The sequence below is a fragment of the Amblyomma maculatum genome, chromosome 8 (genome assembly GCF_055883805.1).
Source record: "Amblyomma maculatum isolate TAMU_Amacu chromosome 8, ASM5588380v1, whole genome shotgun sequence".
NCBI classification, from domain to species: Eukaryota; Metazoa; Arthropoda; class Arachnida; order Ixodida; family Ixodidae; genus Amblyomma; species Amblyomma maculatum.
The window spans coordinates 82,446,577-82,501,932 of NC_139351.1; the positions used below are offsets into that span (position 1 = coordinate 82,446,577).

General features: G+C 45.1%; 3 protein-coding genes across 3 annotated transcripts; 2 read left to right on the forward strand and 1 right to left on the reverse strand.

The window, feature by feature from the left end:
- The first annotated feature begins 3,145 nt into the window (after positions 1-3,145).
- Positions 3,146-19,566, forward strand: LOC146181632 (cystathionine gamma-lyase-like). Its single transcript, XM_084575822.1, has 11 exons — positions 3,146-3,337; positions 8,276-8,357; positions 9,292-9,387; positions 10,043-10,152; positions 12,025-12,156; positions 12,238-12,295; positions 13,618-13,695; positions 14,737-14,889; positions 15,786-15,960; positions 17,636-17,774; positions 19,513-19,566. Exons 1-11 carry the CDS (start codon positions 3,146-3,148, stop codon positions 19,564-19,566), a joined length of 1,269 nt encoding a protein of 422 aa, XP_084431948.1.
- Positions 19,567-23,406: 3,840 nt separating this feature from the next.
- Positions 23,407-40,170, reverse strand: LOC146181633 (uncharacterized). Its single transcript, XM_084576633.1, has 4 exons — positions 40,026-40,170; positions 34,152-34,426; positions 31,842-32,018; positions 23,407-25,342 (listed from the first exon to the last, which is right to left on the reverse strand). The coding sequence occupies exons 2-4, from the start codon at positions 34,389-34,391 to the stop codon at positions 25,250-25,252; spliced, it is 510 nt and encodes a 169-aa protein (XP_084432759.1). The 5' UTR covers positions 34,392-34,426; positions 40,026-40,170; the 3' UTR covers positions 23,407-25,249.
- Positions 40,171-46,600: 6,430 nt separating this feature from the next.
- LOC146181634 (uncharacterized) lies at positions 46,601-53,909 on the forward strand. The gene is made up of 4 exons (XM_084575524.1): positions 46,601-46,691; positions 48,205-48,539; positions 50,490-50,660; positions 53,333-53,909. Exons 2-4 carry the CDS (start codon positions 48,288-48,290, stop codon positions 53,756-53,758), a joined length of 849 nt encoding a protein of 282 aa, XP_084431650.1. The 5' UTR covers positions 46,601-46,691; positions 48,205-48,287; the 3' UTR covers positions 53,759-53,909.
- The last annotated feature ends 1,447 nt before the right edge of the window (positions 53,910-55,356 follow it).

Sequence of the window (55,356 nt, forward strand, 5' to 3'; positions counted from 1 at the left end):
TTTACAAAACGCTGCAACAATAGCTCTTCCGACAACCGATCTTTTGGCTTCCGCATATTATGCAAAAAGGGTCCCCTCGTGTGCAAAAAAACATTCTCTTGCCGTATGTTTATCGCAATCCTCTCCTTGGGGTCGTCGATCCGGAAGTCCTGCGTACATTAAATGCAAGTCAGCTTTAATAACCTATAGGACAGACTTGTTGAAACCGGCTTCTCAGGGTCGGCCTTCGTGCCAGTAGCTGAAACGCTTGTGAAGAGTATTAGGGCTGGTGCGAGTAGGCATGAACTGGCAGGAAAAAAAAGGTCTGTTGTGGTTTCGCACATCCACGAAGTTGCTCACGGCCCGAGGAAAGGGAAAAACCGGTCCAACGTACAGGGGGTTATTTCATCCCCCCCCCCCCCCTCCCTCAACCTTCCCCAGCTAAGCCGTCGCTAACGGGCGAAAGCCAACAGGTCGGCTGTCCGTAGAGGCATGGCCAGCATTTCGTAAAGTGCACCACCAAAGTCAATATGAAATTGCATTGTTCTGTGGAAATCCTATATTGATCAGACAGGGTGTTGCGTGAATGATTGACTTAGGGAACATGCAAAAGATATTGAAAACAATTTGGATGAGCGATTTATTTTGTATTGTAAGGCTTGCATCAGTTGTACACCACGGTTCCGCGACGTGAGGATTCTGGGTAGAGGCAGGCAACAGACGGCTCGTGAAGCCCTAGAATTCATTTATATAAAAAACAGGTTCGAGCTGTGTCAGCGACGTGTCGGCTTTTCTGAGGTTGAGCAAGAAATTATCATAGGCCCACTTTGATAAGATTGGTGCTGCTCTCTCCATGACTTGTAACCATGCTTATTAACCGAGAAGGCTATATAGGCTGTTCGAAACTGAAATAATAGCACTAAGAAGTGGCAAACACAAGAGAGAGCAACGCAGGACGAGCGTTCGTCCTGCGTCATTCTGTCTTCTGTTTCTCACTTCTTAGCGCTATTATTTTCAGCCTCGAACAGTATGCGCCATTTGGCCCAAATTGACGTTATTCTAAATCCTATATAGTCTATATATGTCGACTGCTTTCCCCTGAATAAACAGTTGTAGTGAGCGCCCATAGTTTCCTCTTTTGAGGCGAAAGCCTTTTATGGCTCATGACTCACCGGCGTGTCTGTGTGGCATCTGGCAATCTTCAGGAGGATTAGGATGGTTTCAGTATGGATAGTTATTCAGTATATGATATAGGAGTAGGTGTATAGCAATCAGTTAACGATCACTGGTTAAATAGTAATGATAAATATTTAGGTAGTCAGTATGATAAGTTAATTAGCCAATGATGAATAAATAATTGTTAGTGGTAATTAGTTAACATGAATTAGTAACATTTAGGACGTCTTAAACGCACGCCCTGCGTATGCGCAGTGTCTTCGACCGCAAACCTCAGTCGACACCTAGCAGCCACCATCACTGCTCACGCACAATGATGTCACAATTCTGCAATGCACTTTAGATCGTAAAAGCGCCCCTTCAATTTTTTGTTTGTGTGTCTGTGTTGCGCTAAATACCCTGTTATTAGGCATAATAACCAACTAGCTCAGCAATCAACTCTCCTATAGCAGTATGGAGATAACTCTTTGTTATCATAGCAAAGAATACAAGTGGCACTGTCATGTGATTAGTGTTGTTTTACTGCATGGTTTTTACTGCCCCCCATTCCCCTCCAAGTACTTGAATCGTTTAGTATCCCAAGTATAGCATAAATAATATACTAATGATCACTGATGAACGCTCACATACACAGAGGCCGTATATTCAGTCTTTTCTTGACTTGATCAGAGTTGCAAACTTTTTTATTCATGTAACCACCTCGTTTCCCATTGGGCAATAAATACTGCCTTCGAAAACTTCTTGACATCGCCTCAAAGCAAATATTTAGGAGAGGGTGCTATAAAATTCGAATTCGTGCAACAATTCAAACACATAGCAAAGTCTCAAAAAGCAAGACACTGCGAAGAAGAAAGCAAGAGGAGCGCAGAGTTGCACAAGTTTAATTAACCAACGCCCCTTTTTCTCATAACAAAGCGCATGCACACCAAATATACAAGGCCCAATCTCCTTTCCTAGCTGAAACATCTAGTTTCTTATAACTGGAAGCTTCCCCGACACGATCTTTTGGTGGTTATGGCACTCTACTGCTTAAACTAGGGAGGCAAAATTAAATCCTGCAAAAAGCGAACGCTTTTAGATGGAGGCTGAAAGCAAGGCCTCCGTGTCCTATGCAATGTCAGTGCACGTAAAATAACCCACAGATAGAGAAATTTCCTAAGTCTTCCACTGCGACATGCTTCACAACCTCTGTCCCTTTGGGACGTTAAACTCTATTTAAAGAAACCGAATCTAGTTGGCACCTGCAGCAGTTAATGATCGATAAAGCTGTCAAAGTATGATGCCGGCTGAGAATCAGGACAAAAATATTGGAACGCAAGGTGCGCTGGTTGATTACTTGAGATTAATCTAAGTCTAAACTAGCGTTAACAAGCTCAGCTCTGCCTTCTGCTAATATACTCTGGCGAATTCGTGGTCAGAGTAACAAAAAACTCAGTAGCGTTAGCCTAAAATATCACTCATTTATTTGTTACTAAAAATTAAACTGGACAAAAATAAATTGTGGCGCTTTGTATGTTTGAAAAAAAAATGTCTTCTAGCAGTCATCTCCTGCGAAGAAATTGTTTTTGTCTTTAGTAAGCAAAAGATCGTTATGTCAATTCCCAAGCAATACACTGACAGTGAAAATTCAAGAAATGCACACACAAGCAGAAAGGAATGCAAAACCTCTCTACAGGGTGACAGGAGAGACGGAGCATCCGAAGGGGAGTGCAAAAGGCTTGAACTGTGACGCTTTTGGCGTTCTTCCAGCAGAGCTCCCAAGTGCAACTCCCACAACACGCAGCCTCCTGGTACCCTATCCCCTCGTCAGCTGGCGCACATTTTTGTCTATTTTTGAATCACTGGGCACCAAGCTCTTCGACCAATAGTAAATTTCAGCACCGCAGCTGAAGGCTTGACGAGCAGCGAGCAGTCGCTCCCCGTGAGCGTAGACGAACGGCAGTGATCCAAAAGCGAGCTCGGAGAGCGCGACCATTCGACACTTCTCGAGATGGGAAACAATGATGACTCGTCGGGTAGTAAGAGTGAGTCCGATGATCATCGGCTCGACTACGGTGAGCTGCATTTCGACACCAATGCCGTCCACGCTGGTCAGGAGCCGGACCAGTGGACCTCTCGAGCCTTGGTGCCACCCATCTCATTGGCCACTACGTTCAAGCAGAGGGCGCCCGCCGAACCCTTTGTGAGTATAGCTTCATTGTTACTAGTAAACCGGAGGAAGCAGAGCGGGCAGATAATGGAGGGAATACTTAAAGAGTTTCGTACCTAAACAATCTACCTGAGGGATCAGACAGGAGAGATGAAAGTTTGTAAACGGTACATACCAAGCGGAACAGTTTAAAGAATATAGCAAGTGCAGTGCTACTCAAATCAGTGGCTTGCACACAGTCATTACAGTCACTTTCGCACTTATGATATATGGCTAGAGGCCTCGAATATTTTCTATTTCTTTCGACACTTTCGATTTTTCGCACCCTCTCCACTCTGCATGCGGCAGCAATGTTCCTTGATTGCGGCTGTTTCAACCAGAGTGTTTCAACCTTTACTCCCTGCTTTCCCGGCAGGCATTTGTTGCTACTACGATCACCACGGGCCAAGTGGCGCGTTTATGTTACATAAAAAAAAATTGATTTGGTTTATGAACGTCTCAAGGCAACTCGGGCTATGTGGGGTTCGCCTAGTTGAGGGCTGTGGTAATTTCGACAAACTGATGATTTTTAGCGTGCACTGACATCGCACAAAAAAGCGGTCGCCGTGGCCGGGATCGAAACTGCGCACCTGGGTTTAGCAGTCGAGTGCTCTAACCGGTGAGCCACCGAATTGAGGCATTAACTATGAATGAGGCGACAATGCTTAATTATGCGGTTGTAATTTGGGATCTGTTCAATATTAATAAATTGAAAAAAAAATACAAAAAAGAGCAGTTCGCTTTGTTCATAATAGATATGGGCGTACTTCAGCTAATAGCCTGTTGCATAGGGCTAACTTGATACCATTGACCGAAAGGAACCGCACCACTCGTCTCAATTTTTTATACCAGCTTGTAAACGAGCATTTCAAGATTAACCTTGCTAAAACATTATCTATCTTTTAAGGTTACAACACTAGACAGCGACACAATTTAACAATTACTCCTTTTAGCCCTCGTAATAATTGCTTCAAATATTCGTGTTTTTTTTTTCCAAGAACTGTCGCCGACTGGAATCAGCTTACCAACAACCAAACTTGCGGCAATCCGTGGCGTCTTTTTCTCGAAGTCTATCTTTGCCCTAATATGTACTTGCTGCATTACGTTCTATTACGTTCTATTTCCCCATCTGTTTAAATATTTGTTGTTAGTGACTGGTTGTAATAACCATGCTACGTATTATTTTTTTTATTCCTGATGAGCGGTCGAATAATATTGTTCCCTTGACGTCTGATTTTTTTTGCCTAAGTTGTTGACACCCATGCTTGTAGATTTTCTTTATTGCATTCATTACCGACCCTGCGAAACTTCCTTATGGGATTGCAGTATAAATAAATAAATAAGTCAATAAATAAATAGTGGCTTCATATTTGTGTATTTGTGCACTGTGCGAAACAGATCTTGGCCGTGAATCCTCCCTGCCGTGGCACGCCGATGGGGGTTCAATGCAAAAACACCAATTGCTGCATGTCATTTGTCCGGCCAAGATTGAAAATCACGGGATGCCGAAATTTCTAAAATACATCTTATACACTTCTTAGTGATTATTTGGTTATGTAGCTCAACATCAAGTTTATTTCACTAAGCTGTAATAAGGATTTGATTGTGCTGGGAAGTTGTCTCATAGAACTCATTATGCTTTGAAAGAATTTGTTATTTGCTGCGTTTCTCAGGCCGTATATAGGCATGTTTGGTGTGCTGCGGCCACAGTCAGACACAACTATTTGCCTTGGGCGTAGTATCCGAGATAATTATGTCTCAAAAAATACCAAGGAAAGAGGGAGACAAATTAACCCAGTGGCCTCCAATTCATCGTTGGTTTCAGCATATGGGTGGCTGAGGAACGCTAAACTTAGCATTCTCTACCACGTCCTAATGCTACAACATACCTTTCCACACCATACTTCGTTCCTTAGCTTTTGCTATCTACTCTATGAACCAGCTAGCTTAGACACATATTTTTCTTGAAACAAGGTAATTCCATGCCGTAAAACTACACCAAGTCATACCAACCACTTTTAACAGCAGCGAAGCATATAAACACACCACGCCACAGTGTTATTGTCATACCATAGCAATCCGTAATACAATAACATACCACAATACATCCCATCATACCATAGTAAACCACGCCATGGAATCACACATCACAGCACGGCGCATAGTTTGCATACCTGCACAACACCATACCATACCATACCATACCATACCATACCATACCATACCATACCATACCATACCATACCATACCATGCCATACCATATCATACCATACAATACCGTACCATACAATACCGTACCGCACCTTACTACAGTACCGCACCATACAATGCAATGCCATAACATTCCGCACTACCCAAGCGTTCAAGCGTACGAATCTGGAGCGCTGAGTGAAAACTAGAAATGCAAAACTCAACATGGTTTACGTGAGTACTTTTCGGTTGTCGGGTAAAAAGCATATTCCGTGCATCCCAGACCAGTCGGCCCTGTAAGAGCAACGTGGGATGTTGAGAAAGTCTCAACCCTATATAGGGCAGCTTGTGTAAGAACTGATTGTAAAACTGCACCCGTTGTTTTTTTTTTTATGGTACTCAATCCTACAACTCAGCATTAGCGCAGGACAAAGTTCAAACAAAAGCACATTTAGTGCATCCCAGACCGGTCGCTCCTGTAGGAGTAACATGGGATGTCGAGAAAGTCTCAACCCTATATAGCGCAGCTTGTGTAAAAGAAAAAAGAGGGAAAGGAAAAGAAAACAGATGCGTCGTAGATGCGCGCTTTACATCTGTTTAGTTCCCGAGCCTGTAGAGAGTTCATTGCCGCTCCGGGAACGCAAAGCGGAGCTGCCAGCAGCGAAGGTGACGCCAGCAGAGACAGAAAAAGCACCCTCGAAGGCGCTCTGTGTGACAAGTAACACGTATTGCTCAAGATGCGGTAGTTTTTCACGCGAAGGCTAAGACAGACACTCACCCTTGTCGGTTATTTACGGAAACAACTGACGGAGTAGGTCTTTGCCCGAACGTTCTGTATCTTATTCCGGGTACTTTTATTTTTTCACAGTGCGCGAGGCATCTTTACGATGAGCCGTTGAAAGCGCTGTTTACAATATCGAGGCTCAAGAGAGTTTACTGCTATGCTCAGATACTTTATTTATCTCGTGTAGTGTGAAATGACGCAGACAGTTGAAGTTTCAATGCCCACCATTCTGTTGTCATTGTCCTTTCGTGCTAAGAGACGGGAATATAATATTTAGTCTGTTTACTGTGCGGAGCCCGAAAACCCGCTAAGGACAAGTTCATAATATTTTTCTTCTTATTTGAAAATCGAGTGTCAAGCTCGTCTATGTTCGCGCTGATAAGTAGAATAGCAAGTGCGCTGAGGTAATGGAACTTAAAATGTAGTTGTTGTTTTTTTTTTTTTCGCCAATAAATTTTTATCTCAGGCCCAGATCAAGGAGGTTTGGTTTGGTTGAGGGGATTTAATGTCCCGAAGCGACTCAGGCTATGGGAGACACCGTAACGGAGGGCTCCTGAAATTTGAATCAACTGAGGATCTTTAAAACGCCCTGAAATGGTACCGCGCACAGGCGCCTTGGGTTTTCGCCTCCTTCGAAAAGCGGCTGCTGCCGCCAGGGTTCAGTCCCGAATCCTTGGGCAAAGCAGCCGAGTGCCCTAACCACTCCACTACCACGGCAGGGCTAGGCCAAAAAGCACTTCGCAATGCTCGTTTTGATGTGGGTCTACCTTCGAAGGCCCGTCTTGAAGAATGAATCCTGAAGTGGTTCCAGTAGTTTTTTCGGTTGAGAATACAGCCGTTAGTGTGAGAATTAAATTTATGTTTTACTGATTCTAGCATAAGAAAGCCTCGTTTTCAGCTGGAGCAGCATCTTTGTCATCATAACATGATGATCACTCTATAGGTATCAACGCCGACTTAGAGCGTGGATCCGTTGCTTACAGAGCGGGGCTTTTTAGTCGAGACTGTTTGAAAGTCAAGGCTTTGTTATAAGCTTTTAGTAAAATTAAAACGCTTGACTGTTGCCCAAGTGAAGCCCTTCCCTGGTTTCACTGAGAGTGGGTACTATATATTATAAGTGCACATCTGTAATAGATTTTTGCGTGAGATGCATCATTGATTTCGCTGAACAATATTGACAACAGAATAAATGTCAGCTTGATATATAGGTATACGCTGTTGGCAAACTACATTCTGCACTCAAGAGCTTAGTTTCCGAGAGCACTTCGGAGCTGGTAGTCGCTGCCTCGCGTGAGCAATTACTAGGGCATAGCTTCCGATTTGGAAATTCCTTTTAACACGAGCGCAGGGAAATTTTTGAAAATTTAATATAATATCTTTAAGTTGGAAACATACACGTAATTGCATAATAAAGCTTGACTGTTGTTGATGTTAATATCATGACTGACGCTAATAATAACCTTAGCGCAATTTGTCCGTTAATTGCGTAGTCTGAGTGCAAAATGTTTTACGCGGTTTACTGATGGTTTGTCCTAATAACTTTCGAAGGTTAAATTTTGAACACTGGGCGCAGATACGTTACAAGTATGCGGCAAAAAATTATCAGGCGCCCACCAACCATTTATAGAAAAAAGACATTTCGGCCTCGCTGTAGGAGCCTTCTCCAAACATAAAGCCACTATGGCGGCCTTCTCAAGAAGGCCTCCGCAACGAGGTAGCAAAACCGTCTTTTTCTTTTAAAAGTTGTTTGGCACTTAGTACTTTCCCTTCCTGATTATTGATTACCAGACACGATTATATTGACCAAACTTTTCTAGTTTTCTACCAAATGTTCAGGGTTAGGTTTACTGACTTCTGTACCCTGAACACAGACAGCTTCAGATTCGGTAAGTGTTGCGTGCAATGAGCCATGCTCTTGTGAGCAATTGTTTTACATGTACTCATTGCATTTCCCAGCAATTCCGGTATTCTAGATCTGGCAATCCGACTCGAAGATGCTTGGAGGACTGTCTGGCCGCTTTGGAGCACGCCAAGTACGGTACGTGCAAACTGATAACTGTCATCACCGTCTACAGTTCTTGCATTATAAGCTCAGAAACGATTAATGATGCTGTAGAGTAAAACATTCCTTTCCCGAGGTGGCCGCAAATGGTCTCCAACTTCGTCAGGTTATAAAGGCAGAGTGAAAACGTTCCTTCCGGTATATCTTACGAAGCAGGGTTACATCATCAGCATCCGGGTTTTGAACCTTCAGTGGTGCCCATCTGCTGGCGTGCCTTTTTTCGTACTGTGCTGGACAGATTTAACGTTCCTTCCACTTTAAAAAGCTTTAGTGATCCGTTTCTGGGTCTCCATTAAAAACTTCTAGTGGTTGACTAACGATAGCAGAACAAACGGTAGGAAAGGCGCGTTCCAAATATACCAAGTAACGACAATTAACTTTAAACACCAAGAAGGCAGCGAAGATAAACTTCAGTCGCTAATCCATTGTACATGTGAATATTTATGAAGAGCTTTGTGGGAATGCGGCATTTTCTTCCTCTATGCAGTAGGGTAGCGGCGAGCAAATTAACATATGAGCAGTTCATTGAAGACCCCTTTGCACACTAGCGCCGGTGTTGCGGTGGCTCAGGAAACGCGATTTAATAAGATGTATGTTTGATTTCGGCTAAAGGTTCACTGCAGTTTAACATTTTGCTTTTCTATACGATATCTCATGGTATTCGATACATTGCATCACTTTGTCTTTCAAATGCGAAATACTTAGACTCGAATACGAGCAAATGTAGTCTTTTGTAGCCTTTTGGCCTGTTTCATAGACTAAGCAAAATTTGAATATCGTCTAAAGAAAGCTAAAGATGTATTAAGAGCAATGTAACTATGGGGAGACATTAAACAGCTGGGAACACAGTGCATTTATATAATACAAGCTCTTGATGTTCTCTTGCCTCATAATCTCTCCTTTTTTGCAGCTCTGACGTACGCATCAGGCATGGCAGCGACGCACAATCTGACGCATCTCTTAAACGTGGGCGATCACGTGGTCAGCTTCGACGACCTCTATGGCGGTAATGAGACATATTTGTGCATTCTCTTTTACGCTAAACGGTCTGCGACAGCGCTGTCTTTCAGCTTGTTTACACCATCATCATCATCATCATCATCATCATCATCATCATCATCATCATCAGCCTGACTGTACCCACTGCAGGGCGAAGGCCTCTCCCATATTTCTCCAATTAACCCGGTTCTGTGCTAGCTGCATCCACTTGACCCCTGCGAACGTCTTAACCTCATCCGCCCACCTAACTTTCTGCCGCCCCCTGGTACGCTTTCTTTCCCTTGGAATCCAGTTTGTTACCCTAAGCGACCATCGGTTATCCTCTCTTCGCACTACATGTCCTGCCCGTGCCCATTTCTTCTTCTTAATTTTTCGTTCCATAGCCCTCTGAGTTGTCCTCAACTTAAGTAGAACTCTCTTGGTTAGCCTCCACGTTTCAGTCCCATAGGTGAGTACAGGTAAGATGCAACTGTTGTATACTTTCCTCTTGAGCGATCTCCAAAAACCCCTTCACTTTTATATCCACTCACCCCCTTACCCCAGTTCTGAATAGCAAAACGCTTTCTTCTTCCGGTTAACCTCCCTATCTTTTCTCCTCTTTTTCTTCGTCTCGCTATAAATTTTCTCTCCCCAAAGCACTCCACCTTCTGTCTTCTTTTCAGGCACAAATAGGCTGTTCAGAAACTGCCTCATACCTCGTGGTTTTGAAGTGACCTTTGTTGACGCTACAGACCTTGACAAACTCGACGCTGCTCTTAAACCGAACACAAAAGTAAGTTCAACCATGTATTCGAAACGATGTGGCCGACCATATTGTCAAGATCAGTATGAACGGGGCCCGTTGTTCTGCAGTTATAGTTGCGAACCATCAGCGTTAGTTTACTGTTTCTTCTACTTCTATCAGCTATCTATATGACTAGGTTAATATTTCACATTACAAAAACTTAAAAAAAAAATAATTAAAATCCTCGAAGCTTTCCTTCGTGTGAGCGGATCCTGGTTTCATTTGTATACAAAATTTAAAGTTTATTGCACCAGTGTTACTACGAAATATGACGTAGCAAGTTCTTTTTCACTTTGACAGAATCCATTCCTCAGGTGCGACGCGCATAGCCGACAAGAATTGTTTCAACAGAAATGGCACTACTCCTGCGCCGTACAATGTCTGGAGGGGAATTCCAGCTTAGGCGCACATATACATACCTATTTCATTATTTGAAAGACGCTGCTTTACTTGCCGCGGTAGCTCAGTGGTCAGGGCGATCGACTGCTGATCCCGAGGACGCGGGAGCGAATCCCTGCCGCGGCGATCGGTTTTCTATGGAGGCGAAAAACAAGGCGATCGTGTGCTATGCTTTGTCAGCCCACGTTAAAGAGCCCCGGGTGGTTGAAAATTCCGGAGTCCTCCACTACGGCGTCTCTTATAGCTGGAGTCTCTTTAAGACGTTAAATCTTATAAGCCAAACCAGAAATACCCTGCAATGACCTCGTCATTTGGCAGTGTCCTTGCGAATTCTGACCTTTTTAATCCGGAATTGCTTCCCGCAGCATGCCACTGCCACCAGGTGCTGAAAACAACGCATTGCTTCACCATTGATCCTGCTTAGGTAACCTGTAACCATTCCTAGAGAGAGCCAAAGTGATAACGTAATTATGGTTGAGTTTCAAATAAACTAATTTCGACAACATTGACTCAGAGCTAACACTTGACATTTTAAAGCTACGGGGAAAAAAAGGGCGCTCAATGGGCGCAGTGGGGGATCACTCATTTTTTTTATGGCTAAAGCCTTTATAGACTAATGACTCTCCGTCCACGCGTGCGTGCGTCAGGGGGAAGTGGCAAATTTCTTCACAAGATTTCGCAAGATATCACGAGATACCGCGGGTTTCTGCTAACCTTTAAAGCTGTCAGTGAAGAATTTAGTGGTAGAAAGCTACCGATAATGATTGTTAGTGATGATGACGATAATTATCATGTCAGGGGCAGTTGATGGGGATAGTGATAATGACGTCAGCACTTATTACCAGGTGTGATGTCATCACCTGGTTGCGTCATCGGCAATGACCAGACGTGACGCTCCCCGTCCGGTTATGACTAATAACCAAAATTTACGTCATCACGACGTCACATCAGGTCATGACGTCACGTCTGGTCATGACCGATGACTTCATCGGGTGATTCACGCATATACAAAGCTGGCCCCGCCGGACGTCCGATATTGGCATCCGTGCCGCACCTTTTATTTGGCGCTTTTATACCCATCTACCCCTCTTCCCCAGTGCAGGGTAGCAAACCAGTTCCTTTACCGGTTAACCTCCCTGCCTGATCTTCTCATCTTCCTCCACCTCCTCCTTCTTCTCGAAAGCCACACCACACAGCATACAGAAGGAATGCAGTAAGGCAGGAATCAGCGGCGTTCCAAATTTTTTCACCATATCGCGTTTTAGTAGTCCAAAGTGTCATCTCGAATGTTTGTCTTCTCAACCAGATGATCGTAGTCGTGACGTGCGGGCAGAACAATCTAAATTTTTTTTCGCAGTTTACTTCCATTGCATCTCATTTCCGCTTTCTTGAAACAGTCATTCGTTATAGTTACTAACTCTTTCCTTCTAGCCCTATCTCATTTTACGTCCTCCTTCTTAGCTCGTATGGCTTGAAACGCCGAGCAACCCAACTATGAAAGTGGTCGACATCAGAGGGGTCAGTGCCGTTGTCCGAAGGAAATGCGAGGCCATAATCGCCGTCGACAACACCTTCATGTCTTCCTACTTCCAGGTACGTGCGCTTCCGTGAGAGCAGTTTTCTGTGAAATCAGAAATTCTCTTTCTTCATTTGTTCTTTATATCTTGGTTGCAGAAGCCCCTTCTGCTTGGAGCTGATGTCTCTGTTCACTCTCTAACAAAGTATGCGAATGGTAAGAACTGATTTCAGATGCGCATGTCTCGAAGAAATCGGCGCACCTTTCTGAACACCGTATACACCAGGCCAAAACACGCTGCCCTTCATTTGGCAGCCGATAATTGCAAAGTCGCTGAACTCCAAAGGTGATCCAGATCAGTGTATTTTTCTCGAGAGGTAAGTTCTACAATCAGGTACTACAAAGTGATAGCTTCTTGCGACGCTCGCTATCAACATCCGATGGCACCGAAGGCAACATCGGTCGGTTGAGGTTCTCTCTAGAACTGCTGTCATACAAAAACATCCCCACCATTTAGTAGCACCTCAACACAGATTAACAGGTCTTCTGTACTATGCGTTCAAAGAAGAAAAGATAAAAAGTCAACACAGTGTTCACCTGATGCGTACAAACTTAGATATAACACGCTCACGCTAGCGGCAAGTACACCTATACATCCATGCCTTCCGGCGCGTCGGGAGACGTCGAGCGGGAGAGTATTGCAGTCAGTGTCACTAGTCGTAGCGTTCTGAGAAGCCAATCCGCCACACATGGCGCTTTACTGACAACCACCACTTATCACCAAAAGTCTTATAATATTGTTTACTTGCTTGCTATCAACTGAATAAATTGGAATAACGTGAAAATACGACTGATTATCGTAAATTGTTTGGCTGTGAAGCGACAGAAAAAGCACTGCAGCCGAGAGTTCCGCCTACCAAGGGGGGCTGCTTGTGGCAAAACGCAGATACGCAACATCGCCCAAGACGGAAACATCTCTCTAATTGTATTTTATACCGAAATAACTTGAAGTGACGGAACACTGGCAATAAAATAATTGTAGTTAGTTTCATTAGTAGTTTCCTCCGGTCGTCGCATAATCCAAGGCTTTCAATGTTTTCCCTCTGGAACTGGCCCAAGAGACCCGCTTTAAGTCGCCTTATCATACGTCTTTGTCCCACAAATAATCTCCGCATTATCTGGAATTTGCCATAGTTGGGGAAATAGGGTGTAAAAATAGTGTTATCGTGTAAACGTTGCGCTATGTTTGATTCTAGAAAAATTAAACGTGGCCATTAACCGTGTGCGTAAGTTGGGTTGTTCCCGTCCATTTTCAGAGTTAATTGTTGCAAGCATTTTCACTTTATTCAGTTTTCACTACACCGCATATAGCACACGTGAAATTGATAAACGAAAGAACGCCTCAAACTTAACTAGTCGTCCATGGTTTCTGTCTTTAAGACCAATGTAGTTATACCTCAGGACACTGGGCGCTTGATTCATTATTGACATTAATAAATCAATAACTCGCTCTACGGTTCCTTGTTTTTCAACCGCAGGACACTCGGATGTGATCATGGGGGCCATCTGCACTAATGACAAAGAGATTGCCGAACGCTTGCGATTCCTTCAGAATGGTAAGCTATATAACAAAAAGAAGTAAAGGTACCGTCAGTGGTACCGCCGTAGCTCCTACGCAATTTTTCACGGCGCTACAAAGCATTTCACATTTTGAATTCAATGCTTCATGCCACACCGGCTCTTAGTGAGAAGCGCAAGAAGCTAAATACACTTGCATGCCGTTGAGGCGACCTTGTGCACAGCATGCCTGACGAAAAAGTTCAATTTCATCATCGTCATCATCATCATCATCATCCTCAGCATCATCAGCCTGACTATACCCACTGCAGGGCGAATGCTTCTCCCATATTCCTCCAATTAACCAGTTCCTGTTCTAGCTGCCCCTGCGAACTTCTTAACCTCATCCGCCCACCTAACTTTCTGCCGCCCCCTGCTACGCTTTCCTTCCCTTGGAATCTAGTTTGTTACCCTAAGCGACCATCGGTTATCTTCTCTTCGCACCACATGTCCTGTCCATGCCCACTTCTTGATTTCCACTAGAATGCCAGTAACGTTAGTTATTTCTCCGACCCACTCTTCAGCTTCTTTTTTCTTAACGTCACGCCTACTATTTTTAGTTCCATAGCTTTCTGCGTTGTCCTCAGCTTATGTAAAACCCTCTTTGCTAGCCTCCAGTTCAATTTATGGAGTGCCAAAAACACCTTTTTTTCTTATCCGCATCTTCTCTATCATTATATGTGCGAAAATAAGGACGGGACTATTATTTATTTATTTATTTGATTATTAAATGCTGCAAACATTGGAAAGGTCCACGCAGGGTGGTGAAGAGGGAATAAAGGAAGCATAAACAAAGTTATTAAAGTATCGAAGTGCGGCAAAAAGCAATAATGATTCATACATTTCGCAAGTATGATCGCAAATATCATGAGGTCTCTATTATTCGCAATAAGTCAGAAACGAAGGAAATTAATGTTTAAAATCTGCTTCGCCAGAGCCTTTGTCCTTTTTTGAGTATGCTAGAGTATTGACAAACGACAAACAACATTACAAGGAACAAAGCTAATGACTGACGCAAATTACCTGCGGCGAAAATACAGCTGCTGGAGCCGTTCCCTCTCCCTTTGACTGCTACCTTGTCAATCGTGGACTCAAGACTCTGCATGTTCGGATGGAGCGGCACATGGAGAATGGCATCAAAGTGGCCAGATTCCTCGATGCCCACCCTCTCGTTGAGAAGGTTCTACACCCAGGTAAGAAAGCATAGTGATGTGAAAAGGCGTCTTTTTGGCTAGGTTTATTACTCAACACCATGTATAGCCAATGAGGGAGTGGAAGATGTCGTAATCAGAGCTTTTGCACTAGTACAAGCTATAGTCCCTTTCGGGAAGTTGATAAATAAGAGCTGGTTTCTGTTTGTGAGGTCAGAGCACTAAAATGTTTTTTTTAAGGATTTAAGTATGTAACGTCAGTAGAGTGATGGTTTCTCTGTTTTCCAACAAAAAGTACAAGTTATTAATCTGAGTTTGAGTCAACAGGGAGTCACTAAATATAACGAAAATAACAAACTCATTTCCAACAGCTGTGTTGAGACCAAAATAGGAACCTTTATGTCAGGAAAAAAGACAGCAAATAAGATTTAGCATGAACCAGCAGTGTTTTTCAGTGAGTAAACGTTTTACCAGCAGCAGGCCTAAACGAGTGCATCGGTGAGCAGTAATTTTGTTTGAAAGAGGTAGTTTCATTGTAACAGGGTGCGATCATCTGCTTGCCGGTCTTCAAACAACGCTAATAGAATAAAAAAAAAAAACGAGATACGAGGTCATTCTCACAAACCAAGGGTCAGATATTGCGTTGTCACCATCGCTTCTTAATGCATTACCAAAGTGGGTAGAGTAGCCCATCAACATGTCCTGAACCCACGAGCGTCCTGCTGTGTTGTTCACTTATGCCAACTTCCATTGTTAGGCAGGCCTGGTATATCTTTTAAAGTAATCAGGAACTCCAACACGTTCTATGGGAGTAAATACACATGACAATTAATCGCTTCGAGCTATAGGTAATTCGCAAATGAGGCAAATCTACTACGTGCTGCGCCGCTCGTACCTCTGCCCAGGTGTGCGGGTGATTGTACTACGCTACGTTGCAGGTCTTCTAAGCCACCCACAGCATGAAGTAGCCGTGCGACAGTGTTCTGGCTTCAGCGGAATGCTTACTTTCCTGATCAAGGGAGGCCTCAAGGAGGCCACGCTCTTCCTCAAGAATCTCAAGCTCATCACTCTGGGCGAAAGCCTCGGTTCTATACACAGCCTTGTAGAACTGCCGTGAGTTTTTTTTTTTTCTTTTTTTGGTGCCGGTATTCTGCGCTATAAATAATACTTTGATACACAGGCGCGCCGGTATTATACGTTGTAAGTGGCCCAACGCCCTTGAAGTTGTACTGAATGCAAAAAAATCTCTTTTTTTTTCTTTTCGCTCCATGTTAAATATTTTGCAACAATCACATTACCTATTTATCTGAGCACTGAGTTCAATATTAAAGGGATATTAAATAACACACTTGCCATCTCCTAAGAGCGCCACCTACGACGTGAAATCAAGTGGCACCCTCGCGAACACGTCCATCAAACGACGACAAACCATCGACGACACATCAGGCAGAGAAAGACGGCTTCGCTGACTTAACGAGACAGTGAAGAATGGCGCTCGTTGTGCTTACAAGAAAGGAAAGCTTTTTCTACACTATCATATGTGGGTCGCGACATGATACACAGCTTGGACGTTTGTGTGGGGAATGTTCAATATTTCTGCATATGGTTTACCATGTGCCTTGAGATAAGAATTTCAGAGCGCTGATAGAAACTGCGCGGATGGCGCTGAAATGTCTAGTAGTTAGTCTATACGTATCAATGCAAATTATTTTATTTTCAATAAATTCGACAGCTTTTAAAACAGCCAGATGGCACGAGGAGATGAAGAGCGTCAAACGGAATTATGAAACGCATGATTTTGTTTAATATTCTTGTCCGCACTGTCCTCAAAAGGTTACAAGATCCGAAGTGTCAACATGTTAATGCTTTCATTGAATGACGGTTTACTGCCGATTGACCAGTGCACCCATAGAAACTGTGAAGCGAAATTAGCGCTGCCGTTATATGCACTATTTTCACTCATACGAGAGAGCCGTAATGCCTTCGTGTACAGTTTTAAGCATTTCTTAAGCCTGATAGTACCCGAAGTATCGCTCAGGATGCACACTATAACACTATGAAAAGTGTTCAGCTATGCGCCCAAAACTATCCTGCTTTCGAATGGTACAACGCCTCAACATCGCACTTGTCGACATATCTTTTAGAGGAATATTAAGTTGTCAGTCGGCATAGGCGCAAGAGATCAGCTGGATGATTACCTATCGCAAAAAGAAGCGTTATAAGACACATTTAATTTTGCATCCTGGTGACAATCAGCAATGGTGCATGACATTTGAAACCGCTAAGCTACAGCTACGTCAAGCAGTTTTAAACGCTTCGACAGCATCGGAACTCCGTTTGTTCGGGAGTAAGTTAGAATTTCCTGCAAAAATAACATTAAAATAAATTCGCATTCTCGCGCCAATGTGTGCTGTCAAAATCGTAAGCGGGGAGGGGAGAGGCAGGGATTTTAAGACGTCCCATAAAAAGCAGAACCGAACAAGACCTTTTCAAATTTTAAATGCCACACTTAGAGAGTACAAAATATACTTTCTGCAAAGATCCGGCATAAATGCGAACATATGGCACTTAAGCCTATTCAAGAGCAAAAGCAAAAGCCAATAAAGAGGTTTCTAGTTATCCCCTGATCTACGCTCAACTACTTTCACTGCTCATGAAGTGACGTCCACTTCTGGAAATACAAATAATGTTGAAAGTTGGTTACGAAACTGGGTAGGAGATTACACTCAACGCTCTCGTGAGGTGCATTACTCCTTAAGAAAGCGTAAATTTGTATTTTCTTTTTCAGCGTGGTCATGACTCATGCTGCTGTACCAGAGGAGCAGAGGACGCGCCTGGGCATCACCGACAACATGATCAGGCTCTCGGTTGGCATAGAGAATGCCGACGACCTCATCAACGACATTCATCAAGCTCTTAAGAAAGCTGTAAGGCTTTTTCCTTCAGGCCAACATAGGCCTGAAGTTTTCTCGAGTTTCTTTTAATGAGGTCTATTGTCTTAGGATTTATTCTAAAATTCTGGATTTTTTTTTCAGATTCATGCTTAGATGGACGTCAGGCTGCTGTGGTTTGGATTCTGTTGTTTGAATCAAGAAGTGGTGATTTGAATTTCCTCGTTCACTTTACTTCCAGTGAAGAAACCTGCGAGGGGTTTCTTCCAGTCCAGTTAAAAGGTCTGAAAAGATCTTTATTACTATTAATTCGTCTAATAAATGAAACTATCGTCCACACAAAGATAAATATCATTTTGATTGGTTTGGACTGTTTGCGAATAACAAGCATAAGACCACTATATCTCATTTAAAAGTATAAGCTCGCCATGCAAACTGTCATGCGGGAAAACAGAAACGCCAGCGCAAAAAATCATACCCTTACGTTCTGCTTTGATGGGCATGATGACTCAGCAGAGTTAATGGCTTCCGCCTAATGATTGTAGGTACATGGACTATGATACCCATTTATTCACGAATCCCTCCATTTTTGCCTCTATTTCCTCGCTTATACTCGTTAGCGTACATTAAAAACCTGCCACATTACAAATGACGTCCTACATAGATGTAAATGTGCTGCAAGAAGTGTTCCTTCCGGATGTTGCACACCCATCGGGCGTTCGCTCACCAAGACTTCCGGCACGCTGAAGCCGTCCGTCACCAGCTGCTTAGACAGAGAAACCAGGCACAGCAAGCGAGCGACGCTCAGCGCTACAACCATCGTCAGAAGAGAATATGTTGCCAGCCCGAGGATCGAATTTCGGTTTGTACTCCAATCCCCCTGCACTGTTGCTCCAAGAAGCTCCTGTCCGAAAATGTGTCCCATCGGAGGTGCAGCGCAAACTAAGTCACGTAAGCGGCGAGAGGTTGCTCCCTCCTCTAGACTGCTAGCGTGATCAAAAATTGTACCCGTCCAAATAACGAAGCCCTGCAACGTCCGCTGGGACCATTAACTCGTAGCAACGCGACAGCCTTAATGCCTCTCTACGTCCAAAAAACTGTGGGGACACTTAAGCTCCGCCCTTAAGAGTATGACGCGATAGCGAAGGCTGATACCCCACATATAATGTCCCACTCCAATCAAGCCGTATGAGCGTGCCTGCGTGACCTAGGGATAACATGAATTCAAATGCCCTGACATGCTGATACTGATATCACCCTGTAGAGATCGCCAGGCATGGGCGACCGCGGCCACCTTTATTTGAGGAGAAGCTGAAGAGGTGACGACGGCAGCGTCCGGCCAAGGCGAAGGTCGCGAGCGTTCCTAAGCTCTCGTGCCGGCGCTGCTTCCTTCTCTTCGGCACGTGCCGGACGCATGCCATGCGAGTCGCTACAGGGCTCCTTCCCTAGACGATTGGTCGAAAAAAAAAGGAAAAGAAACTCGCAGTCTAATCAAAAGGCACTGCTCTAAAAAACACTATCAAGAAGGCTATACACATAAGTAAATGTTAAGTTCGTTTCCAAGTCGTAGTCCAAGGGGCAAGCCATCAATGGCTGTTCAGGAGGTCGCGGCTGAGTAAAACGTAGTGGTAGAGGAAGCGGGACTGTTGAGGAGGATGCGGCAGCACCTTGAATCCTCCGCTTGTCAGAACTGAAGTTGTGCTTGGAAAAGTTAGGACGCTGCGCGCGTATCAAAGATCTGATGCAATTGAGCAGGCTGTGTCTCTCATGAAAGTTTGGTACGCTGAGTCGCTTCCGCCTGCTGCGAAGGTCGGCTGACAAAGACTGATTTTGAACAGGGCGGGCTAGTTGTGGTAAGTTCACCAGGGTGTCGGTGGTGCATGCGACGGCGCTGAAGGCAGGCTTTGTGCTCACAACGAACTGGCCGAATGGATGCTGCAAAGCACTGCGGCGAGCCAGTTTTGGGGAGGGAACGTGACGAAGAGCTATGTACCGTCTTAAGCTTGCAGCACGAGAGGACAAAATTAACCGTGATGAAGACAGCGGCTGTGGGCTGCAATGTACGTACGCACGGGTAACTTGCGATAGGCATAAGCTGACATGTTGCTGCCTGGCAGGGGCTTGGAAAAGCGGGAGGTGCACGACAAATGCAAAATAAGTGGCCATAGGCTCTGTGACACGAACCAGAGATGTTGCGTCGCATAGCGCGTGGTGTTCGAGCGAGGTGACTGCGGAGCCCACTGATGCGCAATCGCGATGGAGGGCAATTGCAGACGATGAGCAGGAAGCTTGGTGCGAGAAATCGAGGCACATGCTGAAGTCCGGTGCTGCTGCCTCACACGACTCGCATGCCAGCACTTGAATGACGGCAAAGCTTGCCACTTGTATAATGGGAGTGTAAGTGATGGCGAAAGCGGGTCTACCGCGTCGTAGAGCGGCAGCGGGCAGCAGCTTTCGCTGAAGTACGCCAGGACGGCAGCACGCAGCTCATCGTATGGCCGGCAACTCGAGGCAGGGCAGGTAAGCCGGTAGAGGATGTCAGGTGGTAAGATTTCGGAGAGGACTGTGTGCTTGAACTGCTGGATGGTGATGCAGTTCTGGTACATCGCAGCCTCCAGTTGAGCGAACCACCCGCCGACGCCTGGAGGCCGGAACATCGGAAGCGGCGGGTCGAAAGCCGTGCCTTGCCAATATGCCATCCTAGGACGCCACCGGGGTGAAGGCACGGTTCTCCGGGTCACCACAAATGTAGAGATCGCCAGGCAGGGACGACAATGGCCACATTTATTTGAGGAGAAGCTGAAAAGGTGACGACGGCAGCGTCCGACCGAGGCGAAGGTCGCGAGCGTTCCTAAGCTCTCGTGCCGGCGCTGCTTCCTTCTCTTCGGCACGTGCCGGACGCATGCCATGCGAGTCGCTACAACCCTTTCATACAAAAAGAAAGGCCCTAGTTGGCAGCCACTGCCAAACGTAATGTCAGGCTATTATACGCCAAGACAGTGTGCGGCCATGGCAGCGACCAGGTAGAACCTGCCAACGCCATGCTCGTAATTTTTCGCCCACAAAGTCAGTGCCGGCGGTCGGCACTAGCCGACGACACCGGATTTTTGGTGAGTGGGGCTTTTAGCGCTCTTCCTTTAAAGGGAGGTGGAAGATGAGGAGGAAAGGCAGGGAGGTCAACCCGTAGCCGCAACCGGTTTGCTACCCTGCACTGGGGGAAGGGGGTGAGTGGATATAAAAGTTAGTACAGTCACATCACAGACATATGCTACATCACATCACGTCACAGTCATATCACTTAACATAAAAGCAAACTCATAGTCTTTAGATTAGGCCTGTGCTTTTCATAACTTCCTTTAAAAATCACTAATATGCCCCTGGCAAGTGAGTTTCCAGTTGACACGGCCGAGCCCTGACATGTCGAAGGTGCAGTGACGCACCGGGACTTCTATTTTAACTATAAAAATCGCGAGCTGTGTGACTGGTCAGTGGGTGGAGTGACGTCACGAGGCCAGAAGGCATGTTGGAGTTGGAACGAGCTGCCAAGTTGAATAGCTCCTTTCATACGAAAGGATAAGCACGGAACTGAACACACTGGCAGTCTTGCACCCTCCATATTGAGCCTCGCCATCAGAAAACATCAGGAGGCTGCGTCCGGTAGATGGCATATGAGTGTTCGCTTCTCTAATCACAACACTAGATGATCCCATTTAGCTCGAAACCTTCGAGTTAAAAATGTATTCAGCTACAGGACATCAGCTTTAGGTCTAGGTCACCTAAGTGGAAGCTGCCACCGTGCTATAAAGATTCGGAAACGAGTATTAATGCCCCTGCCATTTGTTTGCATACGCGATAACATAATCTTCTAGCATGCTGTAGAAAATGAACACTCACGTATATGCCTCACGAATTTCGATGATCATCTATCAAATCTTCTAGCCACATCCGCAGTTACGCTTCTGCTTTCTCCTCCATGCGGCATCGGGTCGATGCCTGTTCCAACGGGAGGGGCACTGCCAGGCTTTTAATTCAGGCATGAAGTTGACTGGCGGCCGATGTCTCCTTTGTCTTCACCACCTTTGACGTCGGCTCGCTCTTATCCCTTGTCTACTCTGCTAGTGCTTCTGTGGTCTGTAAAGCTTGCCACTTAGCTCTACCGCCTTTAGGTGGCTGCATTAATGCGAAAGCTCTTCTGGGCTCACGGGTAGCGTCTCCAGAGCGTATCATCAAAGCGTGTCGCTAGAGCGTCTCCTCCTAAGCTTATGCTCAAAAATATTGTCTACCCCAGACATCGAACCACCATCCCTCTATACGTCCCAAACAATCGCGCTAACCTCACTCAACGCCAACTTCTAGCGATCGTATCCATAATTTTTATTGTATAGCCTAAGGGCCTAGACGGCTTTGAAGAAAATAAAAAAATAAAAACGTTAACAAACCAGACTAATACAAGTTAAATAAACATTCAACAAATGTTGATGCGTAAATTGGCGCACCAAAACCCCAAACAATGCTCCAATGCTCACACTTTCGCCTTTCCCAGTGGAAGTTCTGCAGCACTCTCAAATATTTCACAGCGAAAATACTCATACCATCGGCAGAACCGAGTAACAATATTGCTACAATACAAAATGTGCGCATATGAAAAAGCAGCAAGAAAAAACGTGCAAAAGAAAAACCACGTATTTTCGCCTGATGTATAAATGAATTGGATAGGGCTCTTTCCCGGTCGACGTTGCATGGGTTTAAGGCGAAAACCATATATGCCACATACGCATCGGAAACCGACTGCAGTGGTGTTCAGGAAAAGCAGTCCCTGAAAACAAACATCGTGACGTCGTGAGGCAGCGCTGCTACGGCAGTGGTCCTATAGACAGTCATTGCAATCTAGAATCTTACTGATGACTATAACTGACCATTCTTATTTCACCTTATTGTGATACATTTATTCCAATTATCATTTTCCATACCAGGCACGCATTCACACCAAGGAAGTCACCCGCCCGCAAAGCGCACCTGCAAATCCACTCCCGCCAAAAAATCTACAGGTAGCCATATCCGGCCATGGCAATGCACTCAAAATAAGACATAAATATACAGCAAAACATAACAATACAGCAATTCTGTCTCTATTTACATAATACAAGCAATGCGGTACTCTGTTGGTATAACTGCGAAACTTTAGAAGAGGTTATTAGCATTACCACACAAATTGCACCGTAAGGTTCCACTCTTTTCTGCTTCTCCAACAATATACTAGTGTATCTGTGTATCTCTTCATTTTAGATATTCTACTGGGGCTATCAACTACAAAACTGATATAAAATGGGATCACGTATCTAGCTTCATATCGATTGACAGAAGGAAATCTTTTCTTTTTGTGAGTGTCGCCACCATCAGACGCATACTGGAGTCACAATATGGCCGAAACTGTACGCTTGTAAAACAACAAAGAACAGCGGGCTTTATCGTGTTCTTGAATGCTTTAATGACGCCTGTCACTGCCGCACGTCATCTTAGCCGTCACAGCCCATCGTTATAGAAATGGATAGTGTGGTGAAAAGTGTAGCGGTCATAAGGGCACATTCAAGAGGCAACTATACTTACCTTTGGAAAGCTATTTATGAATTTGCCTCCGAACATTGAGTCAATATACACTGAACCGACACAATTATTGCGACATTTTCGCAGCGGCCTTGAAGGGCCAAGCACGAGGTGATGGCTTTATTTTTTACACTTCTGAACAGCGAGACACCTTTCCCGAACCTCACGGCTCAAGCTCAAGTCAACCATCTGGCGCGGAAACAGGTTCTTGGAATGGGAATTTTGATATTGTGTGCAACACTTCCACGTTTTCCACCAGTAAATATTGACCAAAGGTTCAGACGTGTACATTTTCATTTATTTCTTATTTATACACACCTCCTTTATTCTAATTGCAGAGATGATGGGAACAGCCGCATATGACGTACTGAACTGGCGATGCATGCCCGAAGTTATACAGCAAGAACGCACAACCCAATCAAAGAAAAACAACAAGAAATTTGCTTTTGTCGCAACAAAATTTCAGTGCGGTTTCTGGCAGTGAATTTGCAGTGACAACAGACATTTCTGTAGTGACATCATAATTTCGTGTACTAACCAAGCACCACAAAAATACAAACTAAAGAAAAACACAAAAAATATACAGAAGTACAGCAAATGTGTGATGTTACCTCAGAACTACAGAATATTTTGTCGTATCTTTTACGTGGTTCTGTAGTTAGCTTCGACTGGGAAATCAAACACTACATATTATGAGCTGATTAACTTGTCTACCTGAAAAGTAATAGTAGCATGCACAAAAGCAAAATAAACAACATCTCACATACTACACATGTGCTGCAGAACAGGCAATAAAACAACTACAATGTACCCAAAGCACACATAGAGGCAACGGCAATTAAAACCTTAGCTGTTACAGAATGCATTAATTCAAGATGTGTCACTGAAGGCCACACTCGCATAACATTGGGGTGGATCGCTTCCTTACGATGTGGAAAGTATACGTGAAATATTGATTTCTCATATACTTTTTTTACAGAACGATTACTTTTTTGAGATGAATTAGAGGTTTCTGACCCATCTGGAAACATTGATCTATACCTGGAAAATATTTTATAACTTAGCAGAAAAGAATGCATTATTTTACGGGGAAAGTAAGCGCAAACAAAGAGACAAACACAAGAGAGGGGGCATTATTTCCTTTATACAGAATAACCGTTCCAAGAAAACTCAGCAGGTTTATTTTTGTGCATATCTTTTTGTTATGTGATTTTTTTCCCTTCATTTGTTTTTTTCCGGCAGATAGCAGAGTGATCGTATGCTTCCTATCACATCTGGGCCCTCATTTCGCATGCATTGATTTTTTGCGAAAAGCGAGAGCAGTATGCATAGAAAACATTTCAAAAGAATGCGTGTAGCTTAAAAATATTATTAGGCTCAAGCTCTACGTATTGAGCTTTGTGGTTAACGAAAAGTATATGCGACTCAGACCTGGCTACAGAGCACAGGTCCTTTCTGGACTATCTAGAAGATGGGCTTAATGCCATTATGTACAGAACAAATCGCCAGTTAGGATTAATTTATTTTTTATCTATTTCCTATTTCTAAATCATCGTAGCTTAAGCTAGAAAGAGGTTTGGCATTCACTTCAATATACTTCCTTTACTATCTCTCTGAGCACTGTGTGACCTATATAATGTGCATCTGATTGTATTTGTGAAGCGTAATACTTTACTTGCGATCTGGAGCTATGACGACCTGCGACCCTACAAACGGTAAAGTACTTTATGACATCACTAACGTCTTTAATCATGACCCAACATGATGCAACCAAGTGCGACATTTTAGTCCTGCTAAACGAATCAGGTGTTGACAATTTTTTTCAATACACGTCAGCAGCTTGTTAAATTGAGCCAGGATGCAATCTCAGTCTTCAGTTAGTTTAGCAGACAAGTACAAAAATACTTTTATACTCTTTTTGAGCATGACTGAAAGTCTTTTGCCACAGTCTGGAAGATCTCCTTAAACTTCTGCGGCCGAGCTTCCATGGAACTATCGATCTGCAATGAACAATTGTAAACAGGAAATGTACGTAGGCGCTAAGAAAGGTGAGAGGTTCTCGATTATTTGTAAGCATGCGCAGAAATTGACCATAAGCACCTCTTATTTACCACAGAAATAAGCCTAGTGAGTGATTCAAAAATATGGAATAAAATGGCGTGGTATGTTGTGTCTAGCGTCTCAAAATGACAAGGGTGTTGAGGAACGCCACAGCAGAATGAACTGTATTAATTATGACCCCGTTTCCTGACATACCTGAGTACATGGGCCCCTTTTCCCTTCGCCTACATTAAGGTGACGCTGCGGCGGCCGGGATTAAAAGCGCGTCTTCGGAGATGAACATCCGAGTGCTCTAACCACTGAGCCATAGTAGAAAGGAAAATCCGAACAAAAGTTTAAATATTTTTCAGTGTCACATCTAAGAACAAGAAAATGATCAACTATTTCAATACCTTGCAGCATACATATTCTTTCCAATGTATAATGCCCAACATTTCCTTAATAGTTAGCTCCCTAGAGGGCTCGTATGCATTTCCCTTACATATTCATGAATGCATAATAAAATCATAGGCCGTTATTTGCCGGCCCGGCATGGTTTCTCAGGGGTAAGGACGCTCAAAGGCAGAAATCAAGGACGCGGGATCGCAGCACGTAACATCATTTTATTTCCCTAAATACATCTTTCTGGAGGTATTACATAAGGGGAATGGAATTACAAATATTGTGAGTCTTCTGTGGACCTTCTTTCATTTGTACATGCTATGATCTTCTTTCATTTGTACATACCATCATCATCGTCCCGCGGCGCCGGCTCCGGCGCGCGCCTGGGTTCGTGATCGGATTAAAACGCTAGGCAAGGCTTGGCTGTCCTTGCCGTCACGACCTCGCCGTCTCGACCTAGCCTTTTTTTACAAGTGGTGGAGGCGAAATTTGATCCCATTGCTGCCTTGGGCCCTGCCTCTCGCTGGAGCTACGTTCCGGTCGCCGTTTGGCAACTGCCACCATCGCTATGTCTACCGACAGTACCCACGAACAAGCCGGACCCTCTACCTCGGCTGCACCACCCCCTCCGACTGTGCCCACACGACAGCGCGACCCGCCGCTGTTCGCTGGTCGTCGCGATGAAGACGTCAATGACTGGCTTGACACCTACGAACGCTGCAGTGCCTACAACCGGTGGGACGATGCTCTGAAATTTCTCAACATCTCGTTCTACCTTATTGAGGTCGCCAGGACTTGGTTCATCAACCGCGAGCCCCACACAACTAACTGGACCACCTTCAAACAGCAGTTCCGACACTACTTCGCCGACCCGGCAGTTCGGACTGAGATCGCGAAGACCAAGCTCGCTTCACGCCGTCAAGGTCCTGATGAGTCATATGCGTCTTACATAGAGGCCATACTTGCACTCTGCCGGCGTATTAGTCCCACCATGGCGGAACATGAGCGAGCACACCACGTCTTGAAAGGAATCAATTCTACGGCGTATAACATCCTAGTTGCTCAGAATCCTTCAACTATTGATTCCATCATTACGACCTGCCAACGCATCGACCAGCTGCAGTCCTCCCGATTGCAGCCCGCCAAAGCTACTGGCCCGACCTATGCTGATCTCGACCTGCGGGCACTTATTCGAGCCATCATCCGCGAGGAGCTCCAGGCGCTCAAGCCTGTCTGTCGACACGGGTGCGAACACTCTTCCGCAACATCTAATGACGCAGGTCTTCGCAGCATCATCAAAGAAGAGCTGGCAACAATCACCGAACCTATAACATCTGGCCCTCCGGCACCCCGCTCAGTACCGACTTACGCGCACGTCGCAGCATCCCCCCCTCCTTTAGTTCTTCCGCCTCGACCGGCACCAAACTACAATCACGTCAATGCAATAACGACGGCTCAACCTGCACCACCCTATTACGCACCTTGGCGCCCCTCCCGACCAATTTGCTATTACTGTTGTATTAGAGGACATATATCCCGCGTCTGTCGTCGCCGCCTCCAGAACGAGCGCCGTGGTTACGATACCTTTGAAAGTGACATCCCTCAAACGTCATATTATCAACGCCGGTTTACTCCAAGCCCACCTCGAAGGTCATCCCCACCTCCAGAATCCTCGTCTGAGCCTCATGGAACCCATGCATCCCGACGTCGGTCCCTATCCCCATACCGCCGCTCAGTTTCCCCTCTCCGACCCGCAACAACTATCCCTGTCCGCCATCCGGAAAACTAAGCGTTGCAGTTTCCGGAGGTCAAACTGCACTCTGCGAACTTACCAAAAGTCCTCCAGATCGCCCGTATAATGTGATTTCTGTTTTCGCTGAAGGATTACCTGTCGAAGCATTGATTAATACAGGAGCTGCAATTTCTGTCATTCACGCTGATTTGTGCTACCGTTTGCGAAAAGTGACGACACCATATGATGGGCCTGAACTTCGTGGAGCCAATGACGTCCCTTTGCGCCCTTTAGCAAAGTGCACCGTACGAATTGTTATTGACGGCGTCCGCCATCATGTGCAGTTTGCTGTGCTCTCACCATGTGCGCGTCTGATGATTTTAGGATGGGATTTTTTGTCAACCGCTTCGGCGTTAATTTCTTGTGGCGACCGTGTTATCCATATGACAGACAGCGATTTTTCATCTGAAGTTTCTGAACGACATCATCCCCTAGTTGCCGCCGCTGATACTGTTTTGCCTCCTCAGTGCGAAAAACTGCTTACCGTTGTTTCTGACCACATCACTGACGGGGACGTACTCATCGCACCATCTCATCGTCATCTTGCACGCGGTATCGCCTTCCCGTCTAGTCTTGTGAGGTTCTGCAACGGCTCAGCGACAGTAGCGGCCACTAACACTTCACGTGAATCCCTCGTGCTCCCAAAAGGATCTTCTCTCCCCTGCATGGTGGATGTTCAACCTTTGTCCTTGATGGTGCTCACCGCCCCTCTGCCTCAGCGCCGTGTTTCGCCAGACGTCTCTCTTTCTGTTCTCACAAAGACTATTAATCCTAACCTCACGCCGAACCAACGCCAAGAACTGCTGACATTGCTTCGACACCACCAAGCCATTTTTGATGCCACTTCTCCACCACTGGGACGGACTAGTGTTGCGCACCATCGCATCATTACTGAAGGTAACTCTATCGTTCGCCGACGGCCTTATCGGGTTTCGCTCTCTGAACGAAAAGTAATTGAAGGAAATGTAAATGACATGCTCCATCGCAATATTATTCGTCCCTCGACAAGCCCATGGTCCTCCCCAGTAGTGTTAGTTAAAAAAAAGGACGGCTCAATACGCTTTTGTGTTGATTACCGGGCACTCAACAAAACAACCCGCAAAAATGTATACCCAATGCCAAGAATTGATGACGCCCTTGACTCTCTCCAAGGCGCCGAATATTTCTCGACTTTGGACCCCCGCTCAGGTTATTGGCAAATACCTATGCACGAGGACGATAAAGAAAAAACTGCTTTCTCAACTCCCAATGGCCTTTACGAATTTAATGTTACGCCTTTCGGACTTTGTAACGCACCAGCGACATTTGAAAGAATGATCGATACTGTGCTTTGTGGCCTAAAATGGAGAACCTGTTTATGTTACTTTGATGACATTGTCATCTTTTCGTCAACTTTTAACGACCATCTCACGCGCCTGAATGGGGTCCTCACGTGTCTCGCTTCAGCGGGCCTTCAGCTCAACACCAAGAAGTGCCACTTTGCACAGAAGGAAATTAAAATATTGGGACATCTAGTCAGCCATGACGGCATTCGTCCAGACCCTGAAAAAATCATCGTGGTCTTGAACTTTGCTCGTCCACAACGGATTACAGAATTGCGCAGTTTTCTCGGCCTGGCGTCTTATTTCCGGCGTTTCATAAGGCATTTTGCAAGTATTGCTGCTCCACTTCATGAACTACTTAAAGCACGCAGCACTTTCGTGTGGACTGAACAGTGCGAAGCCGCTTTTAATAATCTGAAGCACGCCCTCACATCAGATCCTGTTCTTGGCCACTTCAGTGACAGCGCTCCAACCATCCTGCACACTGATGCTAGTGGTCTCGGTCTTGGAGCTGTACTCCTGCAGCGCGATGCAACTTCGCGTGAGAAAGTGATTGCCTTCGCCAGTCGGACTATGACTCCAGCTGAGAAAGACTACACCATTACCGAGCAGGAGTGCCTGGGCTGTCCAAAAATTTCGCCCTTACCTATATGGTCGGCATTTCACAGTTGTGACCGATCACCATGCTCTTTGCTGGTTGTCTTCGCTCAAACATTTGACAGGCCGACTTGGCCGTTGGATTCTACGCCTGCAAGAATACAATTTCGACGTCACTTATAAATCGGGTCGCCAACACCAAGACGCCGACGCTCTTTCTCGCTGTCCACTTTCGGAATCGGCTTGCTGTTTTTCTTCCCAATGCATTTCCACCTATGACCACAGCCGACCATCTCTTTCTCCGACGTATATCACAACAGCTTCATTTGATGACTCTGAAAACAAACACGCTCTCCGCTCACAGCAATTAGCCGATGCCTACTGCCGACCCATCATCGACCGCCTTATTGGCGCTTCGGACCCACCCAATGCTCGGCTTCGCCGACAACTTCGCAATTTTAGGCTCGAAGATGGCATCCTACTCCGCTTCGTGTATTGCCCTGATGGAACTCGCTGGATCCCAGTCGTGCCGCGTGTGCTTCGTCAACGTATACTGGCGGCTCTCCACGATGACGCTACTGCAGGTCACCTTGGTGTTGACAAAACCTACGACCGAGTGAAAAAACGATTCTTTTGGCCTGGCCTATCTTCCTGCGTTGCCAAATACGTCGCATCCTGCCCTCTGTGCCGACGTCGCAAACGGCCGACGTCTTCGCCCGCTGGCCTTCTACAACCTGTTCCTTGTCCCGCCACGCCATTCGACGTAGTCGGCATTGACTTATATGGTCCCCTACCTCTCTCCGATGGGGGTAACCATTGGATTATAACAGCTGTCCACCACCTTACACGCTACGCTGAGACAGCACCTGTACCTACCGGTTCCGCTCAAGAAGTAGCAAATTTCTTTTTGCGATCAATTGTATTGCGTCATGGCGCTCCTCGGGTGCTCCTAAGTGACCGCGGGACGGCCTTCTTATCGACAGTCGTTGCCGAAGTTCTTCACGCGTCATCCACCCTTCATAAGACAACCTCAAGCTACCATCCCCAGACTAACGGGCTGACTGAGCGATTTCACCGCACCTTATCGGATATGATCTCCATGTACATCACACCGGATCATCGAAATTGGGACACTATTCTACCATTCGTCACTTTCGCCTATAACACAGCAGTACAACGGACTACCGGTTATTCTCCATTTTTCCTCGTTTATGGCGGTCCTCCCACTACAATTCTCGACGCTTCCTTCTTCTCTACGCCCGACTACTCCACATCAGTACCTACCCAGTTCTTATCTCGTGTGGCCAGATGCCGTCATCTTGCCCGCCTAAACACAGCAGCGTGCCAGGAAGACCGCAAGAGTCGCTACGATTCTACGCATCGCGTGGTCTCTTATCGTCCCGGTGACGAAGTACTGCTGTATACACCACTGCGCACCCCTGGCCTTAGTGACAAATTCCACCACCGCTACCTTGGTCCCTACGAGATTATCAGCCAAACTTCTCCAGTTAACTACAAAGTCACGCCTGTTGATCCCCCAGCCGATCGACGCCACCGTGGAACTGAAATTGTTCATGTTTCTCGCTTGAAACCGTTTGTGCGCCGCGGTACATCGGTTAATTAGGAGTGACCAGGCTGGCCGCTTCCGACCCCCCGGGCAAATTGTGTGAGCTTTCTGTGGACCTTCTTTCATTTGTAAATGCCATGATCTTCTTTCATTTGTACATACCATCATCATCGTCCCGCGGCACCGGCTCCGGCGCGCGCCTGGGTTCGTGATCGGATTAAAACGCTAGGCAAGGCTTGGCTGTCCTTGCCGTCACGACCTCGCCGTCTCGACCTAGCCTTCTTTTACAATATATACAAAACATACAAGCACATACCATTGTGTTTAAAAATGAATTTTGACGCCTTCAAGAAATGAAAATGGACATGTGAAGGCAGCGACTTCGTGGGGAGGGTCAGTCCAGTCTACAATTACTCGAAGAAAAAAAGATTCTCAAAAAGTTATTGCGCGATGAATTCCTAGCCGTTGCGCCAACTTTTTCATGGAGGCGAAAAGCAAAGCGCCCTTGTGACCAGGTGTAATGCACACAATGCAAGGTGCTCAGGTGGTCGAAATTTCTGGAGCCCTCTAGTACTCTAGCACGGCGTCTCTAATAGCTTGAGTCGCTTTGTGAAGTCAAACCCAATAACCGACCCAACCAATCATTTCTTGGTATATTGAGCTTCGCATGCGTAACCGCTATTATAAAACGCATTAGAAGATTTTGATATATTGACACTTGTGTTGAAACTTATTTGAACACAACTCTCCTGCAATAAAACCAGAAACCTAGTCCTTACTCGCATGGCGATGCTTTTAACGCCTTGTGGAATGGTGACTCCCAGCAGCTGAAGGAAATATAGGAGCCAAGTCTGACAGTTGTTGTAGAGAGTATTATAGGCTTTTTCTTTCTGCGATGATTCTCGAAATTTCCTCATTATGTGTTCGTATGAGCAGTCTATGCAGCCCACGTATATCTGCAAGAGAAAATTTAATTGCAAAAGCACTGCTAGATGCTGAGCAAAGAACCATAAAAGAATGAACTTCCATGTGTGTCAATGTCCACCTCACTGCTACGTATTGAAGCAATTGGTTTGCATACGAAATATAGTGCAAGAAAATTTTGAATTTCAAAAGAACTGCTGTTGTTGTGCAAAGACGCATGTAAGAAAAAAAAACGCATTTGAAAAATTTTCCTCCTGTAAATTAAACCTATATTTCACATTGTCCTTGAATATAAGTGTTAACATGGAACAGGTTGAATGACAGCCGTCGATTGCTCCACTCCGGGACGACTGCCTGTTAACATCCGCTCGCATGTGACGTAGGTCCCGTGGCAACGGACAAAATGGTCATGCCAGCGCGAGTGTGTGAGTGAGTGAGTGAACTTTATTAACTGCTCGGGGATCTTTTTCTTCGCCTCTTCAACCGAGGATGACGAGCGGTTGGCGCCCCCAGTCCAAGGCACCACTGGCTTTCGCCAGTTTGCGAGCTCTTTTGACCAGGTAGAGCTGAGCCTCCGGGTCAGAGCTGGCCAGCAAAGCCTCCCACTGTCTTTCATTTGGGTTTTCAATTTTTTGTAATTGATGTGAGCTGCATTCCCGTGTTATGTGGTACAGGGTAGGGGTCTTCCCGCACCACGGGCACTCGTCTCTGAATGTCGTGGGATGCATCATGTGTAATATGTGTAAATTAATTAAGGTGCCCGTCTGTAGCCGCCTCAGATCTATGGCCTCCTCGTTGCTGAGCTTTTTATGCGGCTCCGGATATACTTTCCGCAAGCCTCTGTAGTGTTGTAGTATTGTGGTATAGTCAGGGTCAAGCGGAATCAGGTCCTCTGTCGCGAGACTGTTGGGCGCACGGTAGGTTGCATGTCCTCGGGCTACCTTGTCTGCGTACAAATTCCCCGTGATCCCTGCATGCCCCGGAATCCAAACTAGTGTTTGAGTGTATTGTTTTGTTGGCTCGCTTGTGGAAGTAAGGATTTGGTGCGCTACCTTAGATAATTTACCCCGTTGAAAATTTCTGCACGCGGATTGAGAGTCTGACAGTATCGTCACTCCGGGACGACTGCCTGTTAACATCCGCTCGCATGTGACGTAGGTCCCATGGCAACGGACAAAATGCTCATGCCAGCGCGAACATGCATTCACTCTACACCAAAACACATTGAACAGGCTGTGACAACCAGCAGGTATTTACCACAACACCCGTCAAGGGGTACGACTTCTGCTCTGAAGGTATTCGCCCTCCGCATTTTCTCTGTGACATTTACAGTGCGGTACAGCAATACTTGATGGCTGAGGTAAGGTCGCATCAAACAGTAGATTCGAATTCACGCCTGTGTCACCATAAACCCTCCCTGTGCAACCCTAAGCTATGTTAGGTGCACTACGGAAGCAGTCGGCGGTAGGAAGCTATGGAATGAACAAGGACCCGGATGTTCGCCAGAGAATAGAATGTGCTCCTCGCGAACAGCTGAAATGTCAGAGTCTATTAAGGAGACCTTGGTCGTCCAAAGTTGCAGGCGCCACTGAGCTGCCAGGTAGAGTGAGTGAATGAAAGAACGTTCATTGCATGTTTTGTTGCTTACGCCTGTTGCGGTCGATGAGCACAGTTGTATAGAGGGGAATGTATGAATGAAGCTAAAATACTACAAAGTCAGTTACTTTCCTAGAGCTCAGTGGTAAGTAAGCTTAACGTATTATTTACGTAAATTTCCCGCTATGGCACTTATTTAGAGTTTCCAAAAACGGCAGTCTCTCTTGCTGCGTTCCTGAAGCAGCCCAAAAACTAGAGAGCATAAGTGTCTTTACCTGCTCATCGAAAGTACAGCGTGAGTTGGAGTGCTCATAGAATTAAATGCGATTATATCACGTGAAAGCATTTATTCAACTTTCATGTTTGTTATGTTATTCAGAACAGACCCAAATGACTGTTTATTTCTAATTCAAAGGAAATATTTTATGAGCAAACAACAGCCAGCATTTAAGTATATTACGAAAGTAAATATACCCATGCATGCTGTTGTAATACATTATGCTGATCAGCCTGGATAGAAATTTGTAGTATTTACAAGCAACAAACAAGGTAAAGCTGCAGGTACTTACCATTTCATGAAGGCTCGCTTCATCCACGTGCTTCCTGAATTGAGGGCTCAATTTACTATCAGTAGACACTGCATCAAATACCAGATTTTCATCGGAAGAGCTCTGCAGCAATGAGGCCCAGTGCATGAAGCAGCGTCCAACTCTTTTTGGGCTTAGAGAAAAAGATGACGTGAAAAATTTCTTTACAGGATACATGAGGATGCTCACTTTCCAATGGACAATTTCCTCTTTTCCTTGCATTCTTGAGTCTTGGACTGAGTCAACAGTCTCTATACCTGAAAATAGATGCTCAGAATTATTTTCATGCCACTTCTATAAGAGCTCTGCAGATAGTTTTTTTTTTTCTTGCCTGTGATAAATTTATCAAGCTCATAATATTAAGAAAAATAATTGCCAAATGTTTACCCTAAGCTTATAGTCTTTAAGTTTCATTTGCGACATTTTACTCCAGATATTCATTGCAAGGCATGTTCCAGCAACATATTGATCCCTGACTTAAAGTTAGTTAGGGATTCATGCAAGAACGTTCTTGTGACGGGAAATTGTAGACGTGAAAACTTTTTTATTACATGAACATTGTTGCATAAGCATCATCGTGCATCAACGGACACGTTTCAAAATATGTTTTGCCAATGTCAATCCTATGCAGGCAGCCAAAATTACAAAGAAAAACAAAAATAAAATCAACTTGGGCCGCTAAAATTTCTTTACAAGCTGGCATGAATAAACAACGCAAGAAAAAAAAGAATGCTCTCTCAACCACATGTGCCGTAATATTTCTTCAAAAGCATTGTTCGGACGTGGAAATGGTCGATCCCGACCGCTGGCGGCTGTGTTTCGATGTAGGCGACACAGAGAGACGTTCATGTGCTGTGCGATGTTAGTGCACGTTAAAAATTCCCAGGTGGTCGAAATTGCTCTGAAGCCCTCCACTTCTAGCACCCATTTCTCTCTTTCTGCTTCACTTCACTGAAGAGAGGAGGCGAAACCCCGCTGGGGTGGTGCAGTGGTAAGACGCCCGACTACAGTGCCGGAGTACCCGGGTTCGAACCCAACCTCGGCGGCTGCGTTTCGATGGAGGCGAAACGAAGAGTCGTCGTGTGCTGTGCGATGTCAGCGCACGTTAAAGATCCCCAGGTGGTCGAAATTACTCCGTAGCCCTCCACTACGGCTCCTCTTTCTCTCTTTCCACTTTCACTCCCATCTTCCTCCCTTCCCTTACGGCGCGGTTGCGGTGTCCACAGAAATCAAGTGATACAGTTACCGCCCCCTTTCCCTTCCTATAAATAAATCAGTTTTTTTAAATCAGAGGAGGCGAGAAACGAAGAGGCGTCCGTGTGCTGTGCGATGTCAGCGCACGTTAAAGATCCCCAGGTGGTCGAAATTACTCCGTAGCCCTCCACTACGGCTCCTCTTTCTCTCTTTCCACTTTGACTCCCACCTTCCTTCCGTCCCTTACGGCGCGGTTGCGGTGTCCACAGAAAACAAGTGAGACAGTTACCGCGCCTTTCCCTTCCTATAAATAAATAAATAAATGCAGAGGAGGCGAAACGAAGAGGCGTCCGTGTGCTGTGCGATGTCAGCGCACGTTAAATATCCCCAGGTGGTCGAAATTACTCCGTAGCCCTCCACTACGGCTCCTCTTTCTCTCTTTGTACTTTCACTCCCATATTCCTCCCTTCCCTGCCCCGCCGGGGTGGTGCAGTGGTAAGACGCCCGACTACTGTGCCGGCGTTCCCGGGTTCGAACCCGACCTCGGCGGCTGCGTTTCGATGGAGGCGAAACGAAGAGGCGTCGTGTGCTGTGCGATGTCAGCGCACGTTAAAGATCCCCAGGTTGTCGAAATTACTCCGTAGCCCTCCACTATGGCTCCTCTTTCTCTCTTTCCACTTCACTCCCACCTTCCTCTCTTCCCTTACAGCGCAGTTGCGGTGTCCACAGAAAACAAGTGAGACAGTTACTGCGCCTTTCCCTTCCTACAAATAAATAAATCCCTTCCCTTACGGCGCGGTTGCGGTGTCCACAGAAAACAAGTGAGACAATTACCGCGCCTTTCCCTTCCTATAAATAAATCAGTTTAAATCAGAGAAAGCAGAGAAGAAATAAAAAGAAGAGGGTGAGAAAGACGCGTGCCGCAACAGCCGTCGTTCATCACCGAAACGGTAGCGGGTGCAATAACGGCCTACAACAGATAGAAATCCGGTGGCAGGCTAGCCCCCGCCACAATTAAGCGGTGGTGACCTACCACTCCCAGCCCCGTAGGGCCAGGAGCAGCCACCCCTCACCTCCCAGAGCGCTCTAATAGCGCTCTGCAAAGGCACATACAAGCATACAAGCATTCCTCAAATTTTTTGCCTCAGTAATAATATAATAATTTCTTCACAAGAAAGGAAAGCCGAAGTATCTGTCACACTTGCTCTGTGGACACTTGACCCGCGCCGTAAGGAAAGGAAGGAAGGTGAGAGTGAAAGTGGAAAGAGAGAAAAGAGATCCGTAGTGAAGGGCTACAAATTTCGATCACTTGGGGATTTTTCACCTGAAGAACGATACATAATGACAATTATACGGCTGGAAAATTGACAAAACCTAAACTCCAAATGAGCAGAAAATTGATTTGTCAAACTAGGAAGCAGCAAGGAAGACAAAGCCCAATTCCCCCATCTCCCTTACCAGTTTCTCTAGTGCAGGAAAACAATATATACATTTTACGTTGATAGAGCGAAGTTTCAGAAACGGTTACATAGTCAAATGCAAATGAATGCTCCTCAAGTAAGCAGCAGACATTCTAAGACCTTGCCTAAATTCTTATTAGGCTGCGAACGTTGCAGCGAAGCATAGATGTATTTATTCTCTATTAACAAACTGTTTTTCTAACTGCACCTTTTTCATGGTAATTTTTAAACAATATTTATGCTATGAACGTTAGGTAAGCTCAGAATGGGTTCAAATCACGTTCGAATTTGAGGCCTTCCTACCAGGAACCCTTCCATTCGCAACCAGATGAAATTCCATTGTTTTCTCGCATTCGTGCAATAGTTTTGCCAAGCAGGATCTTATATCCCGGAAAGATGAGGCCATTGATTCGGTGCCTCCGTCGCCAAAATCACTTAGGTTTTTATGCCGTTAGTATTTTGTTGCGGGAGAACATAGATGTAATCTTTACGGTAACGTTTGGCTTATTCTTGTCCTTTCAGGCCGTCGTATGACTGAGATCTATATCAGCAGTCAGTACTGAAACACTGCGCATTTCTCAAAACTGCATCGCATGAGTCTTTGAGTGAGCCCTTTGATTTCAGTGTTTAGTTGCATTAAATATCTTTGTTATCATTTCCGAGTCAGCGCTGTTCCCGCATCGTGTCTTCAGGCTGGACCCAAATTCATCAGATGTGTAATTATCATTCGTAACAACTACTTTGTGCTATTCAGCTCTGTTGAGATGTCAGCTTCTTTGTCATCAAACAATGTGAAGAGTTTTAGCAGCATTTACTTTATTTCTTTAATGATTGATGGTTGTTTTCCCCCGTACAAACACACAGAATACTGTGCCTACGAGAAAAAACGACATGGCACATAACAGCGCAGAAATATGGCAATGGTCAACAGTTTGCAGTGCCAAGCCGCATGTGTAAGCTAAATGCTGACGTGGACAACGCCAGTGCCAAAGCCAATGTCAGACTGTGTGGAGAACGTATTTTTATTGCTCTCGCTTACAAAACATGATCCTGGCGTGGTTTTGGAGTCCAACACGTCATTTTGAATACGTATTGGGATCATGCACGGCGGGTGTAGGCAAAATGTTGAGGCAGAGTTAAATATCGACGACAAAGTGTTCACCCTGCTAGAGTTGAGCGAGCATTCTCAGCATTATTTGTAGCTATTTTCATGTTCAGGCCATGTTGAAATTATTGGACTGAATTCACAAATGATTGGGTTGATTGCAGCCACGATATCTTATCTGGCCCAAAAAGCAATGAACGATGGTGTGCCGAAGCAATTTTCAGGGGCGTTCTCAGATGTAGCCTATATCTCAGCGTTATCTGCAGTAATTAGATGTGGGCTGATTTTGACACACGATTCTGGGCACATTACAAACACGTACACTCATAAGTATTCAACTCTCACAGGTAATAATGAATGGAGCAGTTTGGCTCAAGACCCTATAATGTGTTTTAAAAAAATTTATTAGACGTTAGACATTCACATGAGCGGAGACAAATGACCAAAACAGGAAATGCACATGATTAAGAACAAAGGAAAGTGCACATAAAATACATCCTAACGAATAAATACATCACAAATCAGTATCTACATAGGGAATAAAATTTCGCTGTTCATGATGATGATATATAAATTTTGAATGGCAATGTACATGAAGGTATAGACACTGTAGAATAATTTGCCAAGTAAAATAGATATGAACATATGCAGCAATCACCGTGTAATAAATAGTACCTTCGACACCGGTGCTTCTTTACCTACTTTATACATGAAGTTCATTTATATATACCACTCCGCAATGCCCTCCCTATGTACGCAAGTTCTGGACTGCAGGTCAGCAGTGTTATATAAAATTATCAGGAGAATACTTATTTATTTTCATTACAGTGCAACTAATCATGCTCACATGCGACATTTTGTTAACCGAGGCCCTTCATTTCTTTGCCGACAGTAGAAATCAAGCGATTAGTTACAGCAGTTTTGTGCTCTTCGGGATGTGGCACCCAACTAACAAACCACAAGCCGCCTTCGTTGAAATTCTGTTTCATGCTATATTCCAAGGCGAAAGCCTTTAATGGCTGATACTAATGGCCAAGACCTTGTCCGTCCGGCCACGAGAAGAGTCACACTTCTTCGCGAGATTCCGCGGGATACCGCGAGATTGCGACGTCATCACTTGATGATTACGCTCGGAATCGTGAAACGCATATCATAATTTCCCTTGTCTGCCTGAGGAAGATAGTTGAAAATAAATAAATAAATCCCATGTCCTCCTGGGATTGGTCTGGTTTGGTCTGGTTTAAGCTTGGTTTGGTCTGGTTTAAGGGGTTCTTAAGTCCCAAAGCGACTCAGGCTATGAGAGACGCCGTAGTGGAAGACTCCGGAAATTTCGACCCCCTGGGGTTCTTTAACGTACATTGACATCGCACAGCACACGGGTACCCTGCTTTTCGCCTCAATTAAAAAGCGACCTCAGAGGTCGGGATTCAATCCCGCGTCCTTAGGCACAGTTTTCAAGCGCCCTAACCCTTGCTCCACCCCAGTGGGGTTGGATGGTAGTAGCGATAACATAGACGATGCAATTAGTGATAATGACAATGATGACATTAGTAATGATAACAACGGTGCGTTTAGTTCATCATGATAATGAGAGCAAACGTAATACACCATGTGCATCATCAACGCTTAGACTGTCGCCTTCCTGCAATTTAGATTCCACAGTGTTCTCGAAATATTTTTTCCCTAGTATCTTGCACATCTATGCAGTAATTTGCATGCCTTTTCAATATCTGTCAATAGAGCCAAATTCTACTTTTAATCTAGTGCAATTATGAGGTACATTTGCTGTTCACATGCTCTGGAAAACCGCAACGGAAACTCAACTCAAATCTATCGACATATACTATCCTGGGGAAGCGCAACCGAAGATTTGGTTAGCAATGGTTAAGTAGACTCAAAATCTTTGTTCATGTTGGCTTTGTCGATTCAGCTCTACTCAACAAGGCGTCAACACAAGCTCTAAAGTAATTTTTGTAAGGGATACCACGTTTACAAGAAGATTGCACTCGAAGCCGGCATTGAAAATGTGCTGAGCTCGTACAGGCAGGTTCAGCGGAACAGGCGATGAAAAGGAGAATAGAAAATATTCACACTTACTTCAAAACCCTGCGTCGTTGTAGAAGCTTTGAGGCTAGCTCGACCAGTCCTGTGCCGCCAGTTTATTTTTTCTCGGCTGTGGTGCGATCGTCTTGGCCTTCCCGATTGCAACAACCCAAGGTGCGGCAGCACTGCATCGGAACCAAGTTCTAGTGGCTTTTGATGCGATTCGTTCAACCTGTTGGTCGCAATCCTACTGCGCAAGATTTATTCATGTCGCCAAGGCGCTAGTGCGGCAATCACTGCCCGCGTAAAAAAGAAAAATTAAAAAGCAGTGCAGGAAACGCTATGCAAAAGAGTGAAACGCTCCAGCCTACGGTAGATGGAGGAGGACATGAGGCTGGAGTGACAGAACACTGTGAGGAGGAAACGCTGATGTAAGCAGGGCGTCGCCAACATGGATACTTCGTTTCACAAGCTGTTTACGCCTTACGAAAAGTAAGCACGAATGCAAAGGTGGGAACTGCAATGTGTGACTTGCCTCCAAGATAGGAAAACATAGCAGGTGGTGGCAGAAAGAGATGAAGAGAGGGGATTGAAGGTTGTGCCGGGATCAAATGAATGCACCTAGATTGGCACCGCCATATTAGATGAATGTGGGAGAGGCATTTGACCTGTATTGATTGTAGCCAGGCTGATAATGATGATGGCTGAAGCCAAGGACGCTTTGTGGATATCAGGACGTCGAGCACACATGGGTGTTTTCCTCCCGCTTCCTTGCTCTGTGGTCGACAGGCGCAGAAGAACGCTTTCATGCAGTGCGTGCCTTCCATGCGGCCCAAGTTCGCCTTGCCTTTCGCAGGGCTGCAGACAGCTTTTCAAATGAGAAGTAATATTGGCGCTGATTTGAGAACGATAGACGAGCATTAAGAGCCACGGCTGCGGCGTTCTGTAGACGACCCCAACTTCATCATCTCGATTTCGGAGGTATACAGCGCAGCTACAGAATGGCTGTGTGGAAACGTATCAGTCACTGTGCGGCAGGTGGTCAGTTATGGCTGCCGGTAGATTGCGCGACCCTCTTTGTAGTTGCCTGTGTGCTCAAGTACGGGGCACAAAAGTCGGAGTCAGACCATTAGCACAATTCTGTGCTAATGGTCGAACCAAAGCAGAGGGCCAAATGCCTCAAGCAGCTACAGAAAAGTACTCGAAAAAGCGACGCTGTATGCACGGAATATAACAGCCACTGCGGCACGGGATATTAAAGAAAAAGAACATCTCTTGTGGTTAGCGAACACTCCTCAGTCAGGAGTCTTGTCGCCGTAACCGCAGCACGTCAGCTCACTCAAGTGCAGCTGTAATTCACTTCACGTCAACACTATCAACGGATCGCTAGAGCAGTCCACGAGTCCGGCTCGTGCCTTTGTACATGCTCTTAAGAATAGTATTTTATTTCTACCTCTGAAGCACCTGTTTTAGTGGCTTCAACAAATATTGGGCAACTTGCTGTGGTGGATGAAATTTATTTGGTTTTGCGACAGTTACGTGTGAAGTGGTTCACACCGAGATGTGTAATGCCAGACTATAAAGGAACAATGAAAGACTAGGGCAGACCAGACCAGGCATCCATGCAATCTGGCAAGAGAAGCGGATGATCGTTGTAAAAAGCTACTAGCCTAAATTTGCAGAAAGCATTACATTCTGTGGTTTGGAGATAGGAATGAAAAATCTATCTACAAGGTATCACAATAACACAGCCTGGATCCAGGGATTGCATAAGTGATTCATCGATAGTGTTGACGCTGCGAGAAGTAGATTTGTTGACAAGCAGCGAGTTAAAGAGACAAGGTACAATAGGTTTCGTATTCTCGATTTCTCCGTCCCATATTTTTGGATATATCTCCGCATGTATATAATTTTCGTCGGCGAAACTGCGAATTCCGTCGGTATTCGACTAGGAAGAACCGTCGTTCTAGCCGCAGACCACGGCAAGTTTCCTGCTGGAATTCGATCGCAGCTTCGCTGTGACCACTTTTCGACCGACCAATAAGAAATAAGCATGGCGTGACGTCACTTAAGCACCGGTCTCCGCGACCGGTTTCACCGCTGTGCTCTCCACCTCTCCTATCGCCCCTCCCGACTGGTTACGTGTCTGCCAGCAGCACAGTACTGCATACCTGAGGAGGGGCACGGAAAAACTGATGCCTCTGACCGAATTCGCGTGGTTGTTCGCTTTTTGTGAAAACACTGCAAAAATCGAAATGCGGCATCACCGACTCCACCGCACATTTTCGCTGCAGTAGCAACATGTGAAACGACCGTAATCTTACGTACTAGCTTTCGCGACACACTATGTTTAACCGGAGCTAAACCACAGCATTTTCGTTCCTACGCGGCGTATGCATTAATGCAAAATATATGCACTAATGCAAGGCGTTCGACAAACACGCGTAAGCTCATATATACACACAATAAACATTGGCGCGCTGCGCTTAAGAAAGCAAACAAATGTACAAAATGGAAGAGAGGTATCTTGTGGAAACTTGATGTGTATAATGATTACATGCTTTCTCTTTACATTTGTAGTTATATAAAATGAACGCGCGTATCGTATTGTAAAGAAATATTGCAAATATGAGATAGATAAATCAAGACTTAGAAACACATTGTATTCCGTTTCCTATCTTGCTGCGAATCAGCAGATCTATACTTCACAACTGCTCACCTTTATTGGTGCACCACTTACGCATTACACGGATATATCTTGTGCAATTGCGACGTCTTTTGGATTAGATTTTTTTTTTTTTGCTTTCTGTCTCTGAACCACCGAATATAGTGGTGTCTGTAAATTTCGGTTGTAAGTACTTGAAATCAGTCGCATGTGTGGCTAGTTTGCCGGGGTGGCTGGTCTGCCGCAGTTATTTCGGTGTTCCGTCAGTCACGTGTTTACACATCTTTCGGACTGGCCCGCGCAACACGCGACTGATGGAAAAACGAAGGAACTAGGACCATCACTGTTAGCTGCATAGACACATGGCTCACTGCAATAAATGTCAGACGAAATCGCTTAAGCAGCTAAAATGTGGTGGTTCAAAGATAGTAATGAAAGAGAATCTACGGATAGCCGTGGAATACTCGAGTCTGTAGTGTTGAAGTGAGGTGAATTGCAGCTGTGCTTAGGCAGCGATATAAGGAAACGGGAACGGGTTTTGAATTCTTGATCAGTGTTATCATGTTTGCTGTATCTATTTGTCAGATACTTCAATCGTTCCTTTTAAATACGAAAGAATTAAACGTCCCATTTTGTGAAAAGCCGTGGGGGCGTCGTTCTGTTTCGTGAGATGGTCATAAAAGTCCCAGCGATAGCAGTAAAAATAGGTTTGTCACACGAAGCGGTAATATGATGCGCACAAAAAGCCTAACATGAGATATCATAGTGGATGCTTCCACGCTCATCAGCGACCGATGACACCCCCCCCCCCCCCCCCCCCCCCCCCGAAGACAGTCCATGCGTGTCGTTCGGGTACGTGTATTCGCCGCCGACAAACCCTCATGTGGCGACAGTTTTTCCGACATTGGTGTAAATACACTATAATGCAAACCAGTTGAAAAAAAATTAAAGACAATATTTTGTTGTCACAACTGAATTCATGTGCGGATTTTCACCGCAAACTTGTTATGGGAAAAGAAATTTCTGCAGGGACGCCGCAATTTTGTGTAATTACAACACCAAAGCACTACAAAAGATTACAGAGCTACAGGAAGGTCTGAGGCTGAGGTTACAACAGAACTATGAAATATTTGTTTTGCATTTTTTACACAGTCCTACAGTTTATTTCGACCGGGAACCATGTGTCGTGCAGCGCTCGATGGTATCACGATTTCTCTTTGTGCACAGCACGAATGTACCGTAGTAGTCAAGTAAGAAGATAGTTTAGAACACGGCTTTGGGCCGGCGACACAAATGCAGCCTAAATGGTATGCTTGCAGACCAATATTTCGGAGAGTACGGCTTACATGCGCAGTGTCAGGCTTCGCACTCTAAGGACCTGTAAGCAAACACATACCGAAAAAAAAATACTTGAGTGAAGAATGTTTTACATGTCGGCAATGTCATTTGAAATTGTTTTTCCCACAGTACTATACAGCTTTCGCATTCAGAAACGTAGGCAGGCTTAGGTGACTCTGTCATAATTCATGTATCAAGGAAATCACACTATGCTAATAAGGAGTAGAATTTCGAGCATATTGTCTGTGTTACATGTTGTCTGTTTCTTTGTCACAGACCTTATCTGCAGCGCGCTGATTGCCGAACTGAAACCCTGGTACAAAAATGGCGGTGAGATTCAATGGACATTATACCCAAAGTCGGATCAGCATACAAAGACGAAAATGGATGTTCACAGGTAACATTTCAAAAGCAAGCTCACATTTTATAGATTTCTGTGGAGCAATTACCTACATTCTCGCCATAAGTGTTCGAAAACGGAGTAGCAAGAATACAAAGCAGGAAGGAACGAAGAAATCCCTCAGCACAATAGACATTCATAATTGCAAAATCCTAACGTGAAAGGTTTTATGTGGTTCGTATATAGCACTAATGGCACTCTTCTCTAGCCGATACCCACTTATCTATCTCGGGCCAGAGGTGCGGCGGTGCACAACAAAGCCAGAAGGCAGATCGGTTATTGGTACGTCCCGGTATATACGCTGACCTTCCCTGGCACCGAGAAAGAAACATGCAGGCACAAAAAGGGACTCGTATGACTTGAACCCACGCAGCATTACTTAAACTCCGTGATATAATTAACTGGCCAACAGAATCGCCGTTTATTCTGCTGCTCGAGCTCTGACTAATCATGCTATAATAGTCTGAATGCCGTGCCAGTCCCATGAAAAAACATCGATGTACTAGAAATTTTTCAAGGAAAGCAAGGGCTTTTTCTTGCCCCGCACCCACTGTGCACTCACGCGCAGTGCGTTTTGCTGTCGCTAGTTAACGACAAAACATTTCCAAACATTCAGTTGCTCCGCAAAACACATTCTACTCTATGTCCCTCCCCTCACCTGTGGCATCACGACACGCCGTCTCTTTACGATGTCACCTGGGGCTGTTCCCAACGTCTACAGTCCCACATTGAAACTGCGACAGCGTGCGACTGAGACTAGCTGAACTTGTTTATTGCGCTTGTGTGGTGGTCACGACGACGTAACGATTATAGTGGGAGGAGAATGATGGCAGCACGCACTTAATTCAAACTAAGTTAGGTATGACGGCACCAACGTCCGAGTCTCCCCGACTGGTCTTTCAAGTTTACTAGCTAGAAGGAAGAATGATGGAGTCTATGTCTCCCCGATGACTCACCATGACCTCTTTTAGCGCTTTCACACCAAAAGACCCCATCGGAACGGATTCAAGCGGGACAGGTTCAAACCGGAGTCCTAGGGTTCAGTAGCGATGTGTCTTAACAACTCGGCAACAGCGGTGGGTGCTGTCGCTATTTAATAACCAGGTTTAATTTTGGTAAAACATCAGCCATATCTCGAAGAGACTCCAAAATGACGCGCCACGAATCCACGGTTTCCGCGATCAAACGCGCCTTTCACCAGAGCTGACTGCGGAGGACACTGTTAAATATCCGCCATTTAATGCGCCGGCTCCCAGATGGCGCAACGTGTACAGCTTTTGCACTATAATTGGTTTACCGGAAACACTCCACTCGTTTTATTTTTTCGACGCCCTTCTGCAGCCGCACCAACCCGCAAAAGACGAAAGGACGAAGGTGGAGTCGCTCACAAGACGTCGCAGCAGTCGTTGTTCAGGTTCATATACCATTAACAAAGCAACGCCAATATTATACTTCTTTTTACAAGCGGCTTGCAGCAGTAGGAAGGGTAAGGGCAACCTTGGCCGTATGATTGGTACGAACAACGTGAATGTGTCACACTGTGCCTGTCGACCACGGCGCAAGGAAATGACAGGAAAACATTCATATTGTGCGCGTCATCCTGCCTGATATGCACAAATCGTATTCACCTTCACTCATCATCAGCTTCAGCCTGCCTACACTGTCTGGAGGGCAAAGGCCTCTCGCAGATCAGCATATTATCGCGGTCCTGTGCAAGCTACAACCAACTAATCTGCTCCGCCTACCTTACTTTAAGCACTCCCTCTACGTTAGTCTTCTCCTTGATCCACTCACTTACCTTTTTTTTTCAGTTCGCATCCTTTCATTCATAGTCACCTTTCGTAGGGCTGCAACAGCTTGTGAAACGGGGTATACATGTTACCGACACTCCTCTCACCCCGGCGCTTCCTCCTCGCGGTCTCCTATCAGTCCAGCCTCCTGCCCTCCTCAATTTGCCAAATACGATCACGTCACTCTGAGCGTTTTTCTCTTTTACATATAGAGGGAGAGTTTCCGGCTCCTTTTTTTACTATTTTTCTTTCCGCGGTCTCCGACCGCTGTACTCACGCCTTTGCGATTTGAATAAACCTTGCGCTGAAGGATTGCGACGAGCGGATTGAGCTTTTAATATGATAAACAACTAGAACGTGGTTCCCATGCCGTGCTGCTCCTTCAGTTGTTGCAATAGGGAATGCCAAGGCAAGAGAGGTTTCCTGCCCCATCTGGCGAGCGCATCGCAGCAGAGAAAAAAAGAAACTAACTGCACACGACTGGTCGAGCTAACCTAAGGGCTTCTACAAAAGCGGAGATTCTTATGGTAAGTGTGAAGATATTCTCCTTTTCATTATCTGTTGCACTGAACCCGGCTGTTTTCTGGGAAATGCTATTTTCGAAGTGGCAGGCAGTATCTGCGTATGCGAGCATGGTGCACAAGCGTGGCCTCGGACGAAGCGTGTAAAGGCTGCCGGCAGATATCAGGTCGCGGCTGCTTATAAGAATAAGTTGCTATATTTAGTATCAAATATCATTCTGAATTGTTATTATGATTATCTGGTTTGATCTGAATATACTAAAACAGTTTTAAAGAACAGTCAGCTGACCTTAACGCATACTTGGACAAAGCTGTTCGTACTAATGGTTGCGTGTTTTCTTTATTTGCTCGCAAATGCAATTCCTGAAATTGAAACATCAATTGACTTCTGTGTAGCTAACAGTTCTTTATGGACATGGTAAGGGCACGACGTGATGCGGCAAACGACGGTGTCATGAGACACACCAAAAGCCAGATCTTTAAACGCGGTGTATGGTGTATTAGTCTGCCAACCAAGATCCGTATAACCCGAGCTATGGTCTTTCCAGTTGTGATGTATGGATGCGAGAGTTGGACTGTGAAAAGGGCTGACCGCCGAAGAATTGATGCGTTTGAATTGTGGTGCTGGCGAAGACTCTTAAGAGTTCCTTGGACTGCCAGAAGATCAAATCAGTCGATATTGTCGACCATAAACCCTGACTGCTCATTGAAGGGTCAAATTCTAAAGTTAAAGCTCAGCTACTTTGGTCATCTGATGAGAGGAGAGGAGTCGCTGGAGAAAGATTTGATGTTGGGAAAGGTTGAGGGTCGCCGGAGAAGGGGTAGGCAGCGAACGCGATGGTTAGATGGCATTCTCGAGGCATTGCAGATGAAGGTATGTGATGTTAAGAAGATAGTGAGAGACCGGAAAGCGTGGCGTGACATGGTCCATAGGGTCACGAAGAGTCGGACACGACTGAACGCCTGAACTGAACTGAACTGATGGTTTAAAAACGCGCATGACACTTCGAGGCTTCATATATTAGGTTTGGTGGTTTTCTCTGTTAAGATGAACCAGCGAAAGACACAGAAACAAAAGAAGAGAAGTACACGGGACAGCTCTCTCCTGTGTACTTCTTTTCTTGCGTTTCTATGTCTTCCGCTGATTAAATATGTTACATTGACACCATCTAGCCCAAATGGTCACCATGTTAAGGATTTTAAAAGCTCTTGTGGTTTTTATGCTGCTTTTGTTTTGTCCTTATTATGATTTGTACCTAATAGTTAACCTTCCTAGAAATAAAAAAAAAATCAGTTGTTAGCGCTCGTGTCGTCCCTTGTTTCTTCCACTTCGTCTCGTGTTCCACGCTGATTTAAGGCGACGACACCTCCGTCGTTAGCAGAAGAAATATTTTCCGGAATCAGCAATTTCTGCCTCAACATTGCATTTCTTTGTCGTCATTGCAATAAACAGCACTTTGCGGATATGAGGTAAGACCAGTAATGCATATAAGGTGTTTTACCTTCATTTCTTTTACAGCTGCCTTCCACTCAAGCAGACGACTACCGAAAGAGAGACTGCGGCATACAGAACCATTTGTGGACAGAATCTCAAGATCGCGAATGGCGAACAACCAAGATAAGACTCTCTCTGTGCACCTGATGAGGATTATGAGGCCAGATTCTCCTGATTGCGGGCTCAGAATTCCCTGCTCAAAAAGTGTCGAACGAGGCTCTGCGAATCCTCACGTGGCGGCTGTCTTTTACGACGGGAGTAATGGAATCAGCTGCCAGGCCCTCCGAAAAGGAGATGCGGTGGAACCAGTCCTTTCCATGGTCTCAAAGGCAGCCTTTGCCGTCCTGGAGAAAAATGAGGTGAGTAAACACATATCACAAAGCTCTTCGTTCATCTGCACTGAACTGTAAACAAATGACAATAAACTGTTATTGGACTCCACTGCGGTGGTACAGTGGTTAGGGCGCTCGATTTCTGTGCCCAAGGATGAATTATCTAATCCCGGCCGCGGCGGCCGCTTTTCGATTGAGGCGAAAAACAAGGCGTGCTGTGTGCTGTGATATGTCTATGAGAGTTTAAGAACCCCAGGTGGTCGAAATTTGCGGAGTGCTCCACTGCATAGCCAGAGTTGCTTTGGGACGTTAAACCCCAGAAACCAAACTAAGGCCGAAACGTGTTCGTTCATCTGCCCTAAAATGTAGAAAAAAAAATGACAATAAACAATATATGGAGCGGAATCATATGCACAAAGACATTTTATATCAAAGCAAAATTAAGCATAACAAACTATAAAATGCATTAAAAAGTAGAGAAGGTGTAAGCAGTTCTGAGCATCTACTTCGCATTTGATTAACTAAGCAAATCGGCTGTGAATGTTTTGTTTTAAAAAGCATGCCTTCATGTATGATGAACGAAGTTCTGGTTGCAGACTTGAGTGCTTGGTCAAAGAAGGATTGTAGAACTGGATCGCTCCGCTACTCTTTCTCAGTTGTCTCAGTGGCACCTTCAGCGAGAAAGAAGATAGACAGACATCGAAGTCGTCGTCGCTATTCGCTGTATCCGGTAAAGGGAAAACGGGCAAACACTCCGGCGTGAGCGCAGAAGTGTCCGCTTCTATATATGAGACAGTAATGTATTATTCTTCAAGGCGCAAAGCCGAATGCGCGAGTCTGCCAGACGGATCGTGCAGGACAATAAGCCAACAAAAAGAGTGATTTGGTAACAATCTTGAAATGACGTCCATGTGGATAATATCGAAACTTCTGGACCCCAGAGACGAACGCCAGACACTATATACCTCCGTTACCATTCCATCAGAATGAATCAGAATGACCATCAAATGCCACGCCATGAGTAAATTTCAGAAAGAATATTCAGGTGATATTGTCGAGCGAAGCACTTACGTCTCGCATTTAGGAATGTATTAGTTACCATTAACCGATCGGACAGATGTACACGGCAGTTGTGCCGTGAGGGAAAAGATAACGAAATCAAATAGGATTGACACATGACGTAAGCATGGACTCATGCGGTACTAACCATGCGACGGGCCCAAAAGGAGAAGGAAAAGTTAAGACACCATGGCATAACAGTGATCACATTAAACACAGCACGGTACCATAGAGCCATCTGAGCTCATCATGTCATCCATTTCCAGGGCGAACACTTCTCGTGTTTCATTTGGCGAATTCACAATATGATGTTCTCCATGCCAAGCAGAGTTCAACTAATCATGAAGCACGTGCAGTAGTGAGCAGAACAGAGATAACGGTGGCAATTGCATGTTTTGAGCACAAAATAGTCGGGTCTGGGGGAATGAAAAGGCAAGCAGACCAGCCAACACACGCGCGGAATTGCATTGAAGCTTATTGTAGGTAAAGACATTCGCGTGACCTGTAAAAGTTTCCGCGCTCAGGTAAGAGATCATTCCCACCAACAATCATATAATACCTTTGTTGTGTAAATTGCACACCCCACACTGTGGTGCCTGATATTGACTGAGGCCTTTATCATGTCATTTCAAGCCTTTTGCGTCGCAGAAAATTCGTTTCCTTTGTATTGAAGTATCCGCATTTCCCTGGAATTCCTTCCTGCTGTTCGCATAAGAAGGCAAAGCACACCAGCGGGCTTATGACATGTGGTTTCCAAACAACGAGAAAAAAAGGCGTCACATCAACCGTTTCAGCAGCATCAAATGTTGTTTAGGCAAGAAATAAGGTTAACGTTAGCTCTGAGTCACACAAAAATCTGTTCGGGAGAAATTATTGAACTCAGCCGCTGTCATACATATTTTGTTTGTTTCATTTCAGATGTGGGCTGATTCCGCACTTAAATTCAGCGAACAAGAAATCTTTCAAGCATTTCGAAGTACGCCCGTGGTGCGCACCAACGCTGAAAAGAAGTTCGATTACGGAGGTTGTGTGTTGAATTTCTTGGAGACACTAGGTGTGCATGTACCAAGGGATATCCAAAGAAAAATGGTGAGTCTTCATGCGTGCAATACGCCATATATAGAAACATCCTTATTTTCTTCCTACACGGTAATTTGTGATTAGAGAATACAAAAACAAATCACATTTTTATGCCAGTTTACAATGTACTGTCATAGGTGTCATACTCTTCACAGGTTGAAGTTCCCCTATGACAGTTTACAATGTACTGTCATAGGGGAACTTCAAGCTATGAAGAGTTCCCTCGCGTTGCTAGCGCCTTCTCACTATTCGTGCATCAGGGTCACCGTGTAACTTTGCAAAACAATTGCTGAGACAGAACATGTGTTTAACATGCAAGTGTTTATGTGGTTAGAGTACACAGTAGCAAGATCCTAGAGATTAATGTCAACACCTAGGATTTCTTTACTTCACCTCCAATTATTGGCATTGTGCTTTCTTTCCCACAGGGCCATACCGGGGCAAAAAAAAAAAAAAAAAGTCGAGAGTAATAGTGCAAGTTATAATCCTGATATTTAGCCATCAGCGCTTAATATCGTTTTCATGATAGAGGATGAGGTAAAAGCGCACTTTTTGTACCACACGAGTGGAGTGCATGGTACTCCCGCAAAGATCCGCCGCATGCTGTTATGGGGCGTGCCTTTGTTACAGTAGTATGGGAAGCAAAGGTGCGCTTCCTATTGTGTTAAAAACAGTACCTTTAGAAACACTGGCAATGAAACGGGTTTTGAATTAGAACACTAATGGCAACCTCCCCCAGATTTAAAAAAAAAAAAAAGCTGATGCAAAAGGGCACCTGGATGAAACTTTTTAATGCTGTTCACGTATAATTGCTTGGCCTTGATTATCAGTGACAAGATGTTAAAAAACAAACGAACAATGCGTTTCGTTTTTGCCCTTCTTAATTAAACACACTCTGAATGTATTTTGAAAGCCACTGAGTATTTAGTAGAGCGTGGCCCGCCTGCGTGCCATTCAACGATTTGGCGAGAAGACATCAACAGTTTTAAGAACACTTGAAGTGCACAGCTTGCATGGTTAGCACTTAGTGACTAATGTTCTTTTTCAGCCACTCTATAGGACAATAAACTAAGAAAGGACGTTAAAACGTCACTTCAAGGTTACCTGTGTAATGCATATAGAGCATTCAGACCAAGAGAGGTGTCACTATCTCGCCTCTTGCACCTTGAGGATGTGTGGTTGAAATTTAGCCCTGCAGTTGTACTGCAATACCTTATCTGTCTGTTTTCGTGAGAACTGTACTAAATATAAAATATAAAGCTCGAGCACGACGACACGTTTTCTTTTTTTTTTTTAATGTGACAGTGCATTTCTTTTCATTGCGCGTCTTTCGATGCTCATGTTTCAATAAGGAACATCTTCGTTGCTTGACGCAAATTTATGCAAGCACTTAATGAAAATTTGATCTTCCTTTACTTCATATTTTTCTTGTGTGGCAGGGTTCTGCACGACCTGGTCGTGAATGCTCCTGATGCATATCATTAGCTCAGCTAGAAATATTGTTAGCGGCAAAAACTACTGTTCGCATGTGCAACCCTGCATCAAACATAGGTATAGAATATACTGCTGGACGGACGATGCAGCAAAAAAAAAAAAAAAGATACGTTCAATTGTTTTCGTGGAATTCATTTTGTTCTGGCCATTTCTGATATTCTGCCGGGAACAAAACTATGGCTGATGCAACATGTTTTTATTCCTCGTCTTGTAATCCATGATGCTATCTCAATGTACAAGTATATTTTAAATATATTTTTTTATTTGAAATCGCGCTAGACATGTGTACGTTCGTCGTACTGCGCCATTTTCTTTATAAGTTTGTAAAACATTTATGCACATATGCTAGACTGTATACCAAAACTTGGCTTGCCACGCAAAGCTGCAGTTGCTTCATGGCGGCCCTAAAACCTCTGGTAAACCATCTGGTAAACAGTCGCAATAATTATAGGTATAAGTCTGGCTGATAACAATATTCACCTAACTACTCTCTACGTAGACTTAACAGCTCATACAAGACTTACGTGGCGTCGACAAAGGGTGCAGGCCTTTGCCTGCAAGCGAGCCCTATATGCTTGAGCTTTAGCACTGCGGGAGCGCCCCAAAACTGCGTGCTCCTATCGCTAGGTTGTGTTACGGAGCTGCGACTGACCAGGCAATGTTTATGCCATGCTTCATATTAAAATATAGGAAATAAATATATACAAAAAATTGGAAGGGGGAACGCGCCGATTAACAGGCACGCCTTACTCCCCCTATACCGGAGAAAATATCCAGGGCCACGTAGACCTTACTTTTCCGGTTCGCAGTCAACACTGCATTAACATCTTCTTTAAGGCACAAGTCCTTCAATGAAGACCCGGACAAAGAGATGTGCCCTCGTTGCCGAAGCCCAGCGACCGCTACCCATATCATATGGGACTGTCCAGGATATTCAGACGGTGCCTCGGCTGGCGTGGCTAAGGGGCGGCAAACCTGGTCTCAGTAACGGTGGCGATGGCCGCTTAGGATTCCTGCGCAAGCAGAACATAGAACGACTCTGCGCACTGTGCGATGCCACCACGCGTTAACGTAATGCCGATGGTTCAAATTAATACCGAACGTTCTACTGCTGCGTCGCTATTATTAATTTGTCACTTTTAGACTTTCAATCATTTGTGTCATATCTTGTTATGTGTTTTCTGCAGATGCCCACACAAACAACCGCCATTGCCGACGACTCTAACGGATTCTCTGAAATCAAGCAGGTTCCGTCTGCTCAAGATGAAGTTCCGGAATCAAGAGAGTTGGCAACGTTCGCCGACAACCAAGACGTCGGTGGGTCTTCCGATACCAACCTTTCTCCGGCTGCACAAGTTCCGGAGTCAACTGAGTTTCCAACATTCGTAAGCAACCAGAACATCGGTGGATATTTGGAAATCGATCAGGCTACTGCTGCCGAAGGTGTATCTTCGGAGTCATCTGAGCCGGGAACACTCGCTGGCAGCCAGAACGTCGGTGGATCTTCGAAAACAAAACAGATTCCAGCTTTCCAACATGAAGCTCCAAAGTCAACTGCGTTTGGAACATTCACTGGCAACCAGGCCGTAGATTGTACAAAAAAATTAAGTTGACAACACGTCTCTTCCGCAGCCTGAAAACTAAGGTCGGCGTTATTAATCGGGAGAACGTTTGAAATTTGAGTTTTGGTTACAGGCACTTGCATGAAATAACCTCATAATACTACCAAATATTTTTCGATCTTCCATATTTATTGTCAGAATAAAGAGCATGCGTTTTATGAAATCTATATTTAATGATGGAATTAAGATCATCTGTTAGAGCCGAAAAAAGGCCTTGCAGAAAAAAAGGAGTCTTGATTCCCGTGAACACTGACTTGGACTCACTTGATTTGAGGGTAGGGTTTGCTTTTGTTTAGTATTAGTATTTGTTTAGTAAAGTATTATTGAATCGGGAAAAGACGCGTAAATTTCGATTATTGAGTCGAGGGAAGATGCGTGAATCTCTGATACCAAGTGCAAACGAGAGAATCTCCATGGTAATGGGTCTCTGTTATGTCTAGGCATCGACCACTGGTAGGATAGAGCAGGTCAGAAATGTATGAGCTGGGCTGCATCACCAAAATATATGCGTATGGAGGCGCCGGTATATGCGACAGTGTTACTGTGTATAAGGGTCAATATTGGGCAGCCTGGGCCTGTCTGTGTCCACAGTGAAGGATGGGGGACATACTGCGGCCAACTGGTGAGATAACGGAGGTATGGGAACGTAATGGTGTCCAGGAAGCGCAGGAGCAATGGGAATAGGATGGATATGAGCCTGAGAAAGGATCGATGTGTTGCCTTGTTGCGTGGAGAAGAGGCGAGTGAGTTGATGATCGTGATGAAGATTAAGTAGGGAGCACATAGCTCTCTTTTCGTCTTTCTCTCCCCAATTGCCTTTCTTGCGCAGGGTGGATCGTCAGCAAATTATACACACGGGTAAATTCTATTTTTCATCAAAGAGTCGCTCTCTCGTTTAGCGTATCGAGAGAAATAAGACCGTATCATAGAGAAGCTGTGTAGAAGTTTGTACTGAGAGTTGGAGGGCCGCTTTGTAGAGGGTGTGCAAAAGAGATACCAATTTGGCTTATATGAGTTTGTGCAGGAGGGAGATATGGAGCATAGCTAAGCATTTTGTTAGGTGCTAGGGCTTGAAAAAGACGACAGGCCCGAACCTTGTGGAGGTCGCAGTGCCGTCTGACTACACGGAGGACAAGATGAGTGACCGTGTAACAGGTAAAAAAATCTTAATTAAGAGCCTGCGTTTTTGTAGGAATGGAGTGGTTTTCATGAACGCGGAAAGCTGAGGCTGCCGGGATGGAGTGTGAGTTCACAGTTACATGAATAAGGTTGTTGTGCGTGCGCTGATATTTAGAGTTGTAGTTCAGACTGATTTAGAGCGGGACTCAAGCCGGTCTTGGAAAGAAAGGTGAACAAATATCGAGATTCTACTAAAGTGAATACGCAATCTCTCCCGATGAGCCTGAGATGAAGCAGAGGGTAATGTCTTTGGCATATAATATATGATGCAGGCTGGGTATGCTCGCGAGTTGTTGCGCGAGGGCAAAGATGTCTAGGTTGAACAAAGTCGGAGAGAGGACAGCTAATTGCGGAGTGCACCGTCCAAGACTGAATGGTACGGAGGGAATCGGAGTAGAACATAAGCGAAA

Coding starts and splice junctions, on each gene's coding strand:
- LOC146181632 (XM_084575822.1), top strand. CDS start 3,146: ATGGGAAACAATGATGACTCGTCGGGTAGTAAGAGTGAGTCCGATGAT. Junction 8,358..9,291: donor TTTGGAGCACGCCAAGTACG/GTACGTGCAAAC, acceptor CCTTTTTTGCAG/CTCTGACGTACGCATCAGGC. Junction 12,296..13,617: donor TCTAACAAAGTATGCGAATG/GTAAGAACTGAT, acceptor TTTCAACCGCAG/GACACTCGGATGTGATCATG.
- LOC146181633 (XM_084576633.1), bottom strand. CDS start 34,391: ATGCAAGGAAAAGAGGAAATTGTCCATTGGAAAGTGAGCATCCTCATG. Junction 32,019..34,151: donor AAGCGAGCCTTCATGAAATG/GTAAGTACCTGC, acceptor TTTCTCTTGCAG/ATATACGTGGGCTGCATAGA. Junction 25,343..31,841: donor TTAAAAGCATCGCCATGCGA/GTAAGGACTAGG, acceptor TGTTCATTGCAG/ATCGATAGTTCCATGGAAGC.
- LOC146181634 (XM_084575524.1), top strand. CDS start 48,288: ATGGCGAACAACCAAGATAAGACTCTCTCTGTGCACCTGATGAGGATT. Junction 48,540..50,489: donor CCGTCCTGGAGAAAAATGAG/GTGAGTAAACAC, acceptor GTTTCATTTCAG/ATGTGGGCTGATTCCGCACT. Junction 50,661..53,332: donor GGGATATCCAAAGAAAAATG/GTGAGTCTTCAT, acceptor TGTTTTCTGCAG/ATGCCCACACAAACAACCGC.